The sequence below is a fragment of the Oryx dammah genome, unplaced genomic scaffold (genome assembly GCF_014754425.2).
Source record: "Oryx dammah isolate SB20612 unplaced genomic scaffold, SCBI_Odam_1.1 HiC_scaffold_27, whole genome shotgun sequence".
Classification (NCBI taxonomy): Eukaryota; Metazoa; Chordata; class Mammalia; order Artiodactyla; family Bovidae; genus Oryx; species Oryx dammah.
The window spans coordinates 52603973-52676061 of NW_024070211.1; the positions used below are offsets into that span (position 1 = coordinate 52603973).

The 72089-nt window shown below is 36.3% G+C and overlaps 1 pseudogene; it reads right to left on the reverse strand.

Moving 5' to 3' along the window:
* Positions 1-15738: 15738 nt before the first annotated feature.
* On the reverse strand, positions 15739-23067 carry LOC120854112 (annotated as a pseudogene).
* Between the last annotated feature and the right edge of the window lie 49022 nt (positions 23068-72089).

The following is a 72089-nucleotide window of genomic DNA, read 5'->3' on the forward strand; positions in this document are numbered from 1 at the left end:
GATAAATAAAGAAGATGTGGTGTGTATGTATAAATGTGTGCTCTCACTCAGCTGTGTCTGACTGTAGCGCACCAGGCTCCTCTGTCCATGGAATTTTCCAGGCAAGAATACTGGAGTAGGTTGCCATTTCCTCCTCCAGGGGATCTTCACCATCCAGGGATTGAGCTAATATCTCTTGCATTGGCAGGTGAATTCTTTACCACTGTGCTACCTGGGAAGCCCCATTTATGTATATATATATATAAATTAAATATAAATATACAAATATATAATAAAATATATAAATATAAAATATATAAAATAAAATATAAATACATAAATAATGAATATATAAATATATATAAAATCATATGCACAATGGAATATTAGTCACCCATATTCCATAAAAATCTATATTCCATATAAAGAATACAGTCTTACCATTTGGGACAACTTGGATGGACCTTGAGGGCATTATGCTAAGTAAAATAACCCATATGGGAAAAGAAAAATACCATATGATTTCACTCATATGTAGGCTATAAAAAAAAAAAAAATAAGTGAACAAACCAAACAAAAGGAAACATGTACATCCAGAGTACAAAGTAGCAGTTACAAGAAAGGAAGAGGTGGGTATGGTGGGAAGAATGGGTAAAGCAGAACTGTATAGTGAAAGATGGAAACTAACTTTTTGCTGGTGAGCATATTGTATACAAAAGTAGAAATTAATGTTGTACACATGAAACTTATATAATGTTATAAACCAAAATACCTCAATAAAAAATAACTTAAAAAACAAGCAAATACTGGAACATAAATTCTCAGGATGGAGAATACACTGATGGGCAGGGGGATCTGAGAAGAGAGGGAACATAGGATCTCTGGGGCTCTGGAAGGTGGAAAACTCCCAGCATGTTGAATAAAGTAGTATAGTAATAGGTGGTTGCATGGAGGTCCTAAGGAGACGGTCCTGAGATAAATTCAAAGCATCTCCTTTGATCTGTCTGATTGAACCCAGGTTGCAAATGTGAAAGATGCCTCAGATCTTAGTATATATCAAGCAGTCAAAGATGAGTCACCTCTCCCTCATGCTTATAAGAGCCTGAAATGTATATATACTCATGGAGCAGGAATGAAATACCTATTGCAGTCTTCATTAATACATTTTAAATTTGAATCTAAGTGAATAGCTTGGATTTGGTTAAGTTTTAACCATCTGGCAATATTGGGGTTCATGAAATAAATGTATCCTGTTAGAGGAAAATGAAGTTATCATAGAAAACTTGAGTTAATAGCTTCTGAAATTTGTCACAGCAAATAATAAGCTAGATTTAAAAAGAATTACAGCATGAACATACTGTCCTTGACAAGACTTAGCTAAATCCTTTTCACTACTCAGAAATGGGAAGTCTCTCTATGTTCTTAGAAAAACACTTAGGAAAACATCAAATAAATAGCCCTTCACAAGAAGATATGCTCTTTCTTTATTAAACCCACAGTCCTAAGCAGAAACTGAGAAATTCATTTAAAAATATTCTGAACTGCTTAAAATACAATCCTGTATTTCTTCATATTGACATTTCAAACTGTTAAGCTTAGACTTTTCCAAAGTTAAAGTAATCAACTGCTTGTTTCTTCTGTTTATAACCATGTACACACTTGCACTAACTAATAACCTTTTTGTTGGAATGAAAGATTAAACACTCATTTAGTTTAACTTAGGTTCCATTTGTTTTCAATTAAGAAGAGAAAATCCTTTCAAGAACAATAGGTTATTTATATTTATGGTGCTTCATTTATAAAACCAAATAACGTTTTGGTGTTTATAGTCATGAATGTTATTGAAATTAAATCGTATTAAATGAATGAGTTCAGTAAAAAATGAAAATAATTTAAGAGGTAAAAAATTAATTTAGATGATGTTATGACAATCCACTCAAGTATTCTTGCCTGGAAAATCCCATGGATAGAGGAGGCTCGCAGGCTACATTCCATGGGGTAGCAAGAGTCAGACACGACTTAGCGACTAAACCACCACCATCATTATCCTATAGTTATAATCTAAAGTTGGAAGCAGTTAAGAGTTTAAAAATATTGTAGGGAATTAGCTTCTTTTATTTAATTCATATTAGGCAAGTATCTTTGTTAAATTCTATGTCATCCTCTATAGCACACACACACACACACACACACACACAGATTAATAGCTGTAAATCTACCAAAACTTTATTTTTCTGCCAGAGATTGCCACTGACAAATAATATTTCAAACTATGCATATAAACCTAAAGTGCTTTAAAAATGAGTGATAGGCAGAATGATTCATACACACACACACACACACACACAACTCCCAACTCCCACCCTCCCCATCAGGATGTGGATATTCCAATCGTTGAAACCAGAAATTGACTGCGTTACTTTAAATGATAAAAGAGACTTTGCACATGCAATAAAGGTTAAGCACCTTGAGATAAAAAGATTATCCTGGAGTATCTGGGTGGACTCACTCTAATCATGAGTCTTTTAAGGCAAGGAACTTTCTTGGGTGTAGTCAGAAAAAGATGGGACCAAAGAAAGAAAAGTTAGAGATTCAACTTTATCAGCCTTAAAGATGGAGGAAGGGAGCTACAAGCCAAGAAATCTATGCTGCTGCTGTAGCTGCTGCTGTGTCGCTTCAGTAGAGTCCGACTCTGTGCAACCCCATAGACAGCTGTCCACCAGGCTCCCTGATCCCTGGGATTCTCCAGGCAAGACCACTGGAGTGGGTTGCCAATTCCTTCTCCAATGCATGAAAGTGAAAAGAGTCGTGTCCAACTCTTAGTGACCCCACGGACTGCCGTCTACCAGGCTCCTCTGTCCACAGGATTTTCCAGGCAAGAGTACTGCAGTGGGTTGCCATTGCCTTCTCCATAAGAAATGCATACAGCCTCTAGAAACTGAAAAAGACAAGGAAATGGATTATTCCCCAGAGCCTAGTAACACTTCAGTTTTAGTCCAGTGAGACCTTTATCAGACTTATGACATATAGAACTGTAACATATAATTGTGTTGTTTTAAGCCACTAAATTCATGGTCATTTGTTATAGCAGCAATAGAAAACTAATACAAGATACCATATTTCCAGTAGAAATCTCATTTTTAAAATTGGGACAAACTTTATAGGATCTTTAATCATTTGCATGCTCCTTGGATGAAAAGCTATGACCAACCTAGACAGAATATTAAAAGGCAGAGACGTTAATTTGCCAACAAAGGTCTGTCTAGTCAAAGCTACGGTTTTTCCAGGAGTCATGTATGGATGTGAGAGTTGGACTATAAAGAAAGCTGAATGCCAAAGAAATGCTGCTTTTGAACTGTGGTGTTGGAGAAGACTCTTGAGAGTCCCTTGGGCTGCCAGGAGATCCAACCAGTCCATTCTAAAGGAAATCAGTCCTGAATGTCCATTGGAAGGATTGATGCTGAAGCTGAAGCTCTAATACTTTGGCCACCTGATATGAAGAACTGACTCACTGGAAAAGACCCTGATGCTGGGAAAGATCGAAGGTGGGAGTAGAAGGGGATGACAGAGGATGAGATGGTTGGATGGCATCACCAACATTATAGACATGAGTTTGAGTAAACTCCAGGAGTTGGTGATGGACAGGGAAGCATGACATGCTGCAGTGCATGGGGTTCCAAAGAGTCGGACACCATTGAGTGACTGAACTGGACTGAACTATTTGCACTATTCTGATGGAACTTTTTTAAGTGAGAGAAGAAAGCTATACTAGTTTTCACAAACTAGTACATTTTTCTTGTGTTTTAGAAAATCAAATATTTATGTATTCAGCACAAATATTCATTAACATTGATAATCAAAACTCCTCAAACTACCATATTTAGCATGCCATGCACACTATTATATTTCCCTGTGAGAAGATTCGACATATACAGTCCTAATCTAAATCAAATGCCCCTAGGAGACTGATCTCTTTTAAACAGAAAATTTCTCAGGAGATTGAAAAATGCAATTTTAATTATAGAATCTTAATTTTCTCTCAAAATATGGCAATTTCAGGCTCATGGATTCCAACTTTGGCAATTAACAAATGCATAGAAAGGGAAAAGGGGTTACTAATGTTCTTTCTTTTGTATAAAAAGACTTCAATAGCATCTAAAATATCACTTTTGTTTAAGTCTTTACTCTCTCTACATTTTGAATTTGGGATTGTGAATAAACTCATATTCCTGAAAACTCATTGCAAAAATAATATTATTTAAAGGAGTCTTTCATAAACTTCACTCAAATTTTAGTTGCATAAGTTAAGTCAGTGAATAAACACTGTCAAGGCAGAGATGAATTGAAGATTACAATTGGGTCTGCTATTTTAAAATCAGTAACTTAAATGCATATGGATAAAAATCTTACACATGATCCAAAAGTAACTGCCACTGATACAATTAATCTGATATAGGCATGTAGAAAGTACAATATTTGTAAAAATACTAATTGTTTAACATCACTAAGGACAGGTTTTCACAACATTGAAGTACCAAATTTTTTTTAAAAACCTACTTTAGTATTAGGCAAACATTATAAAAATTAAACTTTAAGTCATTTTCATGAAGTGTTCAAACCATGGAAATTTATGATTCAAAGTCATGTAACTAACTGAGATTTAAAGAAAATGTGAAAAACATATGTCTGTCAATGTATATCTGTATTCATACATTGATATATATAAGTATATAAATAAACAGTTTCAGATATGTTGATATAGATATATAGCTTATAATCACAAAATGCTGGAATTGATACATGTGCTGTCTTTCTTAAATATCATCCATCTTCTTTAATTTTGTTTTCCATTTTTATATAGAAAATAATTTTATTACATGATCTTTAATTAATACTAAGATATTTATGAATAACTTATTAAAAATACTCTCCTACATTTTTCATCAATTGATAATTTTGATGAGAGTGCATAATAAATACTTGTATCTCTAAAATATACAAAATGACTTTTTAAATAACATATTTGGCTTTTTAAAATCAAGATCTCCCCCATTTTACTCTGTTTCTGTGCATTTTACCCATGACATATATAATTATAAAGGAGAGTGTTCAGTCACTAAGTCATGTCCAACTCTTTGTGATCCCATGGACTGTAGCATGCCAGGCTCCTCTGTCCTCCACTATCTCCTGGAGTTTGCTCAAATTCATATCCATTGAGTTGGTGATGCCATCCAACCATCTCATCCTCTGTTGCCCCCTTCTCCTCCTTCCCTCAGTCTTTCCCAGCATCAGGGCCTTTTCCATTGAGTTGGCTCTTCACATCAGGTGGCCAAATTATTGTAGCTTCTTCTTCAGCATCAGTCCTCCCAGTGAATATTCAGGACTGATTTCCTTTAAGATGGACTGGTTTGATCCCCTTGGTGTTTAAGGGACTCTCAGGAGTCTTCAACAGTCCACGATTTGAAAGCATCAGTTCTTCATCACTCAGCCTTCCTTATGGTCCACTCTCTCATCTGTACATGACTAATGGAAAAGCCATAGCTTTGACTATATGGGCCGTTCTCAGAAAACTGATGTCTCTGCTTTTAAAATGCTGTCTAGGTTTGTCATAGCTTTCCTTGCAAGGAACAAATTTCTTTTAATTTATTGGCTACAGTCACCATGCACAGTAATTTTGGAGTCCAAGAAAATAAAATCTGTCATGCCATATTAGGTTTTTTTTTTTTTTAATGTTGTGTTTTTAGCGAGCTTTTTCACTCTCCTCTTTCACGCTCGCCAAAGAGTCTTTAATTTTCTTCATTTTCTGCCATTAGAGTGGTATCATCTGCATATTTGAGGTTGCTGACATTTCTTCTGGCAATCTTGAACGTAGGTTGAGATAAGCAAGTAACAATCTATAGCCTTGTTGTACTTTGAGCTCTTTTTCACAGTTTTTTCCAGTCAGTTGTTCCGGGTTTTGTTCTAACTGTTGCTTCTTGACCTGCATACGGGTTTCTCAGGAGACAGGTAAGGTAGTCTGGTACTTCAATCTCTAAGAATTTTCTGTGGTTTGTTGTGATCCGTACAAAGGTTTTAGTGTAGTCAGTGAAGCAGAAGTGGATGTTTTACTGGAACTCTCTTGCTTTCTCCATGAGCCAACAAATGTTGGCTGTTTGGTTCCTTTGCCTGTTCTAAACTCAGCTTGCACATCTGGAAGTTCTTGGTTTACATGCTGCTGAAGCGTAGCTTGAAGGATTTTGAGCATAACCTTGCTTGTGAAATGAGCACAATTGTATGGTAGATTGAAAATTCCGTGTCATTGCCTTTCTTTGGGACTGGAATGAAAACTGGTCTTTTCCAATGTGGCCACTGTCTGGTTTTCCAAATTCACTGGCTTATTTAATGCAGTACATTAACAGCATCATCTTTTAGGATTTTAAATAGCTCAGCTGGAATTCTGTCACTTCCACTATCTTTGTTTGCAGTAATGTTTCCTAAAACCCACTTGACTTCACACTCCAGGATATCTGGCTCTAGGAGAGTGACCACACCATCATGATTATCTTGGTCATTAAGACTTTTTTGTATAGTTCGGACTTCCCTGGTGGCTCAGACGGTAAAGCGTCTGTCTACAATGTGGGAGACCTGGGTTTGATCCCTGAGTCAGGAAGATCCCCTGGAGAAGGAAATGACAATCCACTCCAGTACTCTTGCTCGGAAAATCCCATGGACAGAGGAGCCTGATAGGCTACAGTCCATGGGATCACAAAGAGTCGGACACGACTGAGCGACTTCACTTTTACTTTCTGTGTATTCTTGTCATCTCTTCTTAATCTCTTCTTCTGTTAGGTCCTTACTGTTTTCTGTCCTTTATTGTTCCCATCTTTGCATGAAATATTCTCTTGATAGCTCCAGTTTTCTTGTAGAAATCTCTAGTCTTTCTCATTCTATTGTTTTTCTTTTTTTGTGACTTATTTATTGTTCATTTAAGAAGGCCTTCTTTTCTCTTCTTTATATTCTCTGGAGCTCTGCATTCAGTTAGGTATATTTTTCTTTTTGCCCCTTGCTTTTCACTTCTCTTCTTTCCTAAGTTATTTGTAAAGCCTCTTCAGGCAATCACTTTGCCTTTTTGCATTTCTTTTTCTTTGGGAAGGTTTTGGTCAGCTCTTCCCTTACAATGTTATGAATCTCTTTCCATAGTTCTTCAGGTACTCTGTCTACCAGATCCAATCCTTTGAATCTCTTTGTCTTCTTTACTATATAATCATAAGGAATTTGGATTAGGTTATACCTGAATCAGTCCAGTTCAGTCGCTCAGTCGTGTCCGACTCTTTGTGATCCCATGAATCGCAGCACACCAGGCCTCCCTGTACATCCCCAACTCCCGGAGTTCACTCAGACTCACATCCATCGAGTCATTGATGCCATCCAGCCATCTCTTCCTCTGTCGTCCCCTTCTCCTCCTGCCCCTAATCCCTCCCAGCATCAGAGTCATTTCCAATGAGTCAACTCTTCATATGAGGTGGCCAAAGTACTGGGGTTTCAGCTTTAGCATCATTCCTTCCAAAGAAATTCCTGGGTTGATCTCCTTCAAAATGGACTGGTTGGATCTCCTTGCAGTCCAAGGGACTCTCAAGAGTCTTCTCCAACACCACAGTTCAAAAGCATCAATTCTTCAGCACTCAGCCTTCTTCACAGTCCAACTCTCACATCCATACATGACCACAGGAAAAACCATAGCCTTGACTAGACGGATCTTAGTCAGCAAATTAATGTCTCTGCTTTTGAATATATTATCTAGGTTAGTCTAGTGGTTTTCCCTACTTTTTTGTTTGTTTGTTTGTTTTCTTTTCCTTTTCAATTGTTTTATTTTATTTTTTACTTTTTTTAAATTAATTTTTTTTTTAAATTTTACTTTAAATACTGTATTGGTTTTGCCATACATTGTCACGTATCCACCATGGGTGTACATGAGTTCCCAATCCTGAACCCCCCTCCTACCTCCCTCCCCATATCATCTCTCTCGGTCATCCCAGTGCACCAGCCCCAAGCATCCAGTATCATGCATCAAACCTGGACTGGCGATTCGTTTCTTACATGATAGTATACATGTTTCAATGCCATTCTCCCAAATCATCCCACCCTCTCCCTCTGAATTTGGCAATAAGGAGTTCATGATCTGAGCCACAGTCAGCTCCTGGTCTTGTTTTTGCTGACTGTATAAAGTGTCTCCATCTTTGGCTGCAATGAATATAATCAATCTGATTTCAATATTGACCATCTGGTGATGTCCAGGTGTACAGTCTTCTCTTGTGTTGCTGAAGAGGGTGTTTGCTATGACCAGTGCATTCTCTTGGCAAAACTCTCTTAGACTTTGTCCTGTTTCATTCTGTACTCCAAAGCCAAACTTGCCTGTTACTCCAGGTATCTCCTGGCTTCCCACTTTTGTATTCCATTCCCCGGTGAGGAATAATTTTTTTTTTTTTTGATGTTAGTTCTAGAAACTGTTGTAGGTCTTCACAGAGCTGTTCAATTTCAGCTTCTTCAGAGTCAGTATTTGGGGCATAGAGTAGGATAATTGGATGTTGAATGGTTCGCTTTGGAAAGGAGACCAGATCATTCTGTTATTTTGGGGGTTACACCCAAGTACTGCATTTTGGACTCTCTTGTTGACTATGAGGGCTAATTCATTTCTTTTAAGAGATCCTTCAAAGTAGTAGATATAATGGTCATCGGAATTAAATATGCCCATTCTCATCCATTTTAGTTCACTGATTACTAAGATGTCACAGAGAAGGCAATGGCAACCCACTTCCAGTACTCTTGCCTGGCAAATCCCATGGACAGAGGAGCCTGGTAGGCTGCAGTCCATGGGGTCACTAGGAGTCAGACATGACTGAGCGACTTCACTTTCACTTTTCACTTTCATGCACTGGAGAAGGAAATGGCAACCCACTCCAGTGTTCTTGCCTGGAGAATCCCAGGGACGGGAGAGCCTGGTGGGCTGCTGTCTATGGAGTCACACAGTCGGACATGACTGGAGCAACTTAGCAGCAGCAGCAGCAGCAAGATGTCAATATTCAATCTTGCCATCTCCTGCTTGACCATATCCAATTTACCTTGATTCATGGACCTAATATTCCAGATTCCTATGCAATAATGTTCTTTATAGCATCAGACTTTACTTTTACTACCATACACATCCTCAACTAAGGATTGTTTCTGGTTCAGTTCAGCCTCTTCACTTTTTCTGAAGCAATTAGTAACTTTCCTCTATCCTTTCACAATAGTTGTATTGACATCTTCCAACCTGGGGGACCCACCTTCTGGTGCCATATCTTTTAGCCTTTTTGTACTGTTCATGGGGTTTCCCAGACAAGAATACTGGAGTGTGTTTGCCTTTTTCTCCTCCAGTGGGCCGTGTTTTGTCAGAAATCTTCACTATTTTGTCCTGTCCATCTTGACTGGCTCTGCATGACATGGCTCATGGCTTCACTGAGTTATGCGATCCCCTTTGGTATGACAAGGCTGTAATCCATGAAGGGGATTAAGAGGAATAAATGACATTTAAAGTAGAGATCAAATGGCCCAAAGATGAGAAGGAGATATATCACATGACATGTCAATCCCAGTTTTGCCTACCCATACATCCTTCCTACCCTTACTGAGTCCCTCCCATGATAGTCACCTAAATCATGAAGCCAGTCAGTCTATGTATTTATGTATTCTACTCCTAATTAACCCTATACCCTTAAAAAAGTTGAGAAAGCTTAACATATTGATAACAAATTTTTTATCCTAGCTCAGTGCCTTCCAGAATGAAATGTGGGAAGGGCAACCCAAGAGGCACCGATAAAGTGAGATTAAATATTAGATTTTACTTATATTTGCATTCTTTTTTACTATTTTAAAATTTGCATGTGTTATATATGTGTATATATATATGTTTTATATATAATTTAAATATTGTAAGAATAAATAAGAATGATATATTTTCCTTAAAACTTTGGCTGATAGAAGTCTACGATCAATAAATTTGGAAGAAATTGCCCTGATGGAGTGTCATGGGGAGAGTGTCTGTCTCTATTAATTAATTAATTGCTGACACAGTGTTCTCAGAAGTGGATTCTGACTTCTGTTCTCCTTATCTAAATTCACCTTATACCTACAGCTGCTCTAAACTTAACCCAAAATACCCAGTTCTATCCTGATTCTTCTGAGATTCCTTAAACTAGGGTTGGTATTTTTAAAAAATCAAAAGAGCCAAGTAATGTCTTACTGGCCGTATGCTTAATATCATAACTGCTCAGCTTTGTAGACTCTGGTACTGCAATGTTAAAACAGCTATAGACAACATACCAATGAATGGACACGGCTGTGACCCAGTAATACTTTATTCACACAAACAGGTGTCAGGACAGATTTGCCTGACAGGCTGTAGCTTTTTGACCCTTGCTTTAGACACCAACATCCACTTGAGTTTTCCACATTTTTGATTGAAGTTGTTTTAAGAATGCTCACCTTTCTCACTATTGTTAGAATTTTCTCTACTGTTGCCTGGATATTAATAGTTCTGATAAATGCACATTTACCATGATATAAATTGTTTAAAAAAATATCATCCTGTCCAGATGGGAATGTGGGAACACTATATCTGGTGAAGATGATGATAACAAAGGAAAATATTTTTTTAAATATCCTTATTGTTTCCTTATCTATACCCAGAAGACTTTGAAACTTGACTAGAGGACTGGAGGGAGTAGGTGCAGTGTGCTTTGAGAGTGTCTAATTGTATAAAGAGAAGATGAAAAGAATGGAGGGAAATAGTATGAAAGGGGAAAAAATGGAGGGAATGGCAGGAAAGGGGGAAAACAAAGATCTCTCAAAAGTCAAAGACCAAATTCCTTACAAATAACTTTGTCCTTCTACTATGACATTTTGAAGAAATTATAACTCGTGTAAAAGCTTAGACTTTGGATAAATGATTGCCTGTATTTTTATCTTTCTATTTAAAATCTATCCTGTAACTAACCTCCTCAAAACTTCTTCTGAGAATGCTAAAAACACATATATTAGTTGTCTCAATATTAAATGAAGCTTTCCAAGCATTATTTTGAGTCCTTAAGGGCCATGCATTTGTTTTCTGCTAGCAGAGTTTTAACTTTTTCTTTTCTTTAAAAAAATAACCTCTAGATAAGTTCAAGTTATTTTGGGGGCTATAAGAGCAAGACACAGGCTAAGCAATTTAATAAAAGCAACACAAAAGAAAACAAAAAGAGAGTGAGTCAACTGTCTTTATGAAAAAAAAATAAAAAGCAAAAACCTCTGCAATCTTGCCTAGTGAAAAAAGACTTAAATTCTTGAAAACAGTCAGGGGATAAACCTCTCTCTTCTTTGGTAAAAAACTTAGTATTAAATATCATTGTTTTTTTTTTTTTCCCTCCAAAACTTTATTCCAATATTAAGACTTAAAAAAATGCATGTTAAAATTTCAAGAGATAATTCAAAAACATCAAAACTTATTATGCAGTTGAACAAGGAGGCAGAGCACCAAAGTAATGTAACTTTCCTTGAAGATGGTATTTAAACTCAGTAAATTGGAGAGTTCATTGTTTTATCTTTAATTTATTTTACAGATGATCATACTGTTATTTGAAGTGCTGAGAAACGTTCTCAGGCCTACAAAATTATTACAAACTGCAACTATTTTTTTGTATTAAGCCTGTTTAATTGCAGAACTTATATAATCACAATTTCATACTGTCTTTCTGAATGTGATTCTAAAGTATGAATATGAAGCTGTGCTTATAATAGAACTGCAGCAGCAGGCATAGAAAATAAGAAATGAATGAGTGCAAATGGCATAAAAATGGACTAGTCAACATCTATTAATTGGGTTGGAGGGAGCATTAGATGATATGTCCATGAAAATTTCAAAATTTTCCAAATTAGGTAAATAGAAAAGTAGTGACTAATGACAGAAGTAGTGAAATCTGAAAGAAAATTTGTGAAAAAATAATTATGATTTTATTTTCACTTATATTGAGTTTAGAATGACAGTGGTTCTCCAGGTCACAACAGATGGCCCTTCAAATGAAGATACAGTCCAGCTTATTTGTATATTTTATCTATAAATTAAAGCTATGATATTTAGTGAACTATCTGATAATATGCTGTGTTTTCACAGAGAGTATCTACAGTTAGAGGAGGATAGCAGAAGTGAATAAAACTTTCAGTCATTCCATTTCTGTCCTAACCTGCTAACACAGCTAGTTTTTCCCTTTGTTTTGTACTTTGTCCTCTTTATCTCTTTACCATGAATCTTCAGTACCTTTTCTGAAAAGAACACTTTGTTCAAAACCAGTAACTGATCTCTGACTTCTACTTGAATGTAGTTATATAAATCATCATCTGTTTCCCCCCAGATCACTGGATAACTGTTATCTTCACCCTTTGTGTTATAAAGAACTGCCATGCATCTGCTACCCCTACACTAAAAGCAGCTCTTGGGTTAAATTTTTTCATCCCATCTTTTATGTCTTTGTTAGTTCAAATTTTTCTGTAATGTAGATTTGGTGCATGTTTCATCAAAGAGTATCCAATTTTAGCAAATTCATTTAGTGTGAAAAGGTTACTATTTTATACTCAGTCATCTATGAAATGTAATTATTCTGGCTATGTACCCCACCAAAAGCAAAATTGCGAGTTAGTGTGATAAAACATGGTATGATCTTAGAACAGAGAAGATAAAATCGAATGAAGCCTATTTTCACAGAAACATCTCAAGGACAACTTTTGATGTCTCAACGCACATAACCTCAGTCATCTGTGTTGATTTTCTCCTTTAACTGATTTATTCAAGCGTCTGTATTTTGAAATAAGATCTGATGTATACCACCCTGTAAATAATTATTTTCTGGTTAAAAAAATAACAACATGATGCTTATGACTTTCTCTGTGGTGTAAGCATAGGGAATGTGAAGATGCAGTACACTGCAACTCTGAAAAGTGGATTTGTGACTTCTTTATGAAATGATGTGTTTTGTGAAGCACTTTATGGAGAGATGATTATATTCATCACTTGGAGTATAACTAGAGGAAACTAACATAGCATGTTTATTCTTCCTGAGCATCAATTGTCAGAATTTGCTTTTGATTCTGGCAAGGACTCCTAAGGAAAGATCTAGAGGAAGCCCATAAACATATCTTGGTTAACTTATGATCACAGTTCCATCTGAGGAAAATAGAAAATCTTATGTCAAAATCTATATTAAAATACTGAATACTAAAATAGGTTCTCACAGAGGAAAAAAGAAATGGATTTTATCAGCCAATTCCTTTTTATCATCTCCTGTAACTTATTGTTCAAAGTTCATCCTCTGGATGCTAACACCCATACAATTTCAAGCCACATCATTCAGCCATTTTTGGTAGCTTCTAGGAGAGCTAGAATCCATTTGACATCAGTAGTGGCTTCTACAACACAAGTCATGAGCACAGAGCAGTCAGTGAGAAGGGGAAAACCAGTAGCACCCTGCCTATCTTGAGCTCACTGTTAGGTAACCTGCTCAGTCTAGCAATGCATTCGTGTACATACAAAACATATCTTTTAAAGTTTCATGTTTCACAAGTGACCAGGAAGTTTGTGGAATTTTATTAAGAGGTGGGTGGTATAAAGCATGAGATCAGGCACTATTGAATTATTCCATAATTATGGGAGTAGCTGTCGTACTGTGTTCTACAAGCAAGGCAAGCACTGCAGCAAGGCTGGCATTTGATGAAAGTGATGTTGAAACTCTGTTTCTCCAAAGAAATAGAAATCTCATCAGCTATAAGAGTGTGGTTAATATCATGTTCCTGTGCTCATTTGCTTCATTTGTGTTAGACTCTTTGTGACCCCATGGACCATAGCCCTACAGAGCCCTCTGACCATGGAATTTTCCTGGTAAGAATACTGGAGTGGGTTACCATGCCCTCCTCCAGGGGATCTTCCTGAACCAAGGATTGAAACTGCATCTACTGCATTGCAGGTGGATTCTTTAATGCTGAACCAGAGATATCAGCAAAAAATTAGAACTCTTTGGCCAAGTGATGTACTTAGTTGCTCAGTCATGTCCAGCTCTTTCAGACCTCATGGACTGTAGCCCACCAGGCTCCTCTGTCCATGGGGATATTCCAAGGAAGAATACTGGAGGGGATTGCCACGCTCTTCTCCAGGGGATCTTCCCAACTCAGGGATTGAACCCAGGTCTCCCACATTGCAGGTGGATTCTTTACCTTCTGAGCCACCAGGGGAGTCCAAGTGAATCTAAAGAAATGTACACATTGAGTTCAACTTTGGTAATATGAAGGGTGAATGGGAAGACTTGCACAAAACTTGTGCGAAAGGAGAATCAAAATTTAGGAAATCACATCACACATATATATTGTGTAGGTAGACTCTACTTAATGTGGACAGGTAACTGGAAAGGGAAAAAAAATTTCCTATAATTTATTTGCTTGAACAACTACATAACATGAATTACTGAGACCAAGATGGTGGGAAATATGAATACCTCCTTTTAAACAAAATGTATTTGAGATTCTTGTGGTATTTATAGTGGAAGAATAAGGACAAAAATGGACTGATATTTTGAAGTGAAATTTAACAAAGAAATGTTTTATATTGTATTATATTTGTTTTGCTTAAGGCCAGGGAGTTACAATATAAATAGTCTGAATGCTGTTGGGAAGTTGAGTAATGAGCTCTGAGGAGAGAAGCAGTAAGCATGGCTCCAGGCTCACTTCCAAAGAAAGCTTGAGTCTGAAAGCCAGATTCAGGCTTTACTGGTCATGTGCACAGTACTCTTGCTTGGAAAATCCCATGGACAGAGGAGCCTGGTAGGCTGCAGTCCATGGGGTCACGAAGGTTGGACAGGACTGAGTGACTTCACTTTCACTTTCATGCATTGGAGAAGGAAATGGCAACCCACTCCAGTATTCTTGCCTGGAAAATCCCATGGACAGAGGAGCCTGGTAGGCTGCAGTCCATGGGGTCGCGAAGGTCTGACACGACTGAGTGACTTTACTTTCACTTTTCACTTTCATGCATTGGAGAAGGAAATGGCAACCCATTCCAGTGTTCTTGCCTGGAGAATCCCAGGGACGGGGGAGCCTGGTGGGCTGTCATCTATGGGGTCGCAGAGAGTCGGACACGACTGAAGTGAGCAGCAGCAGCAGCAGCACATAAATAAGTAGTTTAAGTTGTCTAAGCTCCAAGGAAAAGCCAGATTTAAGACAGAACAAAAGCAGTGTATTCCGGTAAGAGACTGAAGACATAAATGATTTTACTGATGACAGAGGGCGGGCGTACTTTAGGAGCAGATAAGGGTGTAAATGAAGATCAAAAGAGATGAATATGAGCAGTTTTGGACTTTAAGAGATGAAAAACATTCTAGAAAACCTGCTTATGTGTATAAACAAATATAGGACCTGTCATTTAAAAAATATAGGATAAACATCATTGTGAGATTAACGTTGATGGCTTCAAAGCATAGTGTCAGTGAGGTTGTGTGTGCCCTGGTAATAAAGGGGATTGATGAGGCTGTTGCCTTGAGCTTTCCAAAATCAGTAGCATTCCCTGTTTCCATCTCTTTGACTTAAAACTCATAATTTGGATCCACTATGTAATACTTCTATATTTTTTCAGTGGTGGTTTTGATCTGTTAGAGACTTAGGGTAAGTTTTTGCTGTTTTTCTTACTCCTCCTGCATGACTTTTTCTTTGGGAGGGGGTGGGATATGAAAGTTTATTACTATTGTGCTTTCATCATCAAAACTTATGATCTTGGTCTTTCCTTCCTACCTTTATATAAGCCTGAAAGAGAGCCTTTGGCTACTTTGACAATCTTAAAGGGGACTCTAGGAATGTTACCAAGAACATGGCCATTGTGATCATTGTGATCAAATCCAGCAACCAAAGCTTCATCATTCTCCTCAATAAAATTCAAACAACCATCATTGGGTATAAAGACTATGATTTTTTTTTTTTTTTTTGCCATTCTTAACTGAAGCCTTATACAGTTTTTGGTGGCAGAATTTGGCTCTTTGACTTCAACCCCTACGTTTTCAAGCGCAATTTCTTTGGTATGAGAAGTGCCTCCAAAATGTTGTCCTTCAGGTCTGTGCCAAAATGCACTTTCTAGAGCTGTTTATCATGCCACTTGTGGTCTCCCTGGTAGCTATGGACCTCCCTGGCAGTATGATTGGCAGTATGACAGTATGATATGTGTGCATCCTGTTGGCACCATGGGCCTGAGTGAAAGAGAGAAACAACACAGGAAGGACCACAAGCCACCACCCCCTCTTGATTTTTTAAGGTGATTTTACTATGGGATATATATATATATGTGTGTGTATATATATATATATATATTAGATGGTATAATGATAAATGCAGTGTTGCTTTATTAACATCTTGACCAGCTCCTGGTGACTCTTCAAGTTGGAGTTTTATACTGAACTGTGTGGCTTGGGCCCAGCTGAATGTCTTAGTCAACAGCAGAAACATGAAGAACAAAAGAGAACATCTCTGTATTCTAATCTGCAAGCACTGTAACCCCACATAACACTAAACATAAACTAATGGAGGTTTCAATTCAGTTCAGTCACTCAATCGTGTCCGACTCTTTGTGACTCCATGAATCGCAGCATGCCAGGCCTCCCTGTCCATCACCGTCTCCCGGAGTTCACTCAAACTCACGTCCATTGAGTCGGTGATACCATCCAGCCATCTCATCCTCTGTTGTCCTCTTTTCCTCCTGCCCACAATCCGTCCCAGCATGAGAGTCTTTTCCAGTGAGTCAACTCTTCACATGAGGTGCCCAAAGTACTGGAGTTTCAGCTTCAGCATCATTCCCTCCAAAGAACACCCAGGGCTGATCTCCTTCAGAATGGACTGGTTGGATCTCCTTGCAGTCCAAGGGACTCTCAAGAGCCTTCTCCAACACCACAGTTCAAAAACATCAATTCTTCTGTGCTCAGCTTTCTTCACAGTCCAACTCTCATATCCATACATGACCACTGGAAAAACCATAGCCTTTTTTTTTGTTTAGTTTATAACTGATATTTTAATTTATTTTTTTTTAATTTTAATTTTTACTTTACAATACTGTATTGGTTTTGCCATACATTGACATGAATCCACCATGGGTGTACATGCGTTCCCAAACATGAACCTCCCTCCCCCCGGGCCGCCCCCCCCCCGCTTAACATCTCTCTGGGTCATCCCCTTGCACCAGCCCCAAGCATCCTGTATCCTGCATCGGACATAGACTGGCGATTCGTTTCTTACATGATAGTATACATGTTTCAATGCCATTCTCCCAAATCATCCCACCCTCTCCCTCTCCCTCTGAGTCAAAAAGTCTGCTCTACACATCTGTGTCTCTTTTGCTGTCTTGCATACAGGGTCATCATTGCCATCTTTCTAAATTCCATATATATGCGTTAGTATACTGTATTGGTGTTTTTCTTTCTGGCTTACTTCACTCTGTATAATCAGCTCCAGTTTCATCCATCTCATTAGAACTGATTCAAATGTATTCTTTTTAATGGCTAAGTAATACTCCATTGTGTATATGTATCACAGCTTTCTTATCCATTCATCTGCTGATGGACATCTAGATTGTTTCCATGTTCTGGCTATTATAAACAGTGCTGTGATGAACATTGGGGTACATGTGTCTCTTTCTATTCTGATTTCCTCGGTGTGTATGCCCAGCAGTGGGATTGCTGGGTCATAAGGCAGTTCTATTTGCAATTTTTTAAGGAATCTCCACACTGTTCTCCATAGTGGCTGTACTAGTTTGCATTCCCACCAACAGTGTAGGAGGGTTCCCTTTTCTCCACACCCCCTCCAGCATTTATTGCTTGCAGACTTTTGGATCGCAGCCATTCTGACTGGTGTGAAATGGTACCTCATTGTGGTCTTGATTTGCATTTCTCTAATAATGACTGACGTTGAGCATCTTTTCATGTATTTCTTGGCCATCCGCATGTCTTCTTTGGAGAAATGTCTATTTAGTTCTTTGGCCCATTTTTTGATTGGGTCGTTTATTTTTCTGGAATTGAGCTGCATAAGTTGCTTGTGATGGACCTTTGTTGGCAAAGTAATGTCTCTGCTTTTGAATATTCTATCTAGGTTGGTCATAACTTTTCTTCCAAAGAGTAAGCACCTTTTAATTTCATGGCTACAATCACCATCTGCAGTGATTTTGGAGCCCCCCCAAAATAAAGTCTGACACTGTTTCCATGGTTTTGCTATCTATTTGCCATGAAGTGATGGGACCAGATGCCATGATCTTCATTTTCTGAATGTTCAGCTTTAAGCCAACTTTTTAATTCTCCTCTTTCACTTTCATCAAGAGGCTTTTTAGTTCCTCTTCATTTTCTGCCATAAGGGTGGTATTATCTGCATATCTGAGATTATTGATATTTCTCCCAGCAATCTTGATTCCAGCTTGTGCTTCTTCCAGCCCAGCGTTTTCTCATGATGTACTCTGCATAGAAGTTAAATTAGCAAGGTGACACTATACAGCCTTTATGTACTCCTTTTCCTCTTTGGAACAGAAAACTAGTCAATGGAGGTTTAGGGTTTCAAAAAATGAGAAGCTAGGGAGGGGCATAAGCTGACAGATTGAGTTGTAGGCAGGAGTGTTCCCTATGAATGGGAAGAAACAATGTGAGAGAATGGAGTGAAAGTTGTAATACCCCTACATCATCCATTCTTGTGGTTTCAACAAGCATTGATATATTAACATCATAAAATCTAAATATCCAATGCTGCATTTCTCCTGAGATTAAGATCACTATATGCAAGTATCCACAAGGACACTCTCATGTAGATGTATAAACGGGCTTTCACACTGTGTCCAAAATGTAATATACCATCTTTCTACCAAGCTGGTATTCCTCCAGTCATAACCATTTCATCATGACAGCACTAATCAACTACTTCTTCAAGCCACAAGCCAACCATCTACCTCTCCCTCCAAATCACCACATATGAACAATTATAAAAGCTTCAGGTTATATTTCATGGGTATATTGTGTTTTTGCACTAATTTCTAATTTTACTTCTACTATTAATCCATTCTTCACAGAATTCTAATCCCCACAGAATTCTAATTGATATCTCCCTTATTTTTTATTACTTATATTCATTTTATTTAACTGCTGATTCCATTTTTCACCTAGTTGTGAAGGTAATTTTCTTAAAATACCCAATCTAAGTTCACCATTTCTGTTTTTCAATTCCCTCATTGACTTTTGATTGTTTTTATAATCAATTACAAAAGTGTTATTATTGTTTGATAACCTTTCATTGTTTGACTTCTGCTTACATTTCCTCAATCATAAATTATTTATTCAGTTAACTAAGAATTTTATACCCATTATATGTCAGAGACTATTTTGAGTCTTTTGGACACAGTGAAAAATACAGACAAGAGATTTCTGCTGTTTTATCAGTTCAGTTCAGTTTAGTTCAGTCACTCAGTCATATCTGACTCTTTGTGACCCCATGGACTGCAGCATGCCAGGATTCCCTGTCCATCACCAGCTCCTGGAACTTGCTCAAACTCATGTCCATTGAGTTGGTGATGCCATCCAACCATCTCATCTTGTGTCATCCCCTTCTCCTCCTGCCTTCAATATTTCCTAGCATAAGGGTCTTTTCCAATGAGTCAGTTTTTCACATTAGGTGGCCAAAGTATTGGAGTTTAAGCTTCAGCATCAGTCCTTCCAATGAATATTCAGGGCTGATTTCCTTTAGGATTGATGGGTTTGATGTCCTTGCAGTCCAAGGGACTCTCAAGAGTTCTTCCCCAACACCATAGTTCAAAAGCATCAGTTCTTTCGTACTCAGCTTTCTTTATAGTCCAACTCACATCCATACATGACTACTGGAAAAACCATAGCTTTGACTAGAGAGATGAACTTTGGTTGACAAAGTAATGTCTCTGCTTTTTGATATACTGTCTAGGTTCATCATAGTTTTTCTTCCAAGGAGCAAGCATCTTTTAATTTCATGGGTGCAGTCACCATCTGCAGAGATTTTGGGGCCCAAGAAAATAAAGTCTGTCACTGTTTCCATGTTTCCCCGTCTATTTGCCATGAAGTGATGGGATTGAGAGCCATCATCTTCATTTTTTGAATGTTGAATTTTAAGCAAACTTTTTCACTCTCCTCTTTCACTTTCATCAAGAGGCTCTTTAGTTCTCCTTCTCTTTCTGCCATAAGGGTGGTGTCATCTGCATGTCTGAGGCTATTGCTATTTCTCCCGGTAATGTTGCCTCTAGCTTGTGCTTCATCCAGTCCAGCATTTCACATGATGTACTTACTCTGCATACAAGTTAAGTAAGTTGTTTTAATGTATATGGCTAATATACAAATACAGTATCTTCTCACCTTCAGAACTTTAAACAAAATGTTTCTACTTGAAATTATTTTTCTTTATTTTCTAAGGTAATGCATTTTCTTATTCATACCATAGTACCAGGTATAAGCTGTTTCAGGAAATGTTTCCTTGTATCCTCCTCAAAGTCTTTCCCATCTTCACAGTTTCAGATGGGTATCCATTCTATGTGCTAACTTATAGCACTTATCAGGTTGGTTGCTTTTTATTTTATTGTATCTTATTTTTATTTTATTATGTATGTATGCAATATTTCACCATCCTTATGAAAGTAAGACTTGAAGTAATTGATGCTCTTTGTTTGTTTGTTTGCCTGCTTCTATCTCTATTCTTGCAACAGTATTTGACACAGAATAATTTTTTCAGGAATTGGTGAGGGACAGGGAAGACTGGTGTGCTGTAGTCCATGGGGTCACAAAGAGTCAGACATGACTGAGGTACGGAACTAAACTGAACTGAATTTTTAAGTATATTGGAATGGAAATGTATCCGTTTTATCATCTATTTTTAATAACTAGTAATGTGTTTTCAGTTAAGCCATGTTGTTCCTCTAAGCCACAATTTATTAAAAATGATAAGAGCTTTCCTGGTAGCTCAATCTGGAAAGAATCTGTCTGCAATTTAGGAGAGTGCCTGCAACACAGTAGATCTGGGTTTGATTCCTGGGTCAGGAAGATCCCCTGAAGAAGGAAATGGCAATCCACTCCAGTATTCTTGCCTGGGAAATCCCATGGACAGAGGAGCCTGGCGGGCTACAATCAATGGGATCGCAAGTTTGACACAACTTAATGACTAAACCACCATTAAAAATGATGGAGTAATTTGGACCAGAAACTATCCTTATATAACTAAAGTCTACAATAGTATTCTATAAAGATAAAACACAATTTAACTACCAAATAAGTGCTTCCAGATTTGTCTTTTATAAGTCTACTCTGAAAACAAATGATATGACTTGATATAAATAGTCCTGTCTTTATATTCAATAAAGCATTTTTTTAAAATCAAAAAAAGTATATAATTATAAATTTCAAAAAAAATCTTTATTCACATTTAAAATATCTTTTTGCTTTCTCAATTCTTCTTTAACACTATTGTTATCTTCACATTTATTTTTGGGAAATAGAAGTTATAGTAAGGGAAATTAAATAAAGGTTGTCAGTTCAACTAAGCAATTGGCTACTGAGATAATTGTTCATGTTATATACCTCTCTATCTTCTTCTAGAAATACATAATTAATGATTTAATTAATGTGATAAAAATACCAACCTTCATAAAATGAATTTTATAAGATGAAAACCATTATGTCCCTCCCTAAATTTGCTATAATATATTAAAGCAAGCTCCTTATCAGTATTATGATTTAAATACACACAAAAAATGGAGTCACCATTTTCTGAAACTATAGATTAATTTGAGCTTTGCAGCAATGACTTTTTGCCAAAGTATTCATTATAGCTCTGATGAAAATGAATATCCTACTTTGGAGACATCCTGCAAGGCTTCAAAATACTTTTATATCTTTCTGCAATTAAGTTGATAGTGTAAAACATAATTTATGGCATGAAATGAATGTAAAGCAGAATTGTAGTAGGTTCTACAATTCTTCTGCTGGTCATACTGATCTGATTTTAGTACTGCCTTACACATCACTGCTTGATTTGGAAAAACTGAGTGAATTAAAATATTCTCATTAATAATTAGTATTTTGAGTTAAATATTTAATTTTATATGAGACAGGATTATGTTGGTTATCTCTTTATCTTGTGCTGTATCCTTGTATCCTTCTACTTTACATTTTTAGGAGATCAGTGAACAAGCTCTTAAATCCCTTAACAACTTCAGGTTATGATATATAATTTAAATTTATTTAAGTTTATTTCTCACTGGTCGAAAATAGAATTAAATGTGTGTCTGAGTCTCCTTTTGATATTAAATTGTATATTCCATTTTCAGTTAACTACATATTTTTATGTCAAGTTAACGATATGACTTTTAGAATAAAATTAGGTTATAGCACTTGTGGTCAAGCACCCAAAATATGCTAGATTAATTATTTTTTATTATTTCCTTTAAACTCTGCTTCAAAATCATGTAATTGATACAAATATATCAATAATAGGTACTATTTTTAATTGCATTATGTTGGGTAATAGATGAAAGTCAAGAGGTGAGCAAGCTAAAATATTCCTGAAGTTTGGTAAAAATTACTCTGTACTTTTAGGTTGGTGAAAATGTAATTGTGGTTTTGGACTGTGAATTTTAAAACATTATAACTATACTCAAACAGATCTTTATTAATCAAAATAGGAACTATTACAGTCAACACATTTTTGCCAATAAGAAATAAATTTGTTTATTCCTGTAGCATAAAAAGTTAAGCTTCAGGATTCAATGAACTCTTGGAAAGCACTTTCTGCATCCTGCTTTCCAGGATTGCATAATTGCATAAGCATTTTTCCTGCAAAAAAGTTGTCGAGATGCTTGAAGAATTGGTAGTCAGTTGGCAAGCGGTCAGGTGAGTATGGCTGGTGAGGCAAAACTTCATAGCCCAATTCGTTCAGCTTTTGAAGTGCCTCTTTTGGGATATTTGGTCTGGTGTAGCATGGAGAAGAATTGGGCCCTTCCTGTTGACAAACTCCAACTGCAGGCATTGTAATTTTTGGTGCATCTCATCGATTTACTGAGTATACTTCTCAGAGGTAATGGTTTCACAGGGATTCACAAAGCTGTAGCAGATTGGACCGGCAGCAGACCACCAATCAGTGATTTTGGTGCAAGTTTGGCATTGGGAAGTGCTTTGGAGCTTCTTCTCAGTCCAACCACTGAGTTGGTCATGGTTGGTTGTATAAAATCCACTTTTCATCACAAGTCATAATCCGATTGAGATACGGTTTATTGTTGTTGAGTAGAATGAGAAGACTACATTTCAAAATGATGTTTGGTTTTTTTTTTTTTTAGTTAGCTCATAAGGCATCCACTTGTTGAGTTGTTTCACTTTTCCAATTTGCTTCAAATGCTGAACACCCATAGAATGGTCTAGATTCAGTTCTTCAGCAATTTCTCATGTAGTTGTAAAAGAATCAGCTTCAATGATGGCTCTCAATTGGTTGTTGTCAAATTTCTATGGCCAGTCACTGTGCTTCTCATTTTCAAGGCTCTTGTCTCCTTTGCAAAACTTCTTGACCCACCACTGCACTGTCCGTTTGTTAGCAATTCCTGAGCCAAATGCCTTGTTGATGTAAGCTGTCTCTGCTACTTTATGACTCATTTTGAACTCAAATAAGAAAATTGCTGAATTTCTTTTTGTCTAACATCATTTCCATAGTCTAAAAAAAATAACATAAACAGCAAGTAAGTAATAAGACACTAGCAAAAAAAAAAAAAAGAAAAAATAACTATGAAGTGAAAACTGCACATTAAAATGATGTATAACATAACCACACTTATTAAGAATGTATTCAAATATCAAATTGTAAATTTCAACAATATAAAAAATGTAATTACTTTCACACCAACCTAATAACTACCCTGTATTAGTAAATAACAGAATAAACCTACCTTATGTCATTTATAGTAAGTGACATATATAATATACATTATTTGCAAAACTAGTATGATTTCTTCTGTTATATATACCAAGAAAATGGCAATTTTACCTGAACATTTTTTTTCAATATAAAGGTATGAACTTCTGATTGTTAACATTGTTAGCCTTTAAAAAATAATTATGAAACTTACAAAACAATGATCATTGTTTACCATTTTTTCTGTGTTGCATTTCATTTATGATTTTGGCAAAAGTTCTTGGTTTCTGCCTCTCTTTTTGATTGCTAAGTTTCTCAAGTTATGTGTGCTATTCCATTTCTATCCAGTTATTCTTTTTGCTTGAGTTGTCCAGAATCATTTTTGTTCCTCTGTAAGCCAAGATCTATAACTAAAATGAAAATGTAAATATACTTTTTCTTATGCATTATAATTAAAAACACACATATGGACACAACTCAAAAGCCCAGATTACAAGCTCAGAAATTTTATTTCATGTAAGATGTATAAGAATGCTATGTGTGCATTCATGCATGCATGCTCAGCTGCTTCAGTCTTGTCAGAATCTGTGCGACCCTATGGACTGTAGCCCACCAGGCTCCTTTGTCCATGTTATTCTTGGGGCAGTTATACTGGAGTGAGTTGTTATGCCCTCTTCCAGGGAATCTTCTGATCCAGGGATTGAGCCAGTGTTTCTTGTGTCGCATGCATTGCAGGCAAATTCATTACTGCTGAGCCACTGGGGAAGCCCCAAGAATGCTATACTGGATACTAGTTCTAAAATAGAGCTGCAACAGATTCTGTGAGGCTTCTGCTTTGGGTATTTCATGATTGCCTTTCAGCTCCAAACTCAACAAACCATACTCTGCCTTGTGATGCTTGGGCTGGGAATCTAGAAAACCCATTTCTGCTTTACCAGTGGTCTCCCGATCAGTCTTTGCCAAAAGGCCATTAGGGAGAGACTGCTAACTGAGGGAAGAAGAAGGGACTGCTGATTTGCTTCCTGTGGTCTACCTGTGCACTTTCTGTTGCTGTGTGTGTCACCTCATTAGTGCTTCTTCAGTCCAGCAGAGAGAGTTTCCTCCTAGAGAAGCAGCTGACATTCAGTTCAGTTCAGTCACTCAGTCGTGTCCGACTCTCTGTGACCCCATGAACCGCAGCACGCCAGGCCTCCCTGTCCATCACCAACTCCCGCAGTTCACTCAGATTCATGTCCATCAAGTCAGTGATGCCATCCAGCCATCTCATCCTCTGTCGTCCCCTTCTCCTCCTTCCCCCAATCCCTCCCAGTATCAGAGTCTTTTCCAATGAGTCAGCTCTTCGCATGAGGTGGCCAAAGTACTGGAGTTTCAGCTTTAGCATCATTCCTTCCAAAGAACACCCAGGGCTGATCTCCTTCAGAATGGACTGGTTGGATCTCCTTGCAGTCCAAGGGACTCTCAAGAGTCTTCTCCAATACCACAGTTCAAAAGCATCAATTCTTCCACGCTCAGCCTTGTTCACAGTCCAACTCTCACATCCATACATGACCACAGGAAAAACCATAGCCTTGACTAGATGGACCTTAGTTGGCAAAGTAATGTTTCTGCTTTTGAATATGCTATCTAGGTTGGTCATAACTTTTTTTCCAAGGAGTAAGCTGACTTTAGTTTTCAGTTATTCCATCACTTTCAGATTATCTCTCTGCAATACTTGTCCCCTTCTAAGATTCCAGAACAAACTGGCCATCACTCTCTACCTCAATTTAAATTGGCTGCACCAATTTACATTTCTACCAACAGGGAATGAGGGTTTCCTTTCCTCCACATTCTTATCCTCCACATCCATTTCCTCCTGAGAAATCTGCATGCAGGTCAGGAAGCAAAAGTTAGAACTGGACATGGAAAAACAGACTGGTTCCAAATCAGGAAAGGAGTATGTCAAGGCTGTATATTGTCACCCTGCTTATTTAACTTAAATGCAGAGTACATCATGAGAAACACTGGGCTGGAAGAAGCACAAGCTGGAATCAAGATTGCCAGGAGAATTATCCATAACCCCAGATATGCAGATGACACCACCCCTATGGCAGAAAGCGAAGAACAAAACAGCATATTAAAAAGGAGAGACATTACTTTGTGGACAAAGTCTGTCTAGTCAAAGCTATGGTTTTTCCAGTAGTCATGTATATATGCGAGAGTTGGACTATAAAGAAACCTGGGTGCTGAAGAATTGATCCTTTTGAAGTGTGGTATTGGAGAAGACTCTTGAGAGTCCCTTGGACTGCAAGGAGATCCCACCAGTCCATCCTAAAGGAAATCAATCCTGACTATTCAGTGGGAGGACTGATGCTGAAGATGAAGCTCCAATACTTTGGCCACCTGATGCAAAGAACTGACTCACTGGAAAAGACCTTGATGCTGGGAAAGATTGAAGGTTGGAGGCATCACAGACTCAATGGACATGAGTTTGAGTAAACTCCAGGAGTTAGTGATGGACAGGGATGTCTGGCGTGCTGCAGTCCATCGGATTGCAGAGTCAGACATGACTGAGTGACTGAATGGAACTGAATATCCCTGGTAACATGTTATTTCTTATCCTTTTGGTGACAGCCAATCTGATAGAGGGCTTCCCAGGTGGTTCTAGTGGTAAAGATCATGCCTGCCAATGAAGGAAACTTAAGAGATGTGGCTTAAATCACTTGGTAGGGAAGATCCTTTGGAGAAGGAAATGGCAACCCACTCTGGTATTCTTACCAGGAGAATTCCATGGGCAGTGGAGCCTGGTGGGCTGCATTCCATGGGGTTGCAAGCAGTCAGACATGAATGACTGAGCAACTGACACTTTTATTCTGACAGATGTAAAGTGGTATCTCATTGTGATTTTTGATTTGCATTTTCCTGATGATTAGTGCTGTTGAGTATTTTTTCATGTGCCTGTTGGTCATCTGTGTCTTCTTTGGAAAAATGTCTATGCAGGTCCTTTGCAGAGTTTTATGCAGATTGTTTGGGTTTTTCATATTGAATTGTGTGGGGTTTTTACATAATTCAGATTTTGTTGCTGCTTTGTTGTTTAGTTGCTAAGATGTGTCTGACTCTTTGTGACCCCATGGAATGTAGCCTGCCAGGCTCCTCTGCCCATGGATTTTCCCAGGCAAGAATCCTGGAGTGGGTTGCCATTTCCTTCTCCAGTGAATTTTTCAACCCAGGAAACAAACCAGCGTCCTCTCGCAGAAGACAGATTCTTTACCACTGAGCCACCAGGGAAGCCATAATTCATATATTAATCCTTTGTTGGGTAACTCATTTGTAGACAGCTTCTACCACTCAGTAGACTGCCTTTTGGTTTATTGATAGTTTTCCTCACTGTGCAAAAGCCTTTTAGTTTGATGTTTCCCTACTTGTTAATTTGTGTGGCCCTTGCCTTAGGAAAGTGCCTTAGAAGACACATCCAACTAAGAAGGATGTCAAAGAGCATACTGCCAATGTTTTCTTCCAGGAGTTTTATAGTTTCAGGTCTTACATTTAAGGCTTTCATCCATTTCAAGTTTGTTTTTGCATATGAGAAAGTTGGTCCAGTTACCATTTATTAAGATTTCCCCCTTATCTAAGCTTCTGAATCTGACCCAAACTGCACTGAAAGAAATTTTCTTGTTGTAAAATTATTTGGTAAGGAATAATTAAAATGGAAGAATTGACATTATTATTTAACATGTCAATTTTTTAACATATAAATATTATTAACACATAACATGCTACTTAGACCTTGAAAAAAGAGTTTTGTTATTTTGTATCTAATTATTTCTCTCAGACACTCTTTACAGACAGTGAACATGTCCAAATGCACATAAGAAGATGTTTATAACATGTAAAACATAAAAGTGTATTGACTATAATTCTATAAAAATGACAGGTAATACATTCAAAAGTACATGATTTTTGGTAGAGGACAGCCCATAAATTCAATACATTTATTGAGTGGGCAATTACCGGAGCCCTTCAAGAAGTAAGGAAATCCTATTATCAGTCAGTTCAAGAGACAGAATTAATATTAACTGAAGAGAAAATTTCATATAGGGAATAGCTAACTAAGTGTAAAGTTGTTAACAAGACAGCAAAAAAAGCAAGGACACAGTAGAATACTGCAAAGGTAGCAACTGATGAACATTGTAACCATGAATGTAATAACCAAACATAGGAAAATTTATTTGTTTTCCATCACCATATAACAAACTATGACAAATGTAGTGGCTTAAAACCACACACTTTAATTATTTCATAATTTCTGTCAGTCAAGATTTAACACAGGCTTGACTGAGTCTTCTGCTCAGGTCTCACAAGGCTGCAATCAGGTGCTGGGAGGATGGCCTTCATATTTGGAACTCTTCAGGCGCACTGAGATTGGACTGGGTTAGTTTCTTATAGCTGTTGGATTGAGGGCCTCAGGTCGTAGAAGCCAGACCTTCTCTATTGGACTTTGGCTACATGGTTGTTTGCTTCTTCCAGGCCAGGAGGCAAGCATCTTTTAAGCACGTTCACCTAAGTCAGAGACACCCAGGAGATTTTCCTTTTGAGTAACTCAAAATAAGCTGATTTTAGACCTTAGAAACTTAGAAGCTTGGAGGAGTGGCTCCATGGAGATGAAACTAAAGAGGGAATACCAGCTGCCTGGTGCTGGTATCTCAGAAAAACATCATGAGTCTTTACTGTAAGCTTTGGAAAATCTATAAACAAAATTCAGCTGTCAACAAAATATATTAAGGGAAAATGGAAAAAAGAAGAAAGAAAACTAATACACACAAATACATACCTACACACACACATATACATACATACACACACATGCATGCACATCAACCAAAAAATAAATTATATGTAGCTATGCATGTGTGCTAAGTTGCTTCAGTTGTGTCTGACTTTGTGCCACCCTATGGACTCTAGCCCTCCAGGCTCCTCTGTCCATGGGATTCCCCAGGCAAGAATACTGGAGTGGGTTGCCATGCCCTCCTCCAGGGGAATCTTCTTGATCCAGGGATCAAACCCACATCTCTTATGTCTCCTGCATTGGAAGATGGGTTCTTTACCATAAGGGCCACTTTAGAAGCCCAAATGTAGCTATAGCAGTCCTCAATTCTGTAGCTGGTTGTGCAGCCTTAGTTAACAACTTCCTTTTCCATTGTCCATTTCATATTTTCTTTGCCTTCAGGCAGGACCTCAGCTCTTCAAAATTCTTTACTTGATGAATCGGCAGTAATTAATGTATTATCTCTCAGATTATCCATTCATCCATCTTTGCCATGCTCTGTTATAGTAGGGCTGGACCCTGTAAACATTTCTTCCTTGTCAGCAGGCACAATGTTAAGCTCATAAGCTTAGTTAGTAGTGGGGGAAAAAGGAACGCTACAGAGTGAAAGGCTTTCTCTTCCTGGTTCCAGTGAGCTCTCTCCTCCTCGCTCTGGTGACACATGACATCCAGGGTCTTCTGAATCATCCTATGATTCTCACCTCCAAGCAGCTATCTGTAGAGACTCAGAAAGTGGTTTCTTAGTGAGTTATGCTAGTTTCTCAGTGGCTTCTTGCTGAGTTTTACAGACACAATAAGGGGGAAATTTTCTCTGGAGTTTTAACAGGACCTCTCTGGTAGCTTCAAAGTCTCAGGAAAATTCTAGGGCCAGTGTCTAGTAAATTCTCTTCCCCAACAGGAAGTTTCCTCTTTGTTGAACTCAGAGTACGTGATCTCAATGAATTTATCCATCATCTACAGTATCATAGCTACACTTTCAATAATGAGGTCTAAATTTTAGACTTAGTGGGCTCTCTTGAAAATTTGTTCCTCCCTTTAGTTCTCTGCCTCAGTCTCTGAGGCAGTGACTGCTCTGTATATCTGCAATTTCTGCATTCTTTGGAATTCTCTTAGTCTTAATAGCAGTTAATCTCTATTAGGGATTAATAGTTAATGTTAATGTATTCTTTAAGGTGTCTGTGCTAAGTCACTTCAGTGGTGTCTGACTATGTGCAACCCTATGGACTGTAGCCTGCCAGGCTTCACAGTCCATGGGATTCTCCAGGCAAGAATACTAGAGTAGGTTGCCATGCCCTCCTCCAGTGCATCTTCCTGACCCAGGGATCAAACCTATGTCTCTTACGTCTCCTGAATTGGTAGGCATTTCCTTACCACTAGTGCCACCTCAGAAGCCCGTATTCTTTACATTAGTCTTTTTTTTTTTTCTATTGAAATTCCTGTGTTATTCTTGTTTACTGATTGAAAGTGAAACCCTTTGTGACCCCATTGACTGTAGCCCGCTAGGCTCCTCTGACCATGGAATTCTCCAGGCAAGAAGACTGAAGTGGATTGCCATTCCCTTCTCCAGGTGATCTTTCCTATCTAGAGACTGATCCCAGGTCACCTGCATTGGCAAGTGGATTCTTTACTGTCTGAGCCACCAGCTGCTGCTGCTGCTAAGTTGCTTCAGTCATGTCTGACTCTGTGCAACCCCAGAGACCTTGACGAATACAGGATTGGTATCAGGAATGGTCCAAGAAAATGTGTACAAAGATGAGATTCTGAAGTTGGTTTAGTTGTGTCATTAGTCTTCAGTGAAATGCTGAGCCCTTTGTAAATGGGAAATAAGATGATAATAATCCTTGGCATGCAGTGGCATCACAATAAATCAATCTGTTACCTATGTTTGATTTTGATGAATTACCTACTGAAGCAACTACGTTGGGAAACAAAGCAACAGCTGCCCTTGACTGTTATGTCAGAATAGTGACAACAGGTCCTCTGGTGTGAATGGAATCTCCTCTAGTGAACGGGGCTCTTAGGGAAAAAAAAAATGACATACTCAGTTAATTTAATGCTCAGCTCAAGATAAGATCTGAGAACCAGGGAGTTTCTGTGACTGCCTTAAAAGAATCTCTTATTTCCGCAGTCACAGGGCTGATGTTAAAATGAAATACAAAATTAAATTGAAGGGATTGAAGTCAGAGTTTCTTCATGTTTCTATGTGAAAGTTAGAGCAATAGTGAAAAATAATGAGATTCAAAAATTTTAAATGGGGACATCTGTTTGAGTCCATATTAAACTAAAAATATGGAACCCAAAGTCACTGTGGGCTTTCATTGCTAATGGAAATAGGCTGACCTGCAATGTATTAACTTACCTATCTTGAAACCCTTGTGATATATAATTTAGGGCAGATACCCTGCAGAAGTAAGCCATTCCCCTCAAAACCCAAAACAACTACCTTTTGTTGCCAGTAGACCTTTAACTAGGATAAAATCTCAGGTTGTTTCTGGAGGTCAATCTCACACCATTACCTGGAAGGAAATAGCTTACACATTAAATAATGATAAAATATGTATACATGCATGTGTCTATATGTATGTACATATATATATATATATATATATGTTTGTGTTTGTATATTAATATTAATTATCCAATGGAAGAATATAGGATGTGCCTATCAGCAGAAACTTTGGAAACATGCAGGAGAGTAGATTCTGAGAGTGTTAGTGCAAAGAGGTAGGGTATATAATACTGAATGAGACTAACTGTATTAATTAGGGTGCACTTAGTAAATACTGGGGGCTTCCCTTGTGGCTCAGCTGGTTAAGAATCCGCCTGCAATGCAAGAGAACTGGGTTTGATCCCTGGGTTGGGAATATCCCCTGGAGAAGGGAACAGTTACCCACTCCAGTATTCTGGCCTAGAGAATTCTGTGGACTGTATAATCCATGGGGTTGCAAAGAGTCAGACACGATTGAGTGACTTTCACTTTCACACTTTACTAGAGACTAGTGGTTTATATGTGTTAGTTTGGACATTTGGCATTGCCTTTAACAGGTCACTTGGTTTGATGACTGAAATGTGAACTCAGCAGAGGCCAACGTTATGACATTGATATGTCAGAAATTTCCCAGCACAATATGGAGGAAGGAATCCAAATGCATCAAAAGTAGGAGAGTTGAAATGGACCCATCATATATGATCTATACATCTATTCCTAAAGTACATCCTCCTAAAAGGTCGACAGACATTCCCTGCATTAAGGTGTTGAGAAATACATTGTTGAGGGTATTCCTGCATTCTTGAAACAGTCTGTGGTTTCTTTCCTTTATAGACCAGCTGTAGGGGATGCTATCTTTGAGACAGATTCTTTGATGTCAATGAGGAGGATGGAATCCTGCAGTGAACACTAAGGTGCATATATCTTTTTGAATTTGAGTTTTCTCTAATATGTGCTTAGGAGTTGGATTACAAGACCATATGGTAAGTCTATTTCTAGTCCCCCCCCGACCAAGGCTTACTATCAGAGCTGCTGTAATATTATGATTTGATGGCTGCAACATCCTTTGTTTACTGATATGGCAGGCAATATTTTTCATTCACACGGTTCTCTTGTTTATTTATTTATTTATTTATTTTAAAATTTTTATTTTTACTTTATTTTACTTTACAATACTGTATTGGTTTTGCCATACATTGACATTAATCCACCACAGGTGTACATGTGTTCCCAAACATGAACCCCCCTCCCACCTCCCCCACCATAACATCTCTCTGGGTCATCCCCTTGCACCAGCCCCAAGCATCCTGTATGCTGCATCGGACATAGACTGGCGATTCGCTTCTTACATGATAGTATACATGTTTCAATGCCATTCTCCCAAATCATCCCACCCTCTCCCTCTCCCTCTGAGTCCAAAAGTCCGCTCTACACATCTGTGTCTCTTTTGCTGTCTTTCTTACAGGGTCATCATTGCCATCTTTCTAAATTCCATATATATGTGTTAGTATACTGTATTGGTGTTTTTCTTTCTGGCTTACTTCTCTGTATAATCAGCTCCAGTTTCATCCATCTCATTAGAACTGATTCAAATATATTCTTTTTAATGGCTGAGTAATACTCCTTTGTGTATATATACCACAGCTTTCTTATCCATTCATCTACTGATGGACATCTAGGTTGTTTCCATGTCCTGGCTATTATAAACAGTGCTGCGATGAACATTGGGGTACATGTGTCTCTTTCAATTTTGGTTTCCTTGGTGTGTATGCCCAGCAGTGGGATTGCTGGGTCATAAGGCAGTTCTCTTCTGCACAAAAAAGGAAAATATAAGCAAGGTGAAAAGACAGCCTTCTGAATGGGAGAAAATAATAGCAAATGAAGCAACTGGCAAACAACTAATCTCAAAAATATACAAGCAACTTATGCAGCTCAATTCCAGAAAAATAAATGACCCGAAGAACTAAATAGACATTTCTCCAAAGAAGACATACGGATGGCTAACAAACACATGAAAAGATGTTCAACATCACTCATTATTAGAGAAATGCAAATCAAAACCACAATGAGGTACCACTTCACACCAGTCAGAATGTCTGCGATCCAAAAGTCTGCAAGCAATAAATGCTGGAGAGGGTGTGGAGAAAAGGGAACCCTCCTACACTGTTGGTGGGAATGCAAACTTGTACAGCCACTATGGAGAACAGTGTGAAGATTCCTTTAAAAATTGCAAATATTTCTATTTTCTTAAGGTAGCTCTATACTGTTTTCCATAGTAGTGATAGTAGTGGCCCAATTTGCATTCACCAGCTGTGTAAGAGGGTTCCTTTTTCTCCATCTCCAAAGACCTTGATGCTGGTAAAGATTGAAGGCAGGAAAAGAAGGGGAAGACAGAGGATGAGATGGTTGAATGGCATCATTGACCGGATGTACATGAGTCTGAGCAAGCTCCAGGAGTTGGTGATGGACAGGGAAGCCTGGCATGCTGCAATCCATGGGGTCACAAAGAGTCAGACACAACTGAGTGACTGAAATGAACTGAACTTCAGCATTTATTATTGTAGACTTTTTAAATGATGGCAATTCTGACTTGTGTGAGGTGATACCTCACTGTACTTTTGATTTGCATTTCTATAAAAATTTGTGATGTTGAGGATTTTTTCATGTACCTGTTGGCCACCTGATTTTTGTTGATATAAATAAGAAAAATCTTACAATTCTTTTGATGTATAAGTAATTTTTTTTTTACCAGATCAGTTTCTGTAATTATTATTTCTATAGCATGGGATTTCTCACCATTGTTACTGGTCTGTTGCAAACAAAAGATGACTGAAAGTGCCTGGAAGATAATGACTTTTTTTTTTTTTTTTTAGTTTTCATTTTATATTGGAGTATATTTGGCTTGTAATATTGTGTTTCCTCTTAAGTCAGCTTTCTCAGGTGATTTTGGTAAGCACAAGAACAGAAAGGCTCATCCCTTCAGGAAGAGGATGACAAACTGCTCAGATTACATGATTAATAGTGCGTCTGAGTCAGAGTTCCATTCCTTCCACTCAATGCTTTCACCTTCTCACATGAGACACTTGGTAAGGCTATGAAAACTCACACTGTAATCATGTATACCCTGCACAATTTAATTCTATATTTGATTTTCAGTGGTATTGACCTTGTAGCTACAAGAAATAAACAATTTTTAATGGCTGTGCTAGACATTTCCTTATTGTTTGACCATCACAGAGATGAGAATTTAAAGACATGAACTTGTCACCTTCTGTATATAAGTATTATACTGTACTGAGAAGAATCTATTCCACACAACAGTATGTGTAACTGTAATTACTGTGCTAATAGTAAACTGTAGCAGCAACTTGGTTCCCAAACACTTATTTCTGTAGACATTCTTTCAGTACTAACTCCAGGTAATAATTTGATTAATTATGATACCAATGAATGATTTGGATTATTAGCACCCCATTTTCCATTGTTGAAGAGATCAGCACTACATTCAGGTTCAAGGACATGGCAAAATTAATATATCAAAATCTCATCTTTGAGAATCTTTTTCCTGGAACCCCTATTATCAATTTCAGTATCAATCAATGACCACTCAGAAGACATAAAAGACTGCTCATGAATACAGCAAATTTTATATAAGAAATTGTTAACTATATATAAAATTGTTAACTAAATAACTGCAAAGTCAATTAGTGAACATCAAGGTGTCACAGAAGTAGTGACTGAAGGAAGCAGCTATCATTTCTAGGACTAGGACAAACAGGAGAGAATGGGATCACTGAAAATTAGAAACATGCAAGGAAGGCACTTCAGACCTGAAACTTAAACCTTTGAGAAGGATGTTCTGGTTAACTTCTACTGATGTGTCTTGGATCACAGAGCCAGGGCATTATGGCACTGGCACTCAGACCACTCTCTGTGGTGTGTGTTTCAAAACTTTTGGCTGAGTATCAAATATTACTCAGTCAAAAAAGAATCAAATTTCACCATCTGCAACAACATGGATAGACCTTGAGGGCATTATACTTTGTGAAATAAATCACAGATAGACAAATACTATTTGACTTCACTAGTATATGGAATCTAAAACACAAAACATAATTGAAATAAACTCATGTATATAGAGAGAAGAAAGTGATGGTTCCTGGGGGAGGTAAGTGAGTAAAAAAGGTGAAATAGATGAATAAGATTAAGAAATACAAACTTTCAGCTATAAAATGTGTCACGGGGTGTAATGTATGGCATGGAAAATATAGTCAATAATACTGTAATAACTTTGTATGGTGATGGATGGTAACTGGATTTATTGTGATGATCATTTCATAATGTATACAAATATCAAATCATTGTGTTATACATCTGAAAATAATATTGTAAATCAATTATATTTTAATTTTAAAAAAAGAGTAAGTAAAGGGAACAGTAGAATGAAACACTGAAATGTTCGTATTTTCCAAAATAAGGAGTAATAATTCTCCATTGTTTTAGAAATATTTCTCCACAAATGCTTCATTTTATTCTCTATATTTTAGTATCATTTTAGCATATATAACACAGAGAGATATGGAACTCAGTTAAGGCACCATGCTGTGCAGAGTGCTCCAAATTTATCTTCTCTCCATTCTGACCACTAATACCTTATTTGTGGAAGTCAAATTGTATTCAACCCACTTTATTATCTATTTGTAATAGTATCTCAGTTTGCTCCTTCAAATTTGGAGTTTACAAGATTATAAAAATAATTAATGGAGAGATGGTTGGTCACTATGGAGTTTGGAATAGAGAGATGGAAGAATCCTCCTATGAAGCTGCAGCTCTCCTTGACCTTTCTTTAACCTGGTAGCTCTCTCAGTGATCACCTTCCTCTGTATTCTGCCTTTATGTTCACTCTCAGGCTGCTGCATATGTTATTCTACAAATATAACATCTTTTAATATTAACTGTCTACTGCTGCAATTTGAAACGGAGTATATACTATAAAATCAATCATTAGGACATAATGTGGCTGACACGTAAGATATTTTCTCCACCTAAGATGATTAATCTATCTTTCCCACCAGTGGTTGGTTCAAGAAGATCCAGAAAGGCCAATTTTTTTTTTTTTTAATTCAGTTCAGTTCAGTCGCTCAGTCGTGTCCGACTTTTTGAGACCCCATGAATCGCAGCACGCCAGGCCTCCCTGTCCATCACCAACTCCTGGAGTTCACTCAGACTCACGTCCATTGAGTCGGTGATGCCATCCAGCCACCTCATCCTCGGTCATCCCCTTCTCCTCCTGCCCCCAATCCCTCCCAGCATCAGAGTCTTTTCCAATGAGTCAACTCTTCGCATGAGGTGGCCAAAGTACTGGAGTTTCAGCTTTAGCATCATTCCTTCCAAAGAAATCCAAGAGTTGATCTCCTTCAGAATGGACTGGTTGGATCTCCTTGCAGTCCAAGGGACTCTCAAGAGTCTTCTCCAAAACCACAATTCAAACACATCAATTCTTCAGTGCTCAGCCTTCTTCACAGTCCAACTCTCACATCCATACATGACCACTGGAAAAACCATAGCCTTGATTAGATGGACCTTAGTTGGCAAAGTAATGTCTCTGCTTTTGAATATACTGTCTAGGTTGGTCATAACTTTTCTTCCAAGGAGTAAGCGTCTTTTAATTTCATAGCTGCAGTCACCATCTGCAGTGCTTTTGGAGCCCCCAAAAATAAAGTCTGACACTGTTGGCAGATCCAGTGGATGTTGGCAATTTGATCTCTGGTTCCTTTTCTAAAACCAGCTTGAACATCAGAGAGTTCATGGTTCATGTATTGCTGAAGCCTGGCTTGGAGAATTTTGAGCATTACTTTACTAGCATGTGAGATGAGTGCAATTGTGCGGTAGTTTGAGCATTCTTTGGCATTGCCTTTCTTTGGAATTGGAATGAAAACTGACCTTTTCCAGTCCTGTGGCCACTGCTGAGTTTTCCAAATTTGCTGTCATATTGAGTGCAGCATTTTCACAGCATCATCTTTCAGGATTTGAAATAGTAAGCGTCTTTTAATTTCATGGCTGCAATCACCATCTGCAGTGATTTTGGAGCCCCCCAAAATAAAGTCTGACACTGTTTCTACTGTTTCTCCATCTATTTCCCATGAAGTGATGGGACTGGATGCCATGATCTTCATTTTCTGAATGTTGAGCTTTAAGCCAATTTTTTCACTCTCCTCTTTGACTCTCATCAAGAGGCTTTTTAGCTCCTCTTCACTTTTTGCCATAAGGGTGGTGTCATCTGCATATCTGAGGTTATTGATATTTCTCCCAGCAATCTTGATTCCAACTTGTGTTTCTTCCAGTCCAGTGTTTCTCATGATGTACTCTGAATATAAGTTAAATAAGCAGGGTGACAATATACAGCCTTGACGTACTCCTTTTCCTATTTGGAATCAGTCTGTTGTTCCATGTCCAGTTCTAACTGCTGCTTCCTGACCTGCATATAGATTTCTCAAGAGGCAGGTTAGGTGGTCTGGTATTCCCATCTCTTTCAGAATTTTCCACGCTTTCAAAGTAGTGTTAATTCTTTACTGACCTTGTTTTTGCATTCCATTTCTTTCTTGAATGAGGTCTAGTTGATTTGGGGATCCATGAAGGCAGCAGGAGAGAATAGTACAGATGAGGGAATGTGGAGTACATTGCCCATGTTTAAATCCTAAATATCTCACTTGCTAGGTGTTTGATCTGGACAATTTATTTACATTCACTGCTTACTGATTTTCTCATCTGTAGATTCCAATATAGCTATATTATAGAGTTGAATGATAAATTTAAATTATTGCTTCACATGTAGAGTGAGCTATTACTATCATACTGTGCTTTTGTTATCCCAATATCTATCTTAACTCATCCTCAAGGTTATTTAAAGATAACAGGTTTGTTTCATTTCATTGGACCCATAAAGAAGCACATGGTACTTTTTATTGTCATGAAGTAATTATAGGGAATATTATGTTTTCTTAACTAATTTTGTACTATCACACAAAACCATCTTTTTATAATTAATGTGGTTTTTAAAAAAAATTTTTAGATAAGTTGTCTTAAATAAGTGTAGTTACAAAAATTTCTGTGAGGTCATGTTGCTCAGTCCTGTCTTACTCTTTGCTACCCCATGGACTGCAGCACACCAGACTTCCTTGCCCTTTACTATCTCCTGGAGTTTGCTCAAACTCAAATCCATTGAGTCAGTGATGCCATTCAACCATCTCATCCGGTCATCCCCTTCTCCTCCTGCCCTCAATCTTTAGCAACCTTTATTGCTTTTTGTATACAGTTTCATAAAACATTATTACAATATTCACAGTGCCTTTTGGGCTGAGGTGGTTGATTTTCTCCTCTTACATATGAGCACTAGGTCTGCCCAATAAATAGTAATATTCAATGTGTGGTGAAATATTTTTGTGGTTGTTTGGTGATTATATTTTCATTTCTCTTATTTTGGCTTGCATTTCTCCAGGATGATTGCTGCCAAACAGCATATTTACAATGATTTTTATTCAGTTGATCTACTGATTTTCAATATAAAGATGGTCTTAGGGATACTCAGAATGTGTCTTTCTCATTTACCCAAAGAATATCTTTAAAATAAGGGGGCATGATGGTTTTCCTTATTTGGGAGATATCTGTGTATTTTGGGTCGATAACATAGGTCTATCTATCTATCGAATGTATCTATCCATGCATCCTTCCTCCCTGGATTCAGCCCAAATATCATGCTATATGATGACTAAAATTTGTCACTTGTGATTTGAATTGTGATAGTGTCTTTTCCTTTCTTCTCTCTTCCTTCTTCTGTCTATTTATATTTCTGTTTGTCTCTTTTTATTTCCTGTTGTTAGAATGGGTGGATATTATGGGTTGAATTGTGTATTATACCCAAAATCACTAGGTAAGATGAATTTGTAGGTGGGATGAGGTGCAGCAGGACGTTGATATGACTACTGCTATTCTAAAAAGAGTGCTGTGTGAAGACAGACAAGCAGAAGAGCAAACCTTGAGAAAAGACTGAATTGGAGTGATGCTTCAATAATCCAAGAAATGGTGAAGACTGTGGTAAACCACCAGAAGCCAGAAGGAAGCACAGCAGGATTTTCCCATAGGTTTCAGAGAGAACACAGTCTTGCTGACATCTTTTATTTAGTCATTTATTTTTTTGTTTTGTTTTGTTGGCCATTCCCTGCTGCATGCAGGATCTTAGTTCCTTGACCAGGGATTGAACTAGGGCCCCCTGCAGGGGAAGCATGCAGTCTTGACTGCTGGACTCCCAGGGAAGTCCCAGACTTGCTGACATATTGATTTCAGACTGCTATTCTCCAGAACTGAGACACAGTTCTGTTGTTTCAGACTCCCAATTTGTGGTACTTTGTTATGGCAGCCCTAAGAAACTAATATAGAGAGCAGGCTAGAAATGCTTTCTCTAAGTCATCTCCAACTATTGGTTCCTAGGTTCTTAAAACATAAGAATCTGAAAGTGCATTTTTATGATTTTAATAGGATCAATGTTTTTACTTATTTTTAAATTAATGAAACCATTAGAATTGTTTCATTTAAGGAGGAGATAATTATAAATGATTTTTTAAATCATGTGGCTTTTTTATCTAATACCATCCACAGTAATAAATAATTTTATTCAAAAGTTTTCTCTAAGTATTATGCCTTCAAACTCACAATAGGAGTATGAAAATTTAACAAAGTTTTAGGCTAATACTCGAAAATATGTAAATCTTCATAAAGACAGGTCAAATTTTGTAAAACTGTTCATAACTGCCAATATTTTTAACCTTTATTAAAGTTGGGGGAAAAACACAATTAGCACTTCATGCTTTAAGACTAAGCTGGGTCCTCAGTTGATGGTGTGCCAGAAAGTTGATAAACACGGCAACTTCAGAAATTAATTTTCATAAAAACTTGGGTATGTGTATAAATTTTTCACAGGCTGGTGTTAGCATTAATCTATCAGTACAGCTGTGCAATGTAGTCCCAATTCAACTTCAAACCCTGACATTTGACACTTATTTTTGAAATTATTTCAAAATGATTTTCAAATTACATTAAACAGATGTGGTGCTACATCAACTTATTTGAACAATTATAACATCTTACCATATGAACATAGCACGGACTCATATCTTAAGATCTAAGATACCTCTTATGGTTTTATAGTCCTGAAGTGTAAGGTGATGGTGGTGGTTTAGTTGCCAAGTCATGTCCAACTCTTGGGACCCCATGGACTGTAGCCTGCCAGGCTCCACTGTCCATGGGATTCTCCAGGCAAGAATACTGGAGTGGGTTGCCATTTCCTTCTCCAGGCTGAAGTGTAAGAATTCAACATTATTCATCAGCACTTACATATTCATAGTTGCTCACAGGTAGATTTTCTTCTTTGCTTGGATTTCGTGTGGTTAAAAAAAAAAAAACAAAACACTACATAATTTTTACTCCTTTTGTTTTCTGCTAGAAAAAGATGGTTAGACAACAATGCCCCAAAGCTCAGAAATGTCTTAGAGCAGTGGAGCTTTCTTTCACTTAAAGCTCTTAAAATATTCAAGAAGTTTCCAAGTGTCTAGTTACTTTTAATAAGATGTATATTCTTTTTATATACTGTTTTAAAAATGTTTGATTTTATTTTATATTACAATGTAGGCAATGGCACCCCACTCCAGTACTCTTGCTTGGAAAATCCCATGGACAGAGGAGCCTGGTAGGCTGCAGTCCATGGGGTCGCTACTAGTCAGAGCGGTTGAGCAACTTCACTTTCACTTTTCAATTTTCACTTTCATGCATTGGAGAAGGAAATGGCAACCCACTCCAGTGTTCTTGCCTGGAGAATCTCAGGGATGGGGGAGCCTGGTGGGCTGCCATCTATGGGGTCACACAGAGTCAGACACGACTGAAGCGACTTAGCAGCAGCAGTAGCAGCAGCAGTGGATTAATGTTGTGTTAATTTCAGGTGTACAGTAAAGTCATTCATTTATATATATGCATGAATTTATTCTTTTCCAAAGTCTTTTCCCAATTTAGGTTATTACAGAGTGTTGAGCAGTTTCCTGTGCTATATAGTAAGTCCTTGTTGGTTATTTATTTAAAATATAGAAATATTTAAAAGTCAGTCCCAAAGTCCCAATCTATCCCTTCTCCCCACACTTTTCCCATGGTAATGCAATGTTCAATATATACTTTCTTTTCCTTTTCCTAGTATGATACATATATCACATCACAAACCTATAATCCATCTGCAGAAACTTTCATAAACCTTGAAGTTCTCATAAATGTTGAACTTTCATAAACCTCACTTTTTTGAAAGTTTTCCTGGTTGAAGATCCTTTATTATGATAGGTTGACCAAATCTAGACCCTCTGCACCTGGAAATGGACAATTCATTTTTAATTTGATATTTGCCAGAATGCTTCAATGTACAATGCATTTTACCTAGCACAAAAATGTTAGATTTTCTTGAACTGATCCCAGGCCATTTCATTCATAATCTGCACTGCATAAACATACCTGTTTTAAATTATTTATTACTTCATTTTATTTTTTCAATAGTATATATCAAGTAAGTTGTTTTACAATATTCTCAGACCAATGAGGAAATTTTACCAAGTCCCTAGTGTGTGATAAATTTAATTTTCCCCTTCTTTGATATATCTCTCAAGGGAACATCTAAATTTTATTTAGTTATTTCCCTTAAAATTCCTGTTATTAGTTGGATTAAAGTCTAAGTGATTTTTAAAACATTTATATTTTCCTAAAGTTTATAGATCATATGAAAATTATTTATTTCTCAAAGACAAATGAGTGAGTCTACAGATAATGTTCTTCGGTTGGATAACACTTGGTCGTGATTAATATACCTTTGTCAGCTTTCTCTGATGTGAGTAAGTTACAACACTCCAACTAAGCTAAATATATATAGTCATCTAAAACTTAGATTTCCAAGAATTCACCTTTCCTTTGGTGTACCACCTCCATAAGCTGTCACTCTCCAGTACATTATCCTCCAGGATCATATGGCAGCATGACTATAGAACATAGCATAATGATTACCTTCAGTGAGAAATCTGAGACCAATTGTTACAACACACAGGACTTCAAATTATGACTTCTTACTCAGCAATAACCAAGTATTTTCTATAAACCTTTTTAAACTTCCTTTAAACTGATCCTCAAATACTAGGTGAAACACTTACAATTTTTAAAGGTTTCTCTAGGCCTTCAGGGTTGACTTGCTTTCTTAGAATAAGAATAAATTTATTTAGATGATTTTGACCAATAATTTATCCAAAGAGTCAAGGCTATGGTTTTTCCATTAGTCATGTATGGATGTGAGAGTTGGACTGTGAAGAAAGCTGAGCACCAAAGAATTGATGCCTTTGAACTGTGGTGTTGGAGAAGACTCTTGAGAGTCCCTTGGACTGCAAGGAGATCCAACCACTCCATTCTAAATATCAGTACTGGGTGTTCTTTGGAAGGAATGATGCTAAAGCTGAAACTCCAGTACTTTGGTCACCTCATGTGAAGAGTCGACTCATTGGAAAAGACTGATGCTGGGAGGGATTGTGGGCAGGAGGAGAAGGGGAAGACAGAGGATGAGATGGCTGGATGGCATCACCGACTGGATGGATGTGAGTCTGAGTGAACTCCGGGAGTTGGTGATGGATAGGGAGGCCTGGCATGCTGCAATTCATGGGGTCGCAAAGAGTTGGACAAGACTGAGCGACTGAACTGAACTGAACCAATAATTTATCACTCAGATACTTCAAACTATTATTTATTCAATCTCTCACATTATCACTTTATATAATTTCTTGGATTAGGCTCCCTTTCAATGATCTTATTTTAACTTTGTAGAGATACTATTTTCAAACAAGGCCACATTATAAACTACAGAGAGTTAGACTATAAAGAAAGCTGAGAGCCAAAAAACTGATGCTTTTGAACTGTGGTGCTGGAGAAGACGCTTGAGAGTCCCTTGGACTGCAAGGAGATCCAACCAGTCCATTGTAAAGGAAATCAGTCCTGAATATTCATTGGAAGGACTGATACTGAAGCTGAAATTCCAATACTTTGGCCACCTGATGCAAAGAACTGACACTTTGAAAAGACCCCGATGCTGGGAATGATTGAAGGCAAGAGGAGAAGGGGACAGCAGAGGATGAGATAGTTGGATGGCATCAGACTCAATGGACATGAGTTTGAGTAAGTTCCGGGAGTTGGTGATGGACAGGGAAGCCTGGTGTGCTACACAGTCCATGGGCACAAAGAGTTGGACATGACTGAGAACTGAACTGAACTGATGAAGTACTGAGTGTTATGACTCAACACATATTTTGTGGGGTTGGCAACCACAATTCAACTCATAAAAACTTGTCTCTCCAGATTTTGGAGTGGTTGTTTTCCTTGTAACTTCAGTTCCCTGACGTATGCAAGAATAGTAATTAATTTTCAGTTTGTCTCACTTTTCTTGTAACAAAAATAGAAGTGATGACTTCTAAGTTCTTTACATGTTGGAGTATCTGATGATTTTTTAACATTTACATTATGATAATACTCAAGATAGTTCCCTTTATTTCTGAGTCATCTAATTTCTTCTGGACACATAAACCTGATTAAGATGAATGGATAAGAAAGCTGTGGTACATATACACAATGGAGTATTACTCAGCCGTTAAAAAGAATACAGAGTGAAGTAAGCCAGAAGGAAAAACACCAATACAGTATACTAACACATATATATGGAATTTAGAAAGATGGCAATGATGACCCTGTATGCAGGACAGCAAAAAAGACACAGATGTGTATAACGGACTTTTGGACTCAGTGGGAGAAGGAGAGGGTGAGATGACTTGGGAGAATGGTATTGAAACATGTATAATATCATGTAAGAATCGAATTGCCAGTCTATGTCCGATGCAGGATATGGCACGCTTGGGGCTGGTACGCGGGGATGACCCAGAGAGATGTTGTGGGAAGGGAGGGTGGGAGGCGGGTTCAGTTTTGGGAATGCATGTACACCCGTGGTGGATTCATGCCAATGTATGGCAAAACCAATACAGAATTGTAAAGTAAAATAAAAAATAAATAAATTAAAAAAAAAAAGGATTTCTAAAATGGCAAAACCAATACAGTATTGTAAAGCAAAATAAAGTAAAAAAAAAAAGAATTAACATGTTACAAATATATGTTGCTATTTTTCCTCAACTCATACTTATTTCTCTTCTTTAATTACTTTCCCTAAAAAATGATTTAACTATTATGATTTCAAAACAGAAACATATTCAGCACTTTCATGCAGTTTTCCTTTCTTTTCCTTAAGGAGAATGGGTGCAGGAGCAGAGATGTATAAAGCAAAGGAAATAACATAGAGCAATAAAATGGAAAAAGATATGATAGATGTAGGAAATAATGGGCATTTGATTATTTCTTGTACTCATGATGCTCAGAAAGAATTGATAGGAAGTAAATCTGGTTAATATGCTGGGACAAGGTTTCAGAGGTCTAGTACTGTGGACAAGCTATGATTCTAGGGCAAATCTTGCCATGCTTGTCTTCATAAATAAAATTGGATTTCAACACAGTCATACTCATACTTTTATAGATTGTCATATTGCATCAGCAGAGTAGAGTGGTTGTGACATCCACTGTGTAGCTTGCAGAACCTACAATGTTCTTATGGAAAAAGTTTGCCAGCTCTAGTCTACTATGTCACATTAAATTGTTAGAGTAGTTGTTTGTTAGTTTTATTTTCTTTTTGTTGGCTTAATAAGGACATTTTTATTCTCTATGAGATATAGGAGGATTCAGACAACTATATCTAAAGTTTTGACAGTAAATTATGATGATAATGAATAAAAAATCTGAAGTAGTAGAAAAAGAGGTGGAAGAAAGATGATGAAGGAAATAAGTGAACTCCCAGAAAATCAGTGAAGGGGTAGGCTGTAACCCAGAGGACAGAAAGTAAGAGAGAGAGAGTCTGTTTTTAGTGTGTGCCTTTACTAAAGAAAATGAAATGCATTGTGGCAACATATTATTTTGAAAATATATTTTTAGAGATAAATATTTGGTATAACTTTAAGAAAAAGCAAAAATAACATGTAATAGAATTAAAATGATTCTAGGATCTTTGAAGTTTGTTCTGTATAAAAATTGGTTTCTTGATTCCCATTTTAAGGTGTGTGATAGGCAGATATTTATGTTAAATTCTTATTTCATGTCTTAGAATTTTTTAGATGATTCAAGTCTTCATTGAGAATTCAAAGTCCAAGATTGTGTCTAATGTAGATAAGTATGAAGCATTTAATCTCCTGGGTTTTACTTTGCTCTTCTATAAAAATAATTTGCCGGATTACATGATTTTCTTGTCTTCATTTAATCTCCTTTTCTATTTTTTTCCGGTTACCACCTTTCATTTAGCTGGTTCTACATAAGTATATCCTAGGTATAAAACATGCATTTAAAAAAATTGGATTTGTTTAATATGCTGTTGAATTAATGTTTTTAGAGGAAGGATATCTCCCTTTTAACACAATCCTAGTTAGGGATTTAAAGTTAGTTCTGCTAATGTTTCATATAAGTGATTTGAAAGACTATAAATCCACATTTCATTTTCTTCTTAACCCAGGGGGGATATGAGTAGATATGATCTCTGAGTTAGCTCAAATCTTAGCTTTTTCTTATGTTCAATAAAATTTGTGGTGTAAGTCATATTTCTAATTCCTTGTTGGATGAAATCAAGGAAGTTTAGAATTCACAATTCACTGAACCAAAACAATAGAATTAATCTCCCCCAAGTGATTAATTGTTTTTTCAGCAAAAGTGAACACCTGACTTGTGTGAAGGAAGATAAACTATAAAATTTTAATTTTTATTTTTATTTTGTATGCATTACAGAAACAGTCTTTTACTTTTGAATTTGAAATTAAGCTAGGAGAAAAGTTTTGTGAGCCTTTTATTAACTCCCTCCCATCCCAAAGGACTACATTAATATTACTGTATGATTCACTTAGTGTTTTTATTTCATGAATTCTGGTCCTTCTCATGCTATTGACAAGTTTAGGGGGGAAAAAGTCACTACTGTATTTTTTTTTTCTGTTTAATTACTTTGTAAGACATAAAAAGTTAATTTATTTCAAACAGTAACAGATATAATAAATATATGACAACTTTGTCTACAATATTGAGATGTTTACTTTTTATATGCTTGAGGAATTTTTAAATTTTCTAGTTGAATTCATGACATGAATTAATGTCATGATTTAATTAAATTTGCCATAGCACTCATTCTATAAAGCAGAAATAAAGTAGAAAGTGAAAGTGGCTCAGTCATGTCCAACTCTTTGGGACCCCATGGACTATACAGTCCATGGAATTCTCCAGGTGAGAATACTCTCCAGGGGACCTTCCAAATCCAGGGACTGAACCCAAGTCTCCTGCATTGTGGGCAGATATTTACCAGCTGAGCCACCAGGGAAACCCAAGAATTCTGGAGTGGGTAGCCTGTCCCCTTTCCAGTGGATCTTCCCAATCCAGGAATTAAACTAGGGTCTCCTGCATTGCAAGTGGATTCTTTACCAGATGAACTATCAGTGATGTCATGATTTAATCAAATTTGCATAACACTCATTATATAAAGCAGAAATAACTTAGAAGCTCTTGAAACTAAATTTTAATGACACTCAAATTTGTCATTTGTTATTGACTCATTTTGTTTATTTTCCTTTTGGTTGTCTGGTTTTTGTTTGGTTTTCTTGCTTCTACAGAGATGCTGAATACACAGATTATTATATAAGACACTATTCTTTTTACAGCCTTCTCATTAGACAAAAAAAAAAAAAAAAAATTAAAAGCAGCAAAAAGCTTTCTTTTGACATTTGAATTGTGCTTATAGAGAACTTTCTAATGCAATGGCATTAAACTTGCCTAAGAATTGAAGATGTATAAAAAAGAGGATTTCTTTTAAAATGTGGAAAATATTAGAATGTCAGAGGTGCTTAGTGCCTGATCTTATGAATGGCTTAAATAATTAACCATCTCTCATCCATGATTTAGAGACTATCAGTAAAATCTCACCTTCCCAAATTCTTTTATTAATTTAGTCAAATCAGAACTATTTCCACTTGAGGTAAGCTTTGTACTTCCAGGAATACTCAATTAAAACACTCACACACACACACACAAAATCCACTCTTAGTTATTATTTTCTCATTGGAGAAATTATTACCTTGAGAAGATACAAGTACTAAGGACATTTGGAAAAAAGAAAAGAACAATAAGTTAACTACAATACCATTAATTTTTAAAAAATCTGTAACCTAATTTAGTAAAAAGTTGAATTTTCACTGCAAAATATAATTTTTAACAAGGCAATTACAGAAGTTAGTAGCAGAAGTAAAAACAAATGTGTTTGCTTTCAAAAATAACAAATTAATGTCTTCCACTAAAGGAGAGACTGGCAGGTTTCTAGCAGCCCAACTAAAGATCAGACAGAGTTCAGCAATGACACAGACTCACTGTTAGCAATGTACATAGGACACTTGAGAGTTGAGAGTAACTGATGCAAACATGAAACTCATGCTTGCTTCTCTGCTCCAAATAATAAAATCTATAGATTTTATGATAGATTCTTGAGTCTGCCAGAATCCATGAAATCATGGCAGGCTAGCATCTTAGCTTACAAGTAAGTTAAAATTCCACACACTTCCACTGTTTTAAAGAATAGCACAAAACCAATAATGAAAAGATTGTTGGGAAGTACTAACCAAATCTGAATTATCAGCAAACTGTAAGAGGAAACTGTCTCAAATCAATTTGAGACAGGGAGAAATGTAAATATTACAAAATCAGTGACAATTGCAGAAGCTTTTAAAATGTGAAAAAAGTTTAAGTATGGTCTATTTCTTCTAGTTTTTCAAAGTATCCCCAGTGGGTTTTATGAAATAAAAAGTGAAATACGTGTAGGATATTTTCAAAGGGGTACTGTAATTGTTTCATATTATTATATAACAAATCGTTACCGACCAGTGGCTTAAAACATTAAATATTTAGTATCTCACAGTTATTGTGGGTCTATAAGTGAGTCTAAGTGTATATTATCTGGGTCTTTTGTTTAGGGTATCAATTAGGGTTTAAGCTTAAAGAAGTCTTCCAAGTTCATTCAAGTTGTTAGCAGAATTCAGTTTTTTTGTGGTTGTGGGATTGAAGTTTCCACTTTCTGGATGACTTCAGTTTGATCTCTGATCATAGAGGACCCCACAGTTTCTTACCATCTGGCCTTTTGCTAGCACTCTCTCAACATTACTCTTATATCAAAGCAGCCCGAGAATTTCTTTCTTTGGAAAGCCCACTTTCTCTTTTAAAGACTCACCAGATTAAGTCAAACCTACACAGAGTAATCTTCCTTTTGATTAACATGAAATCAAATGATTTGGGATATTAATTACATATTCAGAATCCCTCATCTTTGTCAAAAATAACTTAATCAAGGAAAGACCTATCATCATATTCACAGGTCCTGCTTATACTCAAGGAGAGGGAATTCTACAGGAAGTGCACACCAGGTGCAGAATCCTGAAGACCATCTTAGAATTCTGTGTCTCTGGGTATGTTTAGAAATAATTAAATGGTATTTTTTCCATAGAATGATTTCACAAGATACTATTTTAATGACAAAAATTCTTATTAAAGATTTAAGAAACAATTTTGCACAATGAAAAGAGAACTAAACTGAGACTAACAAGAACAAAATGTATCCTACTTCACATTCTGGTATCATAAATTTGCTCTCTTTAACAAAGTTTACCTTATTTCTTATTTTGTTATTTATACATCACCTACTTCTGAAAACTATTTTAGGTGGCATATCCTGGTGATAGATCCAGGAAAGAAAAGCATGAAAAAGAAAAAAAAAATCAAATAAAGAAGACATATAAAAATGTTTGATGATCTCCGTATCAGAAAATAAAAGCCATGCAGTGACTTTCTTTTCAGCCAAAATGGGCTTACTAGTGACACTCAGTGACACACATGAAGAGAAATCTAGAATGACTGGAGTTGAATTTTAGCACTGCAAAACTGAACTTCTGAACAGGAGGTCAGCAATCTCAATCACAAGTGTGAAGAAACAAGATTAATTTAATTTGGTATTTGTTCTAATTTAGGGGTGGGAAAGGCAGCAAAGTTCTGTGGAAATCTGAAATACTGAGTCAGGCAATGGAAATTAATACTGCCAACTGTTCCATATGTTGCTGAACAGAACATTATTTTATCAAGTTGTAATATGGAGAGTAAGTTCTAGTCCCACAGGCAGTTGGCAAAAATGCAAGAGTAAGAGTTTTTGTCTCAAAACAGTATTAAAAAGTCTAATCAAAAAGTCAAGTTATTTACAAGGTGGGAAATAACTAAGAAGATGGGAAAATTGGGTGAGGCTTGATGGGCAGAATGTATCTTAGAATAAATAATTCAAAGCATGTCAGATTCTGGGCTTTGTGCCTCAAGACTAATTAAAAAAAAAAAAAAGTTCATTGGTACTTTTAGGTTTCTTCAGGAAAATAAAACGGAGCCCAAAGAGCTGTGGGTGAGATATCTATGCTACTTTATAAAAAGCAATTATTATTAACTCTTGGAGTGTATTTGTTGGATTGAATTAAGATTAGCCTCTTTGGATTCAAGTTTCATTTCTAAAATTTTTGTAAGTGAAAACTAAAAGTATTTGTATCACTAAAACAATAAACCACCAGGGCATAAGAGCTCTGGACTTTTGCAGAGTTTTTTGTATATTACAAAGAGGAATTATCTATCTTCTTTCAATAAAGCATCTTGCAGTTTTATTATTACAAGTAGTCCAAATCCATGGACATATTGTTAGCAAGAGAATTCCCAGTTGTACTTGAATGTCAATTAAATTGTGATTTTGTTCAAAGGAATTCAGAATGGAGTTGATTAATGATCACTTGATAATACTATGTTGAGATTCTCAGAATCATATTGTTGGGCAATGTGTTGGATATGTAAGGGCAAAGTTCTGCCACAATAGCATACGATCAAAACCATAGCATATTATTAAGAAAAATCCTGTATGTGTCTATTGGTGAATGAGAATTGAAAAAAACCAAAAACCTCAGGTTACATTAAAATACATTTAAAAATTGTATTCAAAGTTTTATGCATTACCCTATCTATGTCTTAGTTCAGTTCAATTCAGTTCAGTCACTCAGTCGTGTCTGACTCTTTGTGACCCCATGGACTGCTGCATGCTAGTCCTCTCTGTCCATCGCCAACTCCTGGAGTTCACTCAAACTCATGTCTACTGAGCTGGTGCCATCCAACAATCATCCTCTGTCATCCCCTTCTTTCCTGCCTTCAATCTTTCCCAGCATCAGGGTCTTTTCAAATGAGTTAGTTCTTTGCATCAGGTGTCCAAAGTATTGGAGTTTCAGTTTCAACATCAGTCCTTCCAATGAATATTCAGGACTCATTGCCTTTAGGATGGACTGGTTGGATTTCCTTGCTGTCCAAGGGACTCTCATGAGTCTTCTCCAACACCACAGTTCTAAAATATAAATTCTTTGGTGTTCAGCTTTCTTTATAGTCCAACTCTCACATCCATACATGACTACTGGAAAAACCATAGCTTTGACTAGACGGACCTTTGTTGACAAAGTAATGTCTCTGCTTTTTAATATGCTCTCTAGGTTGGTCATAACTTTTCTTCCAAGGAGCAAGTGCCTGTTAATTTCATGACTGTAGTCACCATCTGCAGTGATTTGAGAGCCCCCAGCCCCCTAGAATAAAGTTAGCCACTGTTTCCACTGTTTCCCCATCTATTTCCCATGAAGTGATGGGACCAGATGCCATGATCTTAGTTTTCTGAATGTTGAGTTTTAAGCCAATTTTTCACTTTCCTCTTTCATTTTCATAAAGAGGTTCTTTAGTTCTTCACTTTGTGCCATAAGGGTAGTGTCATCTGGATATCTCAGGTTATTGATATTTCTCCCGGTAATCTTGATTCTAGCTTGTGCTTCATCCAGCCCAGCGTTTCTCATGATGTACTCTGCATATAAGTTAAATAGGCAGAGTGACAATATAGATCCTTGAGGTACTCCTTTCCCTATTTGGAACCAGTCTGTTGCTCCATATCCATTCTAACTGTTGCTTCCTGAACTGCATACAGATTTCTCAAGAAGCAAGTCGGGTCGTCTTGTATTCCCACCTCTTTAAGAATTTTCCAGAGTTTGCTGTGGTCCACACAGTCAAAGTTCTCTCAATCATCTATCTATCTATCTATCTATCTACTAGATGTTTTGAGCTGCAAATAACAGAATACCAATGAAAAGAAGCTTAAATAAATGGGTTTGCTTTTCTTAGTTGATAAAGTTTGGAGGTTAGAATTTGCTAATATGACAAATTGGTTCAGTGGTTTTTCAATTAGAGATGTTTCTGTCAGTGTTTGTGTCCTCTCAGAATTCATATGTTGAAACATCTTCCCCATCTGATGACGTTTGGAAGTGGCGCCTTTGGAAGATAACGAGATTAAACCCCTTATAAAAGAGACTGCAAAGAACTCCCTCACCTCTTCTGCTACTTGAAGACACAAAGAGAAGCTTAGGTTCTATGAACAAGAAAGCAGACGTTGACCGCACCTAATCTGCTAGTACCTTGACCTTGAACTTTTCAGTTTTCAGAATGAGGAATAAATTTCTGTGACTTATAGGTCACCTAGTCTATGTTATCTTTGTTACAGAAGCTCAAATAACCTATGATAGATGTGATTGACATTGTATGAATTTTCTTTCCTTTCTCGTCATGTTTAGGAGATCCTTCATACCTTGCATCCAAGTGTACAAAATGACATGAATTCAAAGCAAAGAATCTTAAACGTTTGCCTGTCATCAAGAAAGGCCAAAAAAAAAAAAAAAAAAAAAGAAAACCTTTCTGCAAAACAACCTCTCATTTCACTGAATTTTCCTGATATGTATTAAAGTCAGCCAGGCAACCTCATGTTAAACTCTAGGATGGGGATCAAGTCTGCATTTTCTGAAATAAAGAAATCTCTGCTCATACTTGAAGAATACCTATGTTTTGACAGGAAAGCTGGAAAAATAATAGATTTAGGATGGTGCATCTGCCACATAATTCCTCATAAAATGTATTAAAGAAAATACGTTTTTTTAATCAGAATCAATTTGTCAGTCTTTATTTCACAAGGCACTGGTAGTATTCTACTGTTTCCTATGTCAGATGTGCCCTAATCTGTTTTCTTTTCCTTTGAAACAAACCAGAACTCAAACTCATTATTTTTCCCTCCAAAAATTCTTTATCATTCCTTAGAAGTATCTTTACCCTCAAAGATGTATTTCTGGAAGATGGAGCAACAGATAAACATTTACAGGGACCCTCTGATTATTTGGGGAAAATTCCAAGAGATTCTGTTTTCCAGTGTCTATACACCACCTTGGTATTTGTGTGACACCATTCCTGACACATTCAGGCAATGCTTTAGAATTAAAACTTGGCCAGATGGTTCCTCAGCTGATTCTCCCAATCATGTGTTTAAAATCTCTGAAATGTATTCCATCATTGGAGCTCTCTAACATTCAAGGGTGATGTAATCAGCCCCCATCTGAGACATACTCTCCTTGTTCTTTCACAGTCTTTAGAGTTCACGAAGCAATCCTTTCAACTAGTTCTCCACTGTGGAGTTCCCCTGAGATGGCAAATTGCATGAGAACTTGATGTTGACATGGCCATTTCTCTCTCTGCTCTTACTCTCAAGTGATTGTGTTGGCTTTCTGGTACCAAAGTCTCTCAGAGGAAGAAGGAAGGGTGTTGTCACTCATATGTCTAATACATAGTATTTGTTAAAGAGCCCCCATGCAACTCACAGTTCTGGTATTTTCTGGCATCCTCTGAGGCAACTCTTAATATCAAATTATTGGAGACTATTTTCTCTTGCTGTTACATGTTGCAGAAAACATATATTGTCATACAACTGTTGTGAGTGTTCCTGCTTCACAAAGTGTTGAACTTTGCTTCAGATGCACGTCTGGGTACTGCTAACTCACCAAGAATCTGTTGACTTCCTCTCGATGAATTTTGATTTTTTGGACTTTTGATTTATATATAGGAAGGTTTCATATCCCCTTTGCAGTATTTTGAGAAACGAATGCCAAAGTAATAAAGCCTATGTCCTAGCAGTTTGGAGACTTTCCATTTCCTTTTCCTTCTGATTTTATATTAGTTGATTAATTAGTGTTTGTCTCATCTTATCTTCATATGTCTGGGTATTGAGAGAAAGGTATAACAGGTAAGGAAAAGAAGCCAGTGACATTGTGCTCTTGTAAGCATTTCCTATCACATATATATGATGGCTAAAAGTTCAATTTATATTTATAAATTATTTGTGTCTCTTTTCTAAATAATCTAAGTCATATATTTTCTCTGTTTTTATTTTCTATTAGAGATTTCTGATACTGTCAATCATCTACCTGTATTTCATTTTATTTTTATTATATATATGTTTCTTAATATATTCTCCCTATTTATGGCCTTGTTCTTTTCTCTTCCTTTCATTCTTTCCCTTCCTTGACCCCCCTTTCTCTTCCCTCCTCTACCTCTTCCTTCCTTCCCTCATCTTTCAAATTTTATGGACATAAGGTTTTACTTTTATGTAGTTGATTCTTTTAATACTTTTCTTTATATTTTAGGTGGTTTTTTTTTTTTTAAACTCTTTACTTCACAAAAGTAACCCATAACATTTGTAATGCCAATTCTAGTTTCTTTTTCTCCTGAGACTACACAGAGTTAAAGACAAATCATAGAGTGGGAAAAATTTTTTTAAATGATTATAACATGTAAATACTTTGTATCCAGAATATACAAAGCATACTAACCAGTAAATAATAAAAGAAAAATAGATATCTTGGTAAAGAATATAAAATGTGACTTCATGACAGCAACATAATAACTCCCAATGCCTAATAAAGATGAACATATGTTCACTCTTGTTGGGAATCAGGTAGGTGCTATTGATAATTCAAACGCAATTAGATAGCATCATACATCCAGCAATTTGAAGAAATTATAAAGTATTAACAAATATTGGGAGAATGTGGAGCAACTGGAATTCTTTGATAATGCCAATATGTAATTGTAAGAACTATATTGTGAAAAGAATGGGTGGTATCTGTCTAGTAAAGCAAAAAACAAACATGACATGTAACTCAACAGTCTCATGCTTGGGTATATATTTCACAAGAATGGAAGCTCATTCATAAACATGCACAAAGTTTATGATAACAATGTTTGTAATGCATCAAAGCTGGAAACAACACAAGTAACCATAGAATATATAAACAAATCATCATGTATTGATATTATGGAAAACTGTAGAATCATGAAAGTGAAATGATTGCATAAATAAGCAAGAAACAAATAAGAAGCTTAAGGATATACTGTTGAAAGACATAAAAGAATATATGTAGTATGATTACACTTAAAATCCAAACTTCGTTTAGATACTAGTAAAATAAATAAGAAAAATAAGGGAGTAAATGCCACAAAGGTTAGTAGCTACTGCTGGGGGCATAGAGGAAGTTATGGTCAAGAAGTCATATGAGAGTTTCTAAATACATTATTTTTTCAAACTTACTTGAGAATTACAGAAAAATCACCTCAATAATTGTTTAAATTTTATGCAATTTTCTGTCATATTTCACAATAAAATTGCTTTTAAAGAGCATGGTATAAAACATTTTGGTTAGATTCAATCCAATTATCTAAATAATAAAAATGTGAGTGTACATACATAATTTAGCATTTCTCCATTGTATTTATTATTATAGGTTATCTTGATATTTTGTTTTGGATGATATGTAGATGCATAAAATCAAGTATTAGTCATGTAATATTACCACTTAAAATTGCTTCAAAAGGAAAAAGAATAGCATAGTTTGTAATTCTTCACTATGTTTAGCTCTTGAGTATGAAATGTTTTGTTTTTAATTAAATGCATGTTGCTTGTATGGAGTTTTTGGTGTAGCTAAAATTCTAGAAAAATAATATTCTTAACCTGTCAAATTCAGTGTGTTTAAATAATTTATTACCAAAATTCACTAACTAGATTCGGCCCTATTAAAATATTCTTCATTCAGCTATTGCCTCAGTTTGCTGACAACACAGAATATTTCCAGTTCTTTAAGGGCATCTCTAAATTTTGAAAAAATTGAGAGTCTCTTGGACAGCAAGGAGATCAAACCAGTCAATCTTAAAGAAAATCAACCCTGAATATTCATTACAAGGACTGATGCTGAAGCTGAAGCTCCAGTGTTTTGGCCACCAGATGCGAAGAGCCAACTCACTGGAAAAAAGCCTAATGCTGGGAAAGACTGAAGGCAGGAGGAGAAGGGGACAACAGAGGATGAGATGGTTGGATGGTGCCATTGACTCAATGGACATGAGTAAACTCTGGGAGATGGTGAAGGACAGGGAAGCCTGACATGCTGCAGTCCATGGGGTCACAAAGAGTTGGACACAACTTAGTTACTGAACAGCAACGGAGTGTTGACCCAGCTGAGAAGAATATAGTGTTCTATGGCTTACTGACTGCAATAGTACCACCTCCACATTCAGGTTCAAGTGTCAGAGTTGGGGGGCATGGCCCAAAAATAGGCATGGAGGATTTTAGTTTAAGAGACTTATGAAGAGATGCTGAAAGACATTATAAATGCACAATCAAGAATTGTCTCCTGTGGGGCAGCTGCAAAAATTGGCTCACCAGGTGTAAAAATGTGGTATGAGATTATGTGTACAAGCTCCCTCTGGGAACAACTGTCATTCTCAAGCATGACAGAAGGAGAGTGGAAAGAAGGTTCCTCTTGAAAAAGAAAATGAGAAAAGAAAAAAGAAAAGCAATTTTTAAAAAGATGGCATCTGAAGGTTTTAGTTAGGCAGAGTGCAAGTATAAAAGATGGTGCCTGTGGCTACAGCATAAAGATGGCACCTATTGGGAAGGAAGATGAAAAAAAAAAATGGTGGTATCTACCAGCTTTAGCAAGGGGGTGGGAGGGCAAGAAGATGGCATCTGCCTACCTCTATTACTGGAGAGTATCCCAGCAGGCCCTTGCCCTTCAGACCAAGATGTTAAAATTAGCTATTTTTTTCCCCCCCACAAAAAGTCTGGATGTTTTTCAAAGGGCTACTTCACTAGATCCTTGGGCTGTGGAGTCCACAAGAATAAGCCTTTTAAGAGTCATTGGTCAGTTCTCCACAGCCTTGCAGTTCTGGTAGATTGTAAGGCCCATTGCTCTTCAAAGCCAGATGCTTTGGGGGCTCATCTCTCACGTATTGCTCCTAAAAGCTGGGGTATAAACCTTTTCTTAGGGAAAAGCTCTGGGTTTGTGAGTTTCCTTTCAAGTATGGGTTGTTGCACTAGAAGGAGGGTTTACATTAAGATTGGGTCTCAGCTATTCCTACCTGCTTCTATGTGGTTTCTCTCTCATTTGCCTGATGTAAAGGGGTTAGTAATGTCACCAGATTTTACTGTTTTTCAGAGGAACTTCTCCATATGTAGCTGTAGATTTGATGTGTCTGTGGGAGGACAATGGTTCAGTTTCACCTTATGTCATTGTCCTAAATCAGAATCCATACAGATATATTAATCATGCTTTTTTTCCCTAATTGACAAAGTGGAAAATAATCCAAACATTCATCAACATGAGAATATATAAGTAAATAAAAGTATATTTGTGTAGTCATATACAGCAATGAAACTGGATGGACTATTGTTATAAGTAATAATATGAATAAATCTCAAACTTTATATTGAGCACAAGAGACCACAGAGTGTATATTATATGATTCCATTTATAGAAATTTAAAATATGGCACGCTTGGGGCTGATGCGCGGGGATGACCCAGAGAGATGTTGTGGGGAGGGGGGTGGGAGGGGGGTTCATGTTTGGGAACGCATGTACACCTGTGGTGGATTCATGTCAATCTATGCCAAAACCAATACAGAATTGTAAAGTAAAAATTAAAAATAAATAAAAAAAATAAAAAAAAATAAAAATAAGGGAACCAAAGTTTAAGCCTACAAAATGTCTTAAGGTTGAGAAAAGGAAACCTAGGGACGACCAGTCACTAGCAGCCAACAAGCCTTGCCCTCGCAATGCAACAGTTAAAAGTATAGCCAAGCAAATGATTTCCTTACTTTGCTTCTGCTTTTTCTCCACCCCAGTATTCTTGCCTGGAGAATTCCACGGACAGAGGAGCCTGGCGGGCTACAGTTCATGGAGTCACAAGGAGTCAGACACAACCGAAGCGACTTAGCACTCACACACTTCTCCATGAAAGTATCCCCTCTCCTTCACTTGCATACATCCCAGCTCCAATCAGTGGAACACTCCTAACCACTTCTGCTCTGGCACTGGTCCATTGGAAGCTAGTTTTGTGCAAGTGAAACTCTTACAATTTTTAATATGCCCCGATTTATCTTTGAACACCACAGATACTGCATCCAATCATTTCACAGCAAAGGAGGTGTGAGAAACAGTGCCTGACCTTGGGATTCATGAGTCTTATTATCTGCTGCAGCATCCAGAAGCAAATGGCATGGGTGTGAGTTTTCCCTGCAAACATCTTGATGTCACAGAGATAAAGAACACACGGATCCTTCAGCAGGGCAGTCGGCAACTAACTCTCAGGCAAAACGAAGGACTATATGAAGAACAACATGAACCCCAGTGGTGAAAACCTAAGTGGCTTTGGATTGATACTTGCTGATTCTCATTTAAAGGTTTCATGGAGACAGTCTCAATATTCAGAAGCAGCTCCAAATAAAATGGAAGGTGTTTCTGAAAGTCTTAACCTGAAAAAAAAAAAAAAAATATATATATATATATATATATACATAATCTAAGGTGGTAGAAGTTAGAATAGGGGCTATTTCATAGTACTCTTGCCTGGAAAATCCCGTGGACAGAGGAGCCTGGTAGGCTGCAGTCCATGGGGTCGCTAGGAGCCAGATACGACTGAGCGACTTCACTTTCACTTTTCACTTTCATGCCTTGCAGAAGAAAATGGCAACCCACTCCAGTGTTTTTGCCTGGAGAATCCAAGGGACGGAGGAGCCTGGTGGGCTGCCGTCTCTGGGGCTGCACAGATTTGGACATGGCTGAAGCGACTTAGCAGCAGCAGCAGCAGCATGGTTACTTTCATGGTTACTTTTCTTATGTACGAGAAGAGAACTTACTGGTTTCTGCAAAAGTTCTTTTTCTTGATCTCTGTGTTTGTTACACTACTATGGACATATGTAACCTTTTATCAAGCTGTACATTTAAGATTAGTGCACTTTGCTGTATGTTATACATCAAAAAATTAAAAATAACATTTTTGCATACATTAGCAATAAATGATAAAAAACAAAGAAATTTAAAAAACATAATTTAGAAAACGAAAATTATCCAATATCATATCTAATGAAAAAATTAACAAGACATTTACATAGAAAACTATAATGGAATATTGAAAAGAAACTAAAACTTAATAAAGGGATATGTGACGACCTTGGGGGAGAAGTTTAATACTCTCAGGCTAGGCTGTAAATTGTCCTAAAATTAATCTATAAATAGATTCAAGACAATTGCAATCCCAAACCTAGCAGCTGTATTTTGGGTGTGTATACACGTGTGCATGTGTGTTTGGCAGTTTACTAGCTGATTCCAAAAAAATGTTATGGAAATTTAAAGGACTAAAAATAGCCAAGATAGTTTTGAAGATGAAGTCAGAATACAATAATTGCTATTAAACCCCAAAATCAAAATGAGGTTTAATAAATATTTTTATTAAATAAATACTTTTATAAATAAGTACTTTTACTTAGTAATGTGTGAGGTATCTCAATAATGACAATGCCTTCTATCTGTTGCACTGTCATCCCACGGAGCCCCAGAATACAGTGATGGTGTCTCTGTCTCAACTGCTGGGAGATGGAGAAAGATAGTGACAGAATCAAACGTGATTTTTTTGCTTTAATGAGCCAGACATTTATTTGTAGGTATTATTTCATCTTACGTTATACTGGCCAAAAATACATCTCATGACCTCATTGAATTGTAAATCAGACCACAAAAACTAATCTATTTCAACTGTCTTAAGTAGATGGAGAACACAATTACTAGAAATCAAGAGCATTTGAGTTCATAGCAATTGATGCTATCTTAATAATTTTTTTTTCTGAGAGAAATGTTGCTTTAGTTAGACTTTACATCTCTTCAGGTTTTATATCACCATCACAGTTTCTTAAGAATTTCAAAACCCTGGTGCTTCAAAGTGGACTAGACTTGATTTGCTGATTTATTTGTTATTATGTAAAATTTCTAAGAACATTACTGTAGCCTGAACATTAATTATGAAATTCAATTTCAGTGTGAGACTAAATTCTATTCTTTTTTTGAGGGAGGGGTGGAGGTTGATTTTTGTGTCTACTGTTTAAGGCATTGAGAGAAAAAAATCTTATGCAAAATTTGATGGAATACTAATAATACAAACTATGAAAAATAAAGCAAAGTCCCAAGGACAGAAATTTCAGTGCAAGTGAGCCAAGATTTATTCCACATCTTTGGCAATTAAAATTTTTGCATATGAAAGCCTTTAGAATATTTGCTATCATTTTTGTAAGCCTCAAATGCATTAGCTTTCATTTTCTAAACTGTAGAAAGGAAACAAACAAATGAAACCAGCTCTAGTGTGTTTCATACAGATGTGTAGAGATGCTTAGACTATGTATTCCATTTTCCCAAACCAGATGCTTAGGGATATGCCATGGCTGAATGATTCTTAGCAAGATGTGGTTTCACAGGCAGCCTGATTCTTTATGAACTGAGCCACAAAGTAATGGATAGCCATGTGGTTATAGACAAAAAATGCCAATGAAGAAAAATTTATGATAAAAAGATATCTTCTGATAGGTTTTACATTTTTAGTACTTAAAAAAAAACACATGTACAGAAACATTATTTTACAAAGAAAAAAATGGGAAGAAAGGAAAACAAATCACTTAAATTAAAACTGAGCTTATGATATACGTATACTAGTACTAACTGCATTTTGTTGTTAATTTCTTGGACCCTTTGAGTTGTGGAGTTTTCTTTTGTGTGAAAATATTAAATAATATTTGTGTTTAATTTGGGGAGGAGATAAGAAAAAAGATTCAGGGGAGCCTTGCCCTCCAACAAACCAATGAAAAATATCTTTAACAAGATAGTATAAAAATGCAGATATCAGAATTATGATAGAAATTACTATAGTCTATAAAGTTTAAGTGACTCCAAAACCAACATCTTCTGTAGTTGTAGCATTACAAATTTTCCATTCTCATTAACTCATATGATGTTCTTTTTCTCAGTGATTTTTACATTTTTCTCTATTTGATAACAAAGGTAGTGTTTGTATAGTGTGTTTCAGGAAGAAGCTATGTATTGAGTTACACTCTAGCTATAACTGCAAGTAGGTTTCTGCTATTACTTTGTAAATGTATCTCAACCATAACCAAATAACCTTTTCTTTTATAAATATGATAATATACATACTATTTATAAGGAAAAGGTATTCAACAAAAAATCTTTTAGTTCCAGAAATGCTTATTTTTATACGATTGCATTGAGAAAATTTTATTAACATGTATTTATTAAATAGTCTATTACCTGACTGTAATCATTTTCCAGTCATCATTTAATATGATGATGAAAATTACTGAAAGTAAAAGTGAAAGCCACTCAGTCGTGTCCTACTATTTGCAACCCCATGGACTATAGACTCCATGGAATTCTCTAAGCCAGAAAACTGGAGTCGGTAGCCTTTCCCTTCTCTGGGGGATCTTACCAACCCAGGGGTTGAACCCAGGTCTCTCACATTGCAGGAGGATTCTTTACCAGCTAAGCCACAAGGGAAGCCCAAATGACTGAAAACTTTATCTTAAATGAATTGAAAAATTGTAGAATTATAATTTGTAACTTTAAATTCCCAGTGATATTTTTACTGTAAAGTGATTATAGAATTAGGAACAAAATGTCCATTAATGGTAACTAGAATTAAATAAAATATAATGAATTCATAATTTTATAAAGCAGAAATTTTTTAGAGATAAATTAAACATATAAATTAGTCCAAATATATTGAAAAGAATAAGAGAACATACATTAATTTTTTTATATTCCCAGTAATTTTTTCTACCATCTTTTTCTAGGACTTGCATTTCCTTTTTTTTTTTTTTTTCGGTTCTAGAGGGGATGGCCAAGCATAATTTCCTTACATTCAGCAACAAATTTGAACACTTGACAAAGACTGAGGTGATTAAATTGCTTTCTTAGTATTAAAAAGTGAGGGTTAAGGGAACAGGGTCTTTTTTTCTCTATAGATAATGTCTGTTAAATGTGAGCCATTATGTAATCCATTATATAAAATCTCCCAAGACAGGGAGACATTGACATTAAACACAGAATAAAGCTGTGAGGGCACCTAAGACACGAGAATGGGGGCCATGTTTGTATCCTAGTTATCACAGGAGTAAAAGACATGTAATGATGAAGAAAAATATTTACTTGGTAGTGGGGGACAGTTCCCAAATGTAGATGGAGAAGAATATGGCTATGTGATTAGATGATGAAGTTTTATACAATATCCAGAATTTAAGCACCTGTTTAAACTATGCTGTGTTTTTAGTCTGCAGTCATGCCAATTCTTTTGTGATTCCATGGACTGTAGCCCACCAGACTCCTCTGTCCATAGGATTACCAAGACAAGAATATTTGAGTGGGCTGCCGTTTCCTTCTTCAGGGGATCTTCCCAACCTAGGAATTGAATCCATGTCTCCTGCTTGGCAGGTGGGTTCTTTACCACTGAGCCCCTCATTTAAACTATATGCAAAAGAGAAATCCAGAGGCATTAAATACAATTTAATTAATTAGTGTTGACTCAGAGGAATTTAGAAACAAAATTTGGAAATAAAGTAAATTAATTATATGAAATGAAATTGTTTACATATACAGTAGAATCTTGCTATTTTTATAAGATTTTTTTCTTTAGGTATTGTGACAATGCCAAATATTTACATATCCATTTGAATAGCTTTTCAAACTGAAAGACTGTTAGTACCAGAAATTTTGTTTTTGTATTTTGAGTTTGTCTAGGTTTTTGTTGATTTAAAGTTGTGTATTAAGGAATTTTTCAAACATTTACAAAAATAAAATAGTGTGATATACCCCAGCTTTTAATCAATTACATTCAATGATTATGACTCATTTTGTTTTGCATTTATGTTCTCAAACTCCCTCTTTTTAATAGCATTGTTTTGAAACAAATAACAGAATAACTCATAATTTATCTTGAACTTATTCACTGTCTCTACCTCCTGAAATACCTATAAGCAATAATATGTCAGTAGCAATGAGAAACCCAGAACCCACATATTGATTTCTTAAGTATTATTTTCCACTTAAAGGATCTAGAGCAGCTTGAGGGAATTAGTTGAGTCCCTCAACTAATTAGTAGGACTGAGGCAAAGCTTAAAAATTAATTTTCCATAAATTGTTAAAGCAAAAACAATCTAAGTGAAAAACATGTGAAAAGAGTCCCAAAGACTGCCACTGGCCAAATTCACAATATTAAAATAATGACAGCAGTAGTCTATACATCATTGAATGAAATGAGAATCCATAAGCCCTACTGATAATGTGTACATATATAAAAAATAAAAGCTCTTCATTATAGTAAGATGGCCACTCATTCATATAAAAAGATGAGGATAGAAAAATCACTAGTTACCTGTTATAATAGTAATAATTAATTAAGGAAATAAATATCAATGAATATCAAAACTAGTAAGGAACAGAATATTTATACACAATCAAAACTTCTCCCCACAAATTACTTACTAAGTCATTTTAAGTGATCAAAACTGACATCACCAGTAGTAGTACCAATGAACATCATGTGCTTTTTCTTATGGTGCTGAGAATAACACAATATTATGTTGCATTCCTACCAAAAATGTATAAGCTGAATTTAGTCACAAGGAAACACCAGGAACACCCAAATGGGGATGAAAATTCTACAAGATAAAGAAGTTAAGCAGCAACCAAGCATTAGCATGGTGGCAGCTATTACATTGGCTTGCAACACTTCCAAAGATTTTGCTCATAAAAAACTGACTCTGAATGAATTTAGAAAGTTCATTTCTTACAGAAGTAGTAACATATTGGGGCTTCCCTCATAGCTCATTTGGTAAAGAATCTGCCTGCAATGCAGGAAACCCAGGTTCAATTCCTGAGTTGAGAAGACCCCCCTGGAGAAGGGAGTGGCAACCCACTCCAGTAACATATTGGTGCTAGTTTCCTAAGCCCTAGTTCCCAGGAGTCCAGTGTTACCTGCTCATATAATAGAAATATGTTACAGAAGAAGGACCCAGAAATTAGAGGACCCTTACTTACACAAAGGTTACTGGCAAATTTGGGCATCTGTCTTTCTGGAGAGAGAAAGACCCTGAGTTGTAAGCAAATCTCTCTAAGGAAGGGAGAGAGGTTTTCTTCTTACTCAGATATAACAGGTAAGGAGGATATCTCCATCTCCATTACTTGAGACTGTAAATACATCTCCTTCAGAGGGAGTCACTTCTCCATTTTTCTGGAGATGTCTGTTTATACAAACATTCTTAAAAAGACAGTCATAAAGCAAATGGGCTATTAATGCCTACATTTTAGAAAGCTAGAGATTTATAGAGAATTGATTCTGATGATAAATTTGTTTTTTTTTTTTTTTTAGTCACTAAGTCGTGTCTGACTCTTTGCAACTCCATGAACTGCAGCATGTCAGGCTCCTCTGTCCGAGGGATTTTCCAGGCAAGAATACTGAGTGGGTTGCTATTTCCTAATTTAGAGGATCTTCCCAAGCAAGGGGTCAAACCCTCATCTCTTACATTGGCGAGAAGATTCTGAGCCACCTAGGAAGCCTGACAATAAATTACCTCTACTATTAAAACACAAATGTAAATGAAATTAAAGACCAAGAAGAAAACAGCATTGTAAATCAACAATACTTCAATTGAAAATAAATAAATAAGAAACTAAGGCCTAAATTTTAAGCAGGATGGCAAAGAATATTGAATATATCAGAAAAACAACATAAAAAGTCATTAAATGATCATTGAAACTTGATTAATTAGGATTAATAGAGTAATCTTGCTAATTCTTCAAAATAAATATAATGCTTAACTTCAGAATTCTGAAAGAGGATATCATATACCTATAAAAAGAACAAGGGTGACCTATTTTTATGAATATCAACTAATTTATGATCTTGGAAATTCAGAAGACCATTATTTGAAACAAGTGAATGAGCATACAAAGAACTTCACAGATGACACCCAGATATGTGTAGGCTTAAAGTTGTTGCAAGAACTTCTCAAGTCATTATACAGATTTCAAAAGAACTTAGCACAAAGAAAAGTGCTAAGTTTGTATGTAAAATTCTGATACGGTGAAAAATTAAAGTATCAATATTAAGGAGGTGAATTGAGAAGTTCCAACTTGCATATAATAAGAGTTCCATTAGGGAAGATAAAAGAGAATGAGAGAGAGCGCCAAGAGAGAGGCTAGTGGAATAATCATTAACAGGAAATTCCCCCCAGCTGAAAAAATGACATGTGAAAGAATGAGCAGAAATGAATAAAGGCCTTACATCTAGAGTTATAAAAACAAAATTCCATAATATCAATAATAAATACAAAATATTAAAACATTTAAATATAAAGGGAGGGATATAATTTGCAAAAAGAAACAAAATTCAAATGATTGCCACCACTGGGGACTGCAAGATAGGAAGCAATATTTTCAAAGTTCTCCTAAGGAACTGCATGCACACCAATATTACTTTTAATAATATAAAAGAACACTCTAAGACTAAAATATCTCATACCAAGATTTTTAAATGAAATTGTGCTATAATTAGGTAATGATTAAGAGTTTGGGTCCAGAATCAGATGGTTTGGAATCCTATTTCGACTTCTTACTAAGATTAGCTTTGATTGTTACAAATAATTTTGCCTCAGTTTTCTTCATATAACTGGGTAAATAATTATATTCACTCTATATGACTCTGTGAGTACTTAATGAGTGTGTAAACAACATGAAGTGAATAGAATGTTATGAACTATTATGATTCATAATGATTACCTGTAGTAAATATTTCATTTATTTTAGTATATAAATTTCCATAGATAGATCTGTCTTACAGAGGAGGATATCGGTTTTACACCTTTCTTTCAAAATATATCAGTTATATTTGAGAGATCAGAAATTGATGCAAAAATGTTCCTGTTATATAATATATATTATCTGTTTTTAAGCTGAATTCCCAAAACCATTCAATAGGGGAAAGAATAGTACTTAATTAAATAGGGGTAAAGTGAAGTGACAAGTAATGTTTTGCAGCCAACAAAATGTAAACTGTTGATGATTTATGATATGTTTTAAAAGGGAAATTGCATATATGGAATTCTTTGCAATGTGGCATATTATTAAAACCTAATATAATTTATTTTTGGATCTTGTTAGTGGTGATGCCGTTTTCTTCTTGTGTCATACAAATTCCAAATTCTCGGTAATTTTGTGAGCAAATAAACACAAACACATACACATATACATACAGGCCAATGACAGAGGCATGCTTCTAAAGCATTTAAATTTTCCTGTACAATTTTTTAAAATAATTTTATATGGTGTTGTATTGGGAAACTATATCTTTATATACAAAGTGAAGCAAAATAAAGTGAAGTCGTTCAGTCGTGTCCGACTCTTTGCGACCCCATGGACTGTAGCCTACCAGGCTCCTCAATCCATGGAATTCTCCAGGCAAGTATACTGGAGTGGGTTGCCATTTCCTTCTCCAGGGGATCTTCCCAACCCAGGGATTGAACCTGGGTCTCCCTCATTACAGGCAGACGCTTTACTGTCTGAGGCACCAGGGAAGCCCAACAAGGGAAATGTTAAAATCTTCAAAGTGCTGGGAATTAATTAAGTTGATAATAAATCATAATTCTAAACATACAACTAGTATATTTACAAATTAAAAATAAATGGCTAGTATATGAAAATTAGTATTTGAAGTCAAAGGGAAACTTTAATTTTGTTTTTGTACAAAATGAATGTCAGATATTTGCAATATATGTTCCAGATAAACTCAAACCATTTTGCTCAGTCATTAACTCACATCCCCTGAAACAAACTTAACTTTTCTTTTAAGTGGATATGTTGCTTAAATGAATGGGGTTATTTGTCAAACATCAATCTCTGTAAAGGACGAACTCATAAAAGATGAACCAATTTTTTAAAAATGAGTGATTCACTAAAATTCAAATTATCTTTTTTAAAATAAATCCATTTCTATTACATGGCTCACTTTTCTGAGCACCTTTTTGGGCATATGGGAATTAATGATGGTGGTGTTGACATTTCTGTTTTTGTGGTTAACATAAATGATCTATATATTTTTTAACTCTAAAAGAAGCATGGCGTTGTTCAAGTTTGCAATAAAAAAAATATCTACTAGAAGAATTATAGTGGAAAAAGAAAAACCTCAGAAGAGACATGTGCTTCCCTAAGACTCACAAATAGTCTTTATGTCATTATCCATTTATTAAATTGGCCTATAAGTACATTCTCAAAGTTCAGATGAATGATCTGCTTGTAGTATTAATCCCCCCTGAATATGTTTAGACCAAAGCTTTATGACCTCTATTTATTATGGCAGACAATGCTACCAGAAAATATCCGCTTTTAAAATCTTATTACTGTCAAATTCTTTATCTAGACCAGTGACTTGACATTCTCGCATGAGTGAGCATTAAAGCTTTTGCCTTTTTAACCTCATGATCCTGGAGCATAAATCATTTATAACAGATTCAATTCTCTGTGTCTTTTCAGTGTTGTTGGAGTCTTATCTTTCTTTCCGGTCTATGTTTTCAATTTAATTTCAGCACTTCTTTCTCTCCCTCTGTGTGTGTCTCTCTGTCTCATTGTCCCTCTTTTCCATTTCTTTTCTTCATTTTTTATACAAATAAAGATATTGGCCATTGTGATGAAATAAATTGTGTGCAATATTTTTATTTATTTGGTATATATTTCAATTTAAGAGGTTACATATTGAGTGAGTATTCATTTTTTTTATGTCACAACATTCTTGTTATAATAGGAAAAATGAATGAAGGCCTTTGTTGTGTTTCTGGTGCTATAAAGAAAATTCCTGCATTTAAGGAAATAAAGATCCCTACACTTGAGAAAACAGACAACCTTACACAAACAAAACTATAAAACAGAGATGAACCATAGAGTTTTTTCAAATGAGTGGCTAATTTTTAAGTAGAACACAGATACATCCAATTTGGGCTTCTTGTAAAAAAATAGTTTTTGCCAAGAAAATGACTATATTTGGATGACATAAATATAATCAATAGAAAGAACTCATATTCAGAGATCCTATATTTTCTTTCTTTCTATAACATAAAGACGTACTAAAATGTACTACACTAAAAGTGTAGATTAAGGGAAATAAAATAATATACACTATTATACTTCATTATTCTACATTATTATGTCTATATTACATATCATCAAGCTCTGTCCTGCTTTATCATAACATAGTAAAAATGAACTTACTCTATTCAACTAATATGTGATTCAGATTATTCAAAACAGTAACTATCTGACTTTTTCAGATAGAATCACTTTTTTCTCATCTCAATTGTTTTCCATTACAATCTATTGGTAAACAGAGATATATTCTTTCTTTACATTACCTTTCCATCTTGTCCACTATTATCATGTTGTTTCTTGTCCAGAGATCCATGTTTACAGTGCTTTTCCGGCAGAGAGGCTAAGCAGCTGTACGTTATTTAATAAATATAAGAGTTTTAGACAATAACTTTTCATGAGGTTATTACAGGGTATATGTTCTCCAGTTTTATTTTAAGGTTGGACTAGGGCTGTAGGGAAGAGTGGTAAAGCAACTGAAACACTTTCAAATATTTTTCAAAGGATCTGTAGAAAATTCTTTTCTTCTTATATTCAGATGTGAATAAAACTACTCAAAAGAATGTATAGTTTCAGATAATAATTTCTCTGGATAGTTTCTTGCTGGATAATAAATACTACACATTTCATCAATATTGTGGATGTTTGATCATAGCCAGTAGTGAAAAATGTGATTTTTAAGAAGCAAACAACTTCTAAGTGGTCATCTCAAATTATTTTAATCTTACAAATACAAGATAAATAGAATTTAATACTGTTCAAAACTAGAAAGTGCAATTAGCTGTACTGATGAATTCAGAATCTGTCTTTCTAGGTCAAATAATATTCTTATGCCTGTAAGTTAGATACATTTGATTTTTGTTTTATTAAATTCAACATAATGCCATTAATATATTTATTACCTCATCACCTAATGTTTAATGAAGATTCACTAATGAGCAACATGTTATTAAAATATTTTGGCAAGTAACAAAATGACTACCACAACTTTCAAGGCATTGTTGTTATTGTTCAGTCACTAAGTTGTGTCCAACTCTCTGTTATCACAGGGACTGTAGCACGCCAGGCCTCCCTGTCCTATGGAGGGACAAAAGCTTGCCCTGGAGCTTGCCAAGTTCATGTCCATTAAGTCGGTGATGCTACCCAGCCATGATATCCTCTGCCGTCCTCTTCTTTTCCCTTCAATTATTACCAGCATCAGGGTCTTTTCCAGTGAGGCAGCTGCTCACATCAGGAGCCCGAAGTATTGGAACTTCAGCTTCAGCATCAGTCCTTCCAATGAATATTCAGGGTTGATTTCTTTCAGGATTGACTGGTTTGATCTCCATGCTGTTCAAGTGACTCTCAAAAGTCTTATCCATCATCTCAATTTTTGTGGGCTATGGACCTATGTATAATAGAAGGAGGTATTGAGTTGGCAGTGTCAGTACAATTTCAACAGGCTGAGTTTTGACATATAACTGGTATAGAGTCACATCCAATTATTTCAATATTCTCTTAGCTTTGAGTATTAACTCCTTTTTGTGTCATTTTTGTGTTTATTCCTAATATTATCTCCCTTTTCATCCTTGCCTCCCTCCCTCCCTCTTTTTTTTCTTTTTTACACACATACGTATACACACACATGCACATTGGTCTTGAAGGAAAACTATCATATTTGTTAATCTGTGTTTTTCTGATACCAAATTTGGATTTTGTTGACTCTTAATGCTGTTTTTTCCTAATGTGCAGTTAGTGTATAGATACACAGACCCTTTACTTCTGGTTAGGATGAGATATTTCCTATACGTTTACCCAAAACTCACTAATAGATTATGCGGGGGGCGCTCCGCAGAAAGAGAGAGGCAGTGGAACTTCCCTTAGCAAAGCCGAGGGGTCCCAAGGAGAGGTGAGCCTACTGTCCTCCAACCCAGCCCCTCGGCGAACGAGAGACAATCAGACGCGACAGGGGTTCCGTCTAAGCAGTTCCGCTTTATTGTTGTAAACTCTTGGTTTATAAAGGCAAGCAGGGAGGGGTTTGTGAGGGACTTTCCATAGTGGCACCAATCACATTAAAGGTCAAATCGTCATGTGCCATCATTATAACAGGAGTCTATGGTGATCATGTGCTGTCTACGTGCACAGAAATCAAGAGAGCCAATCAAAAGTTTTGACAGACAACTTAGGCCACGCCCTCATCTCTTCCACCAGGTGCCATCTTAGCTCTAAACTGCAAAGCTAGCCCCCTCATCTCTTCCGCCAGGTGCCATCTTAGCTCTAAACTGCAAAGCTAGCCCTTCTTTTTTAAGGTTTCCCATTTAGGGTCCCACAAGATTAGATCCAGTTACCCTCAGTGGTAACTGGATTGATAATAAACCCTTTATAGACTTCCTTCTTTCCCTTGTCTCCCTTGCCAGAAACACTGTCTATGTTCCCTGAAGTAACTATCAAGGTGTGCACACTTAAATTCTATCTCATTCTCTGCTTCTGGGAGATCACAAACAAAAAGACACATCACTTTCCAATGTCACAATAGTGGGAACAGGTAGTAAATGATAAGTTTGCAGAGAGTAAAACCTAAGCCAAGCTCAAACAAAAAGGCTTCCATCAGAGTATCAGGGATTGCAACAGCATCACATATTAGAGCTTCCTGAAAAATCTAAAAGAAAATGATGCCATGTCTAGAAAGTCTTTGAGGAAAATACTATCTGTTATTTAATTCAGTGTTAAACTAAAGTACCAATTAAATGGTAGGGCCATATGCAAATATTTTACCACATGCAAACTGTAAATGTGTTATTCCCTATATATTATTTTTCACGAAACTGCTGTAGAAAATTACAGGAAGTCATGAGATTCAGAAAAGAGATCTAAAAGATGAAATTGATAGACTGCCTTAATTATTAAGTAAATAATTAACAGTATTTAGTTAATGTAATCCAAAATTATAGTTTAAAATATAACTACAACATATGTTGCAATATTATGTTCCTGCTTATGTGTAACAATTCAAGAAAAGTGCTTTTCTTTTTTATCAATGGTCTATACAGTCCATGGAATTCTCCAGGCCAGAATACTGGAGTGGGTAGCCTTCCTCCTCTCCAGAATATCTTCCCAACCCAGAAATCAAACCCAGGTCTCCCACATTGCCGGTGGATTCTTTACCTGCTGAGCCACAAGGAAGCCCAAGAATACTGGAGTAGGTAGCCTTTTCCTTCTTCAGCAGATATTCTCAATCCAAGAATTGAACTAGGGTCTTCTGCAATGCAAGAGGATTCTTTACCAACTGAGCTATCAGGGAAGCCTGGTCAATGATACAAAATAAATAATAATTTTATGAAGCTATATTTTGAACTTATTATTAATATACTAAACAATTTTTGTTAGTTTATTTTGTTTTCATATTTTTTGCATCAATTTTTAAAAATGTATACACATTTCTATTACTGCAAAACCCCTAGTATTTTAAGACATGTTCAATCCAAGTTATAAATGTTTGTTTGAAAGTTGTCCTTTTCTTGTATTAAATATATACTTAATTCATCAAAAAAGGAAAACATACAAGACTGAAAACTTTAGGAATATCCACTAAGAACATTCAGTTGATCATTAAAATCTAATTAATTACATGTATGGTAACTATCTATAAAAAGTCAGATCTGTATTATGCATTGGGAATACAAAATTGAGGAAGATATAGTCTTTACCCTTAAGAATTTCTGAAATTGAAGAGACAGTCACATAAACCTCTGACTAATCTAATATAATCAGTGCTAGATACTGATCTATATAAGATTGTCATGCAAAGCCATAGAAGATTGCTATTCTTTACCAACTGAGCTATCAGAGAAACCCAGAAGGCTGCTTAACTCTCCTTTAAAGAAGAATTGATGATGATTTCAAAGAGGAGGCAATGCTTGATTTAGTATGTGGGCAAAGACTTTGCAGGCAATTAGAGAAGTTACAGGATGGCAAACCCACAGATTTCATGGTGCCACCATTCTCTTCTCAGTTCCCCCTGGTAGATGTTTCTTGGCTCTTCTCATTAGAATACAGCCTGCACATAAGTATACGCTGAATTGTTTGTCTTAGACTAAATAATGGCACACCATCATGAAAGTCAATATTGGATTCAAAGTTCTTCAATTTATTCTCTAAGCCTGTAGGGAAGGTAAATGTGCACAAGTGATTATAGAGGATGCCCCATGTTACTGTACAGCTTAACAGTGAAAATTATGAGTCATGAACTAACAAGTCATAAATT